General features: G+C 43.0%; 3 protein-coding genes and 1 pseudogene across 3 annotated transcripts in view; all 4 read right to left on the bottom strand.

Moving 5' to 3' along the window:
- Nucleotides 1–5,850: 5,850 nt before the first annotated feature.
- LOC129856271 (U2 spliceosomal RNA) lies at nucleotides 5,851–6,029 on the bottom strand (annotated as a pseudogene).
- Nucleotides 6,030–13,653: 7,624 nt separating this feature from the next.
- tph1a (tryptophan hydroxylase 1 (tryptophan 5-monooxygenase) a) lies at nucleotides 13,654–28,958 on the bottom strand. The gene is made up of 11 exons (XM_055922002.1): nucleotides 28,720–28,958; nucleotides 26,489–26,626; nucleotides 25,751–25,934; nucleotides 25,429–25,523; nucleotides 25,253–25,320; nucleotides 22,448–22,644; nucleotides 20,194–20,329; nucleotides 19,091–19,217; nucleotides 17,446–17,541; nucleotides 16,968–17,101; nucleotides 13,654–14,614 (listed from the first exon to the last, which is right to left on the bottom strand). Exons 1-11 carry the CDS (start codon nucleotides 28,807–28,809, stop codon nucleotides 14,440–14,442), a joined length of 1,440 nt encoding a protein of 479 aa, XP_055777977.1. The 5' UTR covers nucleotides 28,810–28,958; the 3' UTR covers nucleotides 13,654–14,439.
- A 6,538-nt stretch (nucleotides 28,959–35,496) lies between these two features.
- On the bottom strand, nucleotides 35,497–38,154 carry LOC129854874 (general transcription factor II-I repeat domain-containing protein 2B-like). Its single transcript, XM_055922001.1, has 2 exons — nucleotides 36,113–38,154; nucleotides 35,497–35,986 (listed from the first exon to the last, which is right to left on the bottom strand). The coding sequence occupies exons 1-2, from the start codon at nucleotides 37,927–37,929 to the stop codon at nucleotides 35,980–35,982; spliced, it is 1,824 nt and encodes a 607-aa protein (XP_055777976.1). The 5' UTR covers nucleotides 37,930–38,154; the 3' UTR covers nucleotides 35,497–35,979.
- A 15,147-nt stretch (nucleotides 38,155–53,301) lies between these two features.
- saal1 (serum amyloid A-like 1) overlaps nucleotides 53,302–72,089 on the bottom strand; it is a 25,876-nt gene continuing 7,088 nt past the window's right edge. Inside the window, exons 4-13 of the mRNA XM_055922000.1 lie at nucleotides 64,719–64,802; nucleotides 64,260–64,339; nucleotides 64,052–64,111; nucleotides 62,438–62,553; nucleotides 60,028–60,208; nucleotides 58,297–58,379; nucleotides 55,717–55,908; nucleotides 55,227–55,414; nucleotides 54,909–55,001; nucleotides 53,302–54,028 (exon numbers count right to left, since the gene is read on the bottom strand). Coding sequence (XP_055777975.1) covers nucleotides 53,936–54,028; nucleotides 54,909–55,001; nucleotides 55,227–55,414; nucleotides 55,717–55,908; nucleotides 58,297–58,379; nucleotides 60,028–60,208; nucleotides 62,438–62,553; nucleotides 64,052–64,111; nucleotides 64,260–64,339; nucleotides 64,719–64,802 — 1,170 coding nt within the window. The 3' untranslated portion in view covers nucleotides 53,302–53,935. The remainder of the gene's footprint in view (nucleotides 54,029–54,908; nucleotides 55,002–55,226; nucleotides 55,415–55,716; nucleotides 55,909–58,296; nucleotides 58,380–60,027; nucleotides 60,209–62,437; nucleotides 62,554–64,051; nucleotides 64,112–64,259; nucleotides 64,340–64,718; nucleotides 64,803–72,089) is intronic.

The raw sequence follows: 72,089 nt of genomic DNA, 5'->3' as shown, positions 1-72,089 counted from the left end.
TTTCCAATCCTTGGGGATCTCAGATGATACGAAGGAGAGGTTGAACAGGCTGGTAATAGGGGGTGCGACAATGGCGGCGGACAGTTTCAGAAATAGGGGGTCCAGATTGTCAAGCCCAGCTGATTTGTATGGGTCCAGGTTTTCCAGCTCTTTCAGAACATCTGCTATCTGGATATGGGTAAAGGAGAAGCTGGGGAGGCTTGGGCGAGTAGCAGCGGGGGGGGCGGGGCTGTTGGCCAAGGTTGGAGTCGCCAGGTGGAAGGCATGGCCAGCCATTGAGAAATGTTTGTTGAAGTTTTCGATTATCACGGACTTATCAGTGGTGACCGTGTTATCTAGCCTCAGTGCAGTGGGCAGCTGGGAGGAGGTGCTCTTGTTTTCCATGGACTTTACAGTATCCCAGAACTTTTTGGAGTTAGAGCTACAGGATGCAAATTTCTGCTTGAAAAAGCTGGCCTTTGCTTTCCTGACTGACTGCGTGTATTGGTTCCTGACTTCCCTGAACAGTTGCATATCGCGGGGGCTCTTCGATGCTATTGCAGTTCGCCACAGGATGTTTTTGTGCTGGTCGAGGGCAGTCAGGTCTGGAGTGAACCAAGGGCTATATCTGTTCTTGGTTCTGCATTTTTTGAACGGAGCATGCTTGTCTAATATGGTGAGGAAGTAACTTTGAAAGAATGACCAGGCATCCTCAACTGACGGGATGAGGTCAATATCCTTCCAGGGTACCCGGGCCAGGTCGATTAGAAAGGCCTGCTCGCAGAAGTGTTTTAGGGAGCGTTTGACAGTGATGAGGGGTGGTCGTTTGACCGTGGACCCGTGGCGGATACAGGCAATGAGGCAGTGATCGCTGAGATCTTGATTGAAGACAGCAGAGGTGTATTTGGAGGGCAAGTTGGTCAGGCTAATGTCTATTAGGGTGCCCATGTTTACGGATTTAGGGTTGTACCTGGTGGGTTCCTTGATGATTTGTGTGAGATTGAGGGCATCAAGCTTAGATTGTAGGACTGCCGGGGTGTTAAGCATATCCCAGTTTAGGTCACCTAACAGAACAAACTCTGAAGCTAGATGGGGAGCGATCAATTCACAGATGGTGTCCAGGGCACAGCTGGGAGCTGAGGGGGGTCGGTAGCAGGCGGCAACAGTGAGAGACTTATTTCTGGAGAGATTAATTTTTTAAATTAGAAGTTCGAACTGTTTGGGCATGGACTTGGAAAGTATGACAGAACTTTGCAGGCTATCTCTGCAGTAGATTGCAACTCCTCCCCCTTTGGCAGTTCTATCTTGACGGAAAGTGTTATAGTTGGGTATGGAAATCTCAGAGTTTTTGGTGGCCTTCCTAAGCCAGGATTCAGACACGGCAAGGACATCAGGGTTGGCAGAGTGTGCTAAAGCGGTGAGTAAGGCAAACTTAGGGAGGAGGCTTCTGATGTTGACATGCATGAGGCCAAGGCTTTTTCGATCACAGAAGTCAACAAATGAGGGTGACTGGGGACATGCAGGGCCTGGGTTTACCTCCACATCACCCGAGGAACAGAGGAGTAGTAGGATGAGGGTGCGGCTAAAGGCTATCAAAACTGGTCGCCTAGAGCGTTGGGGACAGGGAATAAAAGGAGCAGATTTATGGGCGTGGTAGAATAGATTCTGGGCATAATGTGCAGACCAGGGTATGGTGGGGCACGGGTACAGCGGAGGCAAGCCCAGGCACTGGGTGATGATAAGAGAGGTTGTATCTCTGGACATGCTGGTCTCAATGGGTGAGGTCACCGCATGTGTGAGGGGTAGGAACAAAGGAGGTATCAGAGGTACGGAGAGTGGAACTACGGGGTCCATTGCAAACCAAAACAATGATAACTAGCCTGAACAACAGTATGCAAGGCATATTGATATTTGAGAGAGACATACAATAAGGCATAAAGTGATTGCAGGTCATGATTGGGAGAGCTAGCTAAAACAACAGGTGAGATAACAGCAGCTAGTCAGCTAACACAGCAACAGAAGGTAAAAATGGCGACGACTGGGCAGAGAGGGTCGGATTAACTACACACAGATCCTGAGTTAAGGCACAGAGCCGACAGATAAAACACAAATAAACAGAATGGAGTACCATGAATTAATGGACAGTCAAGCAGGCATCAGCTATGTAGCCAAGTGATCATAGTGTCCAGGGGGCAGCCGTAGATGGAGCAGTGAGGCCTCCGCTAAGCTAGCATGCGTTTAAAGTTAGTAGCCCGGGGGGGTGGTCTGCTCAGACGGAGGGGGTCTGCTCAGACGGAGGCCGGTTGAGGGCACCGGTTGAGGGCACGTCTGCAGACCAGACGTGGTCGTGTCGACAGAGAATCCAAGCCGGATAGCGATGGCGAAAGAGAGGTTGTGAATTGTAGAATTGTGTTTGCTAACTGGTGCTAGCTTCCTGGCTGCGCTAGCTGCAAGATAAGCTAGCAGTTAGCAGACCGGGGCAGGCAAGTTAGCCTTTGGGGGACGTCGCGATGGGGGGGGGAGTCTGTTTTTGCCTCTTCGTGCGATGACGTCGATAGACCAGTCGTGGAATTAGTAGGGTTCCAGGTAGCTCTAGGTAGCTAACAGGCCTAGTAGGTTAGCAGAATGGGCCTTCAGCGGGCGTCACGCCTGAGGGGCCTGTTGGAGTCCTCGGGCAGATTATGTCGGTATTCCAGTCGTAGAGGATCGGCGGGGTTCCGTGCTCCGTACCGACAGTAAAGGGGTCCGGATATTGTAGCCCAGGAGTGGGCTTCAGTGGTAGCACAGGAGCCCTAGCCGGGCTAGCTTCAGGCTAATTGGTGCTTGCTCCGGGATGGAAACGCTAGCCAGGAGTGGTCACCCAGGATTGTGGTTAGCTAGTTGCGAAGATCCAGATGAAAATGTTCAGAGTTTGCGGTAGGAATCCGGGGATATGGAGAGAAATAGGTCCGTTATGCTCTGGTTTTAGTCACGTTGTTCGAACTAGCGAGAGCTTTCCGAGCTAAAGGTTAGCTGATGACCGCTAGCAATGGTTTGCTAACTGATAGCTGGTAGGCAGTTAGCTGGCTATCTTCAGTAGATGGATTCCAGATCAGAAGTAAATAGAAATACTTTAGAAAAAAGCAGATCCACGCCACATTGGGTGAGGCGGGTTGCAGGAGAGTATTTAGAAGTTGAGGTTTAAGAAAGTATTTTTAAAAGATATGCGAAGAAAAAGATGTAAAAAGATATATACAAGGGACACGGGACACGACAGGACAAAGACGTCTACACTGCTACGCCATCTTGGAATAGACTCTAACTCTAACTCTAACTCTATTTCCAGGACCCCTTGTATATAGCCTTGTTATTGTTATTTTATTGTGTTACTTTTAATTATTTTTTACTTTAGTTTATTTGGTAAATATTTTCTTAACTCTTTCTTGAACTGCATGGTTGGTTAAGAGTTTGTAATTAAGCATTTCACTGTAAGGTCTACACTTGTTGTATTCGGCGCATGTGACAAATAAAGTTTGATTCGATTTGAACGACGGGGCTTTGGGCCTGGTCTCAGAGAAACAGTATATCCTTCGTGTCATTAAAGAAAAAAAATCTTTGTCCAGTTCGATGTGAGTAATCGCTGTTCTGATGTCCAGAAGTTATTTTCGATCATAAGAGACGGTAGCAGCAACATTATGTACAAAATAAGTTACGAATAACGCAAAAACACACAAACAGCCGCCATCCCCTCCGGCGCCATTATATTAACGCTATAGAACTGATAAAACGTCAACAAACTATTTAGCAGAAGCTGTTATCCAGAGCCACTAACAGTAGTGAGTCATTTAGCAGACTCTCTTATCCAGAGTCACTAACAGTGGTGAGTCATTTAGCAGACTCTCTTATCCAGAGCCACTAACAGTAGTGAGTCATTTAGCAGACTCTCTTATCCAGAGCCACTAACAGTAGTGAGTCATTTAGCAGACTCTATTATCCAGAGCCACTAACAGTAGTGAGTCATTTAGCAGACTCTATTATCCAGAGCCACTAACAGTAGTGAGTCATTTAGCAGACACTCTTATCCAGAGCCACTAACAGTAGTGAGTCATTTAGCAGACTCTCTTATCCAGAGCCACTAACAGTAGTGAGTCATTTAGCAGACTCTCTTATCCAGAGCCACTAACAGTAGTGAGTCATTTAGCAGACTCTCTTATCCAGAGCCACTAACAGTAGTGAGTCATTTAGCAGACTCTCTTATCCAGAGCCACTAACAGTAGTGAGTCATTTAGCAGACTCTCTTATCCAGAGCCACTTACAGTAGTGAGTCATTTAGCAGACTCTCTTATCCAGAGCCACTAACAGTAGTGAGTCATTTAGCAGACTCTCTTATCCAGAGCCACTAACAGTAGTGAGTCATTTAGCAGACTCTCTTATCCAGAGCCACTAACAGTAGTGAGTCATTTAGCAGACTCTCTTATCCAGAGCCACTAACAGTAGTGAGTCATTTAGCAGACTCTCTTATCCAGAGCCACTAACAGTAGTGAGTCATTTAGCAGACTCTCTTATCCAGAACCACTAACAGTAGTGAGTCATTTAGCAGACTCTCTTATCCAGAGACACTACAGTAGTGAGTCATTTAGCAGACTCTCTTATCCAGAACCACTTACAGTAGTAGTGAGTGCATACATTTCCATAGGTGTTCGTCGTACTGGCTCCCTGTGGGAACCCACAACTCTGGCCTTGCAAGTGCCATGCTCTACCAACTGAGAAATGGACGTTATGAAAATCCCTTGCGTGCATCTGTTATGGGAAAAAGTCCTCAATGAAACGGACATTAAATGTGGAGAATGATACACTTGCCATCAAGTAGCCTATTTAAATGAATATGCCATTGCAGGCTACCATTTGATACAATAATTACTTCGAAATGACGATATCACTGGAGTTGTTGCAAATAATTTTGTGCCACTTGTGTAGCCTACCTGGACGTGACAAACCGATTGAATAAATAGCCTATAAATTAAGTTTATTGTTATTGTAGCCTTGTGTTATTATGCATTTATTAATGTCCGTGTTTAGTTAATTACATTGGAAGTTATCAATTGCGATCATGGTCACAGCTCTATCGCGAATGTATCATTCTCCACATGTAATGTCAGTTTCATTGTGGACTTTTCCCTGAACAGGTAGGCTATGTTTTGTAATGCTGATTATTCAATACAGGGGCAAGGTAATGTTGATAAGAATGTCTTTACTTCCGTATCATTGTGTAGCGTGCATTCAGCTCCGTTCAGTACGTAGTAAATAATGCCTAACTTGACTCACTCCAACTATAGAGAATCACACTCGGCTACACATAACAGCAGCGCCATCTATTGGCTTTGCGACTTCTCTAACAGGCTACACAAGTGACGCAAATTGATTCGCAATGACCCCCAGTGATATAATTTCAACATCTTTTTTTGTATCAAATGGTAGGCTAAGGCTACAGCAGCTTACAATGACCTCGAAAAGAATAGCCCGTTTTCTACTTTGTGGCTTTGGTAATTAGTGGAAAACGTTGCGCACATGCGTATCTGCCCTCTCATTGGCTAGAATAGCCCCACCTGACCTTCTTCCTGCGGACAGGCTTCCTTTAAAAAAAAAAACTTTATATTCCTTGTTAAACGGCCACTAGTATCTGGTCAATATAAAGGATAATCTGTGTTGTAAAGAAGGAGAAATAGCCATAATTTTGTAATACAAACAAACCTCGCTTACAAAGCAAGAGCATATATCAATATAGAGAAAATCCAATGAAATTTGGCAAATAGCTACATGAACAGAAATGAAAACTACCGTTCAGAAGTAGCTCATAATTTACAGAATCTAATTGCATAAAAGTTTACATTAACAACGTGCACCGTCGTTCCTGGAAGTACTGCAATACCAGGTCGATGCATGGAGTGGACGGAGCAAGCCCCTATTGCATCTCCCTATTCCAAAAATCAATTTAATATATGGTCCCCAGATAGGGGACGTATCAGATATTAAACTGATAAGAACAGATTTTTTTTTGGGGGGGGGGGGATAATTTTTATTTTAATTTCACATTCAAATACAATTACAAAATCAGTGCATTACGTTGTACATAACATGTATTCGTAAAAACAGTATCAAAAAGTAGTGTAACAATATAACAATAGCAAAACTCCTCAACAAAGTGCTGCAGAACCTGACCAGTATTATTACATTCAAGTTTAACTTGCCTCTAACAATCTCCAAAAACAATACAAATAATTCTATAAATACAAACATATACATATGCCAAAGTGAACTCTGAATAAACCTCAGTGTATATCAAATATGTACAAAGGCTTAGCCTACATTTCAATTATACTTATGTAATACAATTATATATAAGCTATAAAAACATTTACAATGAAGGGTAAATCCCTTTCCATTTCTGTTTTACTGATACAATGCCCCACTTATCTATTTCAAATTGTATTCTTTTCCAAATGTCCTGTTTTATAAATTCAACTAATCCCGTCGGTGACCACTTGAGGGTGTCATTGACCGCACCACATCTGGCCTCCCAAAGTTTGGTCTTGATAAGGGACACCAGAGTCACTAATGCTAATAATTGCACCCTTTCCACATTTTTTTGTTCAAGTTTGGCTACCCCTTCATAATCAATGTTTTTTTTTTTTTCTCGAAAAATAGTTTAATTTTTCTCCAAACTAATTTGGCAAAAGAACATTCCCATAAAACATGGGGAATTGTTTCGATTGCGAAACAATTGTCCCTGGGACAACATTTATTCAGGGTCAAATTATGATCATATAATGTTGATCGGACCGGAAGACGTCTGTGTAAAACAAGCCAATTAAAATCTTTCAGTCTGTTGTCTAAACCTTTTAATTGTGTCCGTAGCCAGGTGGAAGGTGATATTGGTAATCCGTCTCTAGGACGACAATTTTCTATTAATTTCGCGTATAGCAATCTGTGGTTGATTACGTTTTATTTTACTTTGCAGACAGGGGTTTTCTTTGCCCATTCCACTATTTTCTTAAAATGTAATGGGATAATTTCCGCTTTTGGCTTACTATTATCCCACTCCACCATGAACCTTAACGGTACTGACAGCCAGAATTGTATTAAAATTTGACATTTGTGTACAGAAGACGACAAAAGACAACAAACGTTTGAATAGAACAACGCATCTAGCTTGAGAGGAATATGAGGGAAATCCCTTCCACCAGCCTCTATAGGCTGGTACATCCGATCTTTACGGATGTACTCATATCCCCCAAAAAATAAATTACACAGTGCCCGTATGAAAGTTTTTCTGAGAGACACCGGCATGGGAAACACATAGGCAAGGTGAAGTAATGAAGGCAGAATGTCCGCCTTCAGCACTAACACCTTCCCACTAAAAGATAGTCACGTCACTTTCCACAGCCCCAATCTTTTATTAAGTGATAATAGTTTTTCATTCCAATTAAACATGTCATCTTTAATTTCATTTCCGAAAGATATGCCGAGCACTACCATTGGTCCTGTGCACACAGTCAAACCACATAACTGATCATTTCTCCATTTCCACTGTCCCATATATTTTATTTATGTTTTATTCTTGTTTATCTTTGACCCAGAGGCAACAGAGAATTCATCAATGACTTTGATAGACTCTTTCAAGCTCAGGTCGTCCTGTAAATATAAAACTGTGTCGTCCGCATATTGCGAAATTTTTAGGATATCCCCGCCGGGTAAAATGATGCCTTTGATGTTGTAATTTGTCCTAATTGCTCATGCGAAAGGTTCAGTATATAAAACATACAAGCGCAGACAGAGGTTCCCCCTGTCTGACACCTTGTAATTGCATTATAACAGTTCCAATATTCCCATTAATATTTACCCTGCTACCCACATTTCTATAAAGAATTTTTACCCATTTCATAAAATTATTTCCAAAACCAAATTTTCCCATAACTCTAAATAAAAATTCATGGTTTACCATGTCAAAAGCTTTTTCCTGGTCCAAATTCACAGTAATAGCTGGCAGGTGCCTTTCCTCTAAATATGCTTGAACGTCTCGGTGCAATTGCATATGCTCCAAACCAAATATACCTCTAAACACTTCCAACAGAGGACATCCAACTAAATCCCCAAAAACTATGTAAAACTCTTTAGAGAGCCCATCCACTCCTGGTACTTAGTTATCTTTCATGCTCTTCAGTGCCATATAAATTTAATCTAATTTCAATTCCCCTTCTAATTGGTCTCTAATATCGAAAGGTATCTGCACATCCACGCATTTTAAAAAATTTGTCCCCTTCTCATAATCAATTGTTTGTTTTTGAAATAGCTGAGAAAAGTGATGTGTAGCGACACCAAGCATGCCATCTCCATCCTCAACCATCTCCCCATCTTGGTCCAATAAAGCAGAAATAGTCCTCCTCTTTCCCCGTGATTTAATTTGTTTGAAAAAATATGCAGAGCACTTCTCATAATTTTCCCATTTATCTTGCTGACTTTTAAAAATGAAGTCTGGAGCTTTCTTTTCAAAAAAGGCATGCTGCTTTTTCTGCAGGATACATAATTTGTCTTTATCTAATCCACCACCATTTAAATTACCTTGGATGTGTAAATCTTTTAGTTCATTCTGCAATTTATAAAATTCTTTGTGGGTATTACGTACTTTGTCTTTGCAAAAATTCTGAATCAAAATCTTGATTCTTAATTTTGTGCTCTCCCACCACTATATGACAGTAGAATAAAAAGGTTTCATAGTTACACAGCCCTGGAAAAAAGACCTAAATCTTGTCTCAAAAGTTTTGTCATGTAAAAGGCCGTTATCAATTTTCCAATACCCTTTTCCAAATTCAATTGTTTTAAATTCTACTGTCACAGACAGGCAGCTGTGGTCTGAATAGAATACCGGAGTGGCGCGCGCAGAGGACACACCGAGTCCACGCGGAACAAACAGATCATCTATTCCCTCGCACCCCCTGCTGTTTTCCCAAGTGAAACCTGTATCATCCGCATGCTCCACTCTATAAGTATCAACCAAATCATATTTATCTATTAGACTTTTTACAAGATGCCCTCCTAGATTACCTCGGTCATATGATACATTAAAATCTCCCCCCATAAACACCTGTCTGTTTGTCATAAAAATAGCGTCTAGGTCGTTAAGCATTTCCCTCCTTTCCTTGGGTGTGTTAAGGCTGCGAAAGTTCAACTGAGATAGGAACAATATGACACCTGAACTTGGTTAAAATAATTGTTTAATTCAAAAGTTAATAAATGGCAAATACATTTTTCGTATATACGGGTTCAATGTTTCATCACGCAGGATAAGACAGAAAACTGATTTGTTCCTGACAAAGATAGTATATTATACTCGTGACAGAGATTAGTTCCCACTTCCGAGCCGGCCTGTCAGAGTAGAGACTGGGCGTGGTTTAGACTCACCCAGCCTATCGTTGGTGTTGGCACATAAGCTGGTCCCAGCCCCTTTGTGCTCTCTGGTGTCCTGTCGCTGTTGCTGTGTAGATTACGCTCCCTCACCCCAGAGACTGGGGTCAGACAGTTTTGTAACATTGTCTGAGATATTTGCACCTGTATACAATGTCCACTGTTCTCGCTCAAGGCTAACCACAGCTTCCCAGCACTCTTATCTGGCGCTAACTGTTACTTCCAGCACACACACACAGACACCCAGACTCCCAGGCCAACAGTTTGTCAATATTCAATCACGTTTGTTATAGTATTGGGTTATAGTGCATAACTCAGAAGCTCACAGATGTTCTCCGTGTGTATAGTTTATCTGTTATTGTCTATTGTACACCACAGTCAGCAGTCTCCTGATTCACCCCCCTCCCTCTACACCCCTCCTGTGTCTCTCTAAGATTAGCACAGTCTCGGTCACACAGTACAGCGCCCTTTTTTAACACACACACATTTCACACTGTTGTTCATATCTTATGCTCAGATACATCTGTTGCATACACACATATTTCAGGCTGTGGCCTCATGGTTAGGCCCTGAGCACTGGTAAGAGTGAGAACAATGGAAAATACAGGTTCAAATGAGTCAGCAATTCAAACTTTAATGCATAAGAAGCCCTACTAGCTTATAGTTAGTTAAGCATGTCAAAAAACCTTACAAAACCTTATAAAAAAACCACACTAGCTAGGTTAAAAATAGACAACATGGGTTTTTAAGGAGGGAAACGGACGACTATCTAAAATATTACATTTTTCCAGACTCACTTTAAATACAGGTCCTCGTTAGGAGGCCTATCCGGGAAACGGTGGTCCCCAGCGGGAGGACTGACCACAAAGATGGGGGTCGGGAAAACCCTGCCCTCCTCCTCCATCTGTGTGGGCGCTGGAACACCGCTTGGTGCCAGACCGCTGCTGCCGATGGAGCTGCCTGACGGGGAAAGCAGAGTCTCCTCTGCGCTGCGCGGGTTTCCCTCGCCTTTCTCCTCAGACCTCCCGCTTTCAAAACAACTGAAGCGATTCGCGCCCAGAGCGGACTTCTCCGTCGCCTCCATGCGGATGAGTGAGGAATCTCACTCCCGCTCTCCTCAGACTCTCGCAGTCCTCTCTTCATCACCAGCTCATCCACCACCTCCTCTATGGCGCGTAGTTCCAATCCTTCTCCCTCATCTGGTCTTTTCCCGCTCTCTGGTCTTTTCCCACACTCAGCTCTTTTCCCGCTCACCGCTCTGGCGTAAGAGGGGGCTGCCTTCGGGCAGTGACGGAACAGGTGGTCCTCAGAGTTGCACAGACTGCAGCGCTTGGGCACTGTGCAATCCCTCATTATATGTCCGAGAGTCCCACAGTTTCTGCACCTTGTCTGGACGCAGGCATCGGCGAGGTGCCCGTAGGTGCTACACTTCCTGCAGAAACGATGGAAAGTACAGGCTGAGGTAGCACACTAATGTTTCTTCTGTGACCCATAGGTTGAACATGTGCACCGTTAGCACCCTCATATTGTGCCTGCACAAGGACTCAAATTGAAAGGCACTGAGAGCACTTCATCTTAGCCAAAAGCCCAAGACGCGATACCGTGATGCTTTCAGGAGGAAGGCGGCATTCTCGGACAGGTCAAATTCGGTAACTGTTACACCAAAATATGCTCTGTTTGCTTTTCACCAAATAGCAAAGCTAATGTTTAAAAAAAAACATTGGTGGCGTAGATTGGGAGTTGATCAACATCGGAGATAACAACTTTTGACGGTAACAAACGACCAAATTGGTAGGTTTCAAACACACGTGGTCATCCTCCGGCAAATCTGAAATGAGAGAAAGCGTTGTAATACATAGCATCTGATTAAGAGCTACATTGGAAGAATAACCTATCAAATAAGTTAGGTAAATAACAAGTACACATTCTGTGAAATTTGAAGATAATTGTATTGCCAGAAATTATTACCTTACATAAAATATACGTGGTAGCACTGCTGCCACAACTTAACTGGAGTACCCTGTAATGGCCACCTGGTGGCACCAGAGATCCATTGAGTTTCTTAAGGTGTGAAGTCTGGGGGGGTTGGACGTGTCGGGAATGTGGTCGCAACACCTGGGCTTGTATCGTTTATTTCTAGGTTAAATACATTTACTGGTATGAACCATTACGTAAAACAATAATAATCACACTCGGCCCCTGTAATAGGGTTAGAGGCAGAGAATCCCAGTGGAGAGAGGGGAACCGGCTAGGCAGAGACAGCAAGGGCGGTTCGTTGCTCCAGTGCCTTTCCGTTCACCTTCACACTCCTAAGCCAGACTACACTCAATCATAGGACCTACCGAAGAGATGAGTCTTCAATAAAGACTTAAAGGTTGAGACCGAGTCTGCGTCTCTCACATGGGTAGGCAGACCATTCCATAAAAATGGAGCTCTATAGGAGAAATTCTAGAGACAATTAGGAGGCCTGCGTCTTGTGACCGTAGCGTACGTGTAGGTATGTAGTTTCTGATTTTTGCAATGTTATGCAGATGGAAAAAAGCTGTCCTTGAAACAATCTTGATATTTTCGTCAAAAGAGAGATCAGGGTCCAGAGTAACGCCGAGGTCCTTTACAGTTTTATTTGAGACGACTGTACAACCATCAAGATTAATTGTCAGATTCAACAGAAGATCTCTTAGTTTCTTGGGACCTAGAACAAGCATCTCTGTTTTGTCTGAGTTTAAAAGTAGAATGTTTGCAGCCATCCACTTCCTTATGTCTGAAACACAGGCTTCCAGCGAGGGCAATGTTGGGGCTTCACCATGTTTCATTGAAATGTACAGCTGTGTGTCATCCGCATAGCAGTGAAAGTTAACATTATGTTTTCGAATGACATCCCCAAGAGGTAAAATATATAGTGAAAACAATAGTGGTCCTAAAACGGAACCTTGAGGAACACCGAAATTTACAGGTGATTTGTCAGAGGACAAACCATTCACAGAGACAAACTGATATCTTTCCGACAGATAAGATCTAAACCAGGCCAGAACTTGTCCGTGTAGACCAATTTGGGTTTCCAATCTCTCCAAAAGAATGTGGTGATTGATGGTATCAAAAGCAGCACTAAGGTCTAGGAGCACGAGGACAGATGCAGAGCCTCAGTCTGACGCCATTAAAAGGTCATTTACCACCTTCACAAGTGCAGTCTCAGTGCTATGATGGGGTCTAAAAAAACCCAGACTGAAGCGTTTCGTATACATTGTTTGTCTTCAGGAAGGCAGTGAGTTGCTGTGCAACAGCTTTTTCAATTTTTTTTGAGAGGAATGGGAGATTCGATATAGGCCGATAGTTTTTTCTATTTTCTGGATCAAGGTTTGGCTTTTTCAAGAGAGGCTTTATTACTGACACTTTTAGTGAGTTTGGTACACATCCGGTGGCTAGAGAGCTGTTTATTATTTTCAACATAGGAGGGCCAAGCACAGCAAGCAGCCCTTTCAGTAGTTTAGTTGGTATAGGGTCCAGTATGCAGCTTGAAGGTTTAGAGACCATGACTATTTCCATCATTGTGTCAAGAGATAATACTGAAACACTTGAGTGTCTCCCTTGATCCTAGGTCTTGGCAGAGTTCTGCAGACTCAGGATAACCTCTACCGCTTCTCTCTCCCGGATCCGGGATCCTCCTCATCAAAAAAGCTGACTAGCATAGCCTAGCCTAACGGGACAGGGATATCATATAATATAATTTACATGAAATCACAAGTCCAATACAGCAAATGAAAGATAAACATCTTGTGAATCCAGCCATCATTTCCGATTTTTTAAATGTTTTACAGCGAAAACACAATATGTATATCTATTAGCTAACCACAATAGCCAAACACACAACCGCATATTTTCACCATGTTTCCACCGCATAGGTAGCTTTCACAAAACCGACAAAATAGAGATAAAATTAAAAACTGTCCTTCCAAGCTAGTCGGAAGACTAAAAAAGTGTTTATTGGATAAATGTGGTGACTATTCTCTTGCTGGGCTAGTTTTCGGGTTGGTTTTTGGGCTAGTTTTCGGGATGGTTTTCGGGCTAGTTTTCAGGCCTTGTGGGCTGGTTTTGAGAGGTCATTGGTCTAGATATTTTAGCTAGACCTGGCAACCCTGCCATTATGCCATATCCCCTTCATTTCACAATGTAAAGACATATTCTCTTCAGGAAACATTTATTGTTAAAATGTCAAAGAAATACATTACCCATACATAAGAGACACACGCACATTTTTATTTCACAACTTTTTTCAGTTTACATTTATTTACAGTAGAAAAATAATGATATTTAAAGTTTTCATGAGTATATGTACTACAGTTACATTTTTAAATATTTTTTATGATTTAGAAGTGAATAACGAGAAAGCTAAATATTTTTTATGATTTAGAAATGGATAATGTGAACCATTTCTGTCAAAAATCATCCTTGAATACATTCACACTTTTTAATAATAATATTATAACTTACAGCATTAAATTCATCCCAGCAACAACCTTATACACAACAAATGGAGGAATATATTGGACACCATAGTGTACTTTATTAGTAAGGTCTTTGGATCCATTGAATGAGGAAGATAAGGAAAGTCATAGACTGGGAGTAATACAGAGGTGGATCACGAGCAGAGTATTTATTTACGCAAGAGACGTCACAATAGTGAGGTGTGCTTAAGGAATATGGCTTGGGGGAGGCCCAGATTTCTTCTGTCGGAGCTGTCTTGCCAGTTACCGTCTCCTATGTCATTGTTTGGTGTGAAAATGACCATGGAAGTTGGCAAGACAGCACAAACAGATTTGACTGATGGATAATAATTGGATAGGAGAACAAGGTCGTCACATACACTCAGATGATGGCGTCGAGGTCATCAGAGACCTAGGCCTTGTGGCCCAAATGGCACCCTATTCCCTAAACAGTGCACTACTAGACCAGGGCCCACATGTAGGCAACAGGGTGTCATTTAGAAGGCAGTATGTGACTCATAGTGCTTTAGGTTGTCACTCAGACTCCCAGGTGTTTGTTAAGCCGGCTGAGGGCGTCGCCCACGATGTCCAGTTCGTGTCTCAGCTCCTCCACCACGCTGTTAATGCTGGGAGTGTCCTTCAGAACGTCCACACTCTGGGTGTAGGGGTTGTATCGCACTGTGAACGGACGCTTGATCGTCTTGGCAAACTCCCTGGAGGATGGGGAAGAATGAGTTATTATGCATATCTAGAAGAGACCATCTAGAAGAGACTGACTAGAAGACTATCTAGAAGAGACTGACTAGAAGACTATCTAGAAGAGACTGACTAGAAGACTATCTAGAAGAGACTGACTAGAAGACTATCTAGAAGAGCATCTAGAAGAGACTGACTAGAAGACTATCTAGAAGAGACTGACTAGAAGACTATCTAGAAGAGACTGACTAGAAGACTATCTAGAAGAGACTGACTAGAAGACTATCTAGAAGAGACTGACTAGAAGACTATCTAGAAGAGACTGACTAGAAGACTATCTAGAAGAGACTGACTAGAAGACTATCTAGAAGAGACTGACTAGAAGACTATCTAGAAGAGACTGACTAGAAGACTATCTAGAAGAGACTGACTAGAAGACTATCTAGAAGAGACTGACTAGAAGACTATCTAGAAGAGACTGACTAGAAGACTATCTAGAAGAGACTGACTAGAAGACTATCTAGAAGAGACTGACTAGAAGACTATCTAGAAGAGACTGACTAGAAGACTATCTAGAAGAGACTACCTAGAAGAGACTTTAGAAGAGTATCTAGAAGAGACTACCTAGAAGAGACTTTAGAAGAGTATCTAGAAGAGACTACATAGAAGAGACTATCTAGAAGAGTATCTAGAAGAGTGTCTAGAAGAGACTATCTAGAAGAGTATCTAGAAGAGACTGACTAGAAGAGACTATCTATAAGAGACTGACTAGAATAGTATCTAGAAGAGTATCTAGAAAAGACTGACTAGAAGAGTATCTAGAAGAGACTATCTAGAAGAGACTGACTAGAAGAGTATCTAGAAGAGACTATATAGAAGAGACTGACTAGAAGAGTATCTAGAAGAGACTGACTAGAAGAGTATCTAGAAGAGACTACCTAGAAGAGACTACCTAGAAGAGTATCTAGAAGAGACTACCTAGAAGAGTATCTAGAAGAGACTGACTAGAAGACTATCTAGAAGAGACTGACTAGAAGACTATCTAGAAGAGACTGACTAGAAGAGTATCTAGAAGAGACTACCTGGAAGAGACTTTAGAAGAGTATCTAGAAGAGACTACCTAGAAGAGTATCTAGAAGAGACTACCTAGAAGAGTATCTAGAAGAGACTACCTAGAAGACTATCTAGAAGAGACTATCTAGAAGAGTATCTAGAAGAGACTGACTAGAAGACTATCTAGAAGAGACTGACTAGAAGACTATCTAGAAGAGACTGACTAGAAGACTATCTAGAAGAGACTGACTAGAAGAGTGTCTAGAAGAGACTACCTAGAAGAGACTTTAGAAGAGTATCTAGAAGAGACTACATAGAAGAGACTTTAGAAGAGTATCTAGAAGAGACTATCTAGAAGAGTATCTAGAAGAGTGTCTAGAAGAGACTATCTACTGACTAGAAGAGACTATCTATAAGAGACTGACTAGAATAGTATCTAGAAAAGACTGACTAGAAGAGTATCTAGAAGAGACTATCTAGAAGAGACTGACTAGAAGAGTATCTAGAAGAGACTATCTAGAAGAGACTGACTAGAAGAGTATCTAGAAGAGACTGACTAGAAGAGTATCTAGAAGAGACTGACTAGAAGAGTATCTAGAAGAGACTGACTAGAAGAGTATCTAGAAGAGACTATCTAGAAGAGTCTCTAGAAGAGACTATCTAGAAGAGTCTCTAGAAGAGACTGACTAGAAGAGTATCTAGAAGAGACTGACTAGAAGAGTATCTAGAAGAGACTGACTAGAAGAGTATCTAGAAGAGACTATCTAGAAGAGTCCCTAGAAGAGGCTATCTAGAAGAGAATCTAGGAGAGACTATCTAGAAGAGACTATCTAGAAGAGAATCTAGGAGAGAGTATCTAGAAGAGAGTATCTAGAAGAGAGTATCTAGAAGAGACCATCTAGAAGAGAGTATCTAGAAGAGTATCTAGAAGAGAGTATCTAGAAGAGTATCTAGAAGAGGCTATCTAGAAGATATGAAAGTAATCTAAAAGCCTTTACAAGTCCCCACAGTGATGGTAGGAGTCAGTAACAGACTATGTATCAATCCAGTAACACTATATTTGCAGGGTACCTACACAATGACATCATAACACATTCATGACCCATACATAACACATACATAACCCATACATAACCCATACATAACCCATACATAACCCATTCATAACCCATTCATAACCCATTCATAAACAGTACATAAGTCTTTATGAAAGTAATCTACCTTTAAATAATGTGTTACTATACAGTAAGATTCCAGATGCCCTTTGACCTTTAAGGTCACTCACTATACACAAAGTGTTTCAGTTTCACTCCTCACCTCATCTTGACTTTGGCCTCCTCAAAGCTGTCGGACACAAAGTAGACGTCCTGAAATGTTGTGATGATGCACTCTTGTTTACATGCGACCTTGGGGTCAAAGGGCTTGATGACGGCGTTACCAGAAAGAGCATGCTGCGGGGAGGAAAAACAAAACATCTGGAATGTGCCGAGGCTGTGTCCTATATGGCAGTTTATTCCCTATAATGCATTACGTTTGACCAGGGCCCAAGGGCGAAGCATTTGATTGTGTCATCCATTTAGTGTATCTCTATTGGTCCAGTTTCCCAGGCCCAGATTAAGACTAGTCTTGTACTAAAAAGCATTCTCGCCTAAATAACTTTGTAATATAATATTACCTTTAGTTTCTAATATAACGGTAAATGTGTTGACTTGACAGTCGCTGGACCCGTGTTCGAGTCACAGTCGGGGATACCCCATACAAGTCGGGGATACCCCATACAATAATATTGCTATACCTTGAGTTCACTGATGGAGGACAGCAGGCCTGCTCCGTACGCTCTCAGCTTCCCTTCCTGTTTACACAGGCCGAACTCCACCGTGAAGAAATAACACTGAAACACAACAACACATATAAGAGTCAGTAATGTCAACGAGCTGTGAACTGCTGGTCCATTCCCCTCTCTAGGTTCTAGCCTGGTACCAGATCTGTTTGTGCTGTTGTGCCAACTCTGATGGTCATTGTCACACCAATAATGATAAGAGTTGACAAGACAGAACAATCAGATGTAGGACCAGGTTTTAACAAGGTTCAGGGTTGGTGACTAAGATATTCTCATACAACCAGCAATCCTTGAGAAGAAGGTGAGTAAGGTTACTAGACAGCAGTGGTGTAAAGTACTTAAGTAAAAACACTTTAAAGTACTACTTAATTCAATTTTTTTGGTTATTTGTACTTTACTATTTATATTTTTGACTACTTTTACTTTTACTTCACTACATTCCTAAAGAAAATAAAGTAATTTTTACTCTGTACATTTTCCCTGACACCCAAAAGTACTTGTTACATTTTAAATGTCATTTCTATGAAGGTATCGTTACTTTTACTCAAATATTGGGTACTTTTTCCACCACTGATCTCGGTGCTTTTTGTTACAGAGTCTACAAGGTTCAGTGTTAAACTAAACTGATCTCAAGCACCAGTCAGAATTGATTAAAACTTTTATATGTAATATAACATCTATGATGTTCAATGCTGGTACCATGCTCCAACTGTCCCTGGGAAGGAGGTTAGTGTTAGACAGGATGTCTACTCACACTGGCCAGGGTCTGTATGGCTAGTGTTAGACAGGATGTCTACTCACAGTGACCAGGGTCTGTATGGCTAGTGTTAGACAGGATGTCAACTCACAGTGGCCAGGGTCTGTATGGCTAGTGTTAGACAGGATGTCAACTCACAGTGGCCAGGGTCTGTATGGCTAGTGTTAGACAGGATGTCAACTCACAGTGGCCAGGGTCTGTATGGCTAGTGTTAGACAGGATGTCAACTCACAGTGGCCAGGGTCTGTATGGCTAGTGTTAGACAGGATGTCAACTCACAGTGGCCAGGGTCTGTATGGCTAGTGTTAGACAGGATGTCTACTCACAGTGACCAGGGTCTGTATGGCTAGTGTTAGACAGGATGTCTACTCACAGTGGCCAGGGTCTGTATGGCTAGTGTTAGACAGGATGTCTACTCACAGTGGCCAGGGTCTGTATGGCTAGTGTTAGACAGGATGTCTACTCACAGTGACCAGGGTCTGTATGGCTAGTGTTAGACAGGATGTCTACTCACAGTGGCCAGGGTCTGTATGGCTAGTGTTAGACAGGATGTCAACTCACAGTGGCCAGGGTCTGTATGGCTAGTGTTAGACAGGATGTCAACTCACAGTGACCAGGGTCTGTATGGCTAGTGTTAGACAGGATGTCTACTCACAGTGACCAGGGTCTGTATGGCTAGTGTTAGACAGGATGTCTACTCACAGTGACCAGGGTCTGTATGGCTAGTGTTAGACAGGATGTCAACTCACAGTGGCCAGGGTCTGTATGGCTAGTGTTAGACAGGATGTCAACTCACAGTAACCAGGGTCTGTGTGGCTAGTGTTAGACAGGATGTCTACTCACAGTGGCCAGGGTCTGTATGGATTCATCTGAAGCTCCGAGGGAAGCCAGGCCTATCTCCTGGGAGAACTGGGCGAAGCTGGGCTCAGCCAGCAACGGGACGTGACCCAGCAATTCATGGCATGTGTCTCTGTGGGACCAGAAACAACAAACGCTGAGTTATACAGACATTTATTTACTTTGCTTATACACTGAATGTATGGAGTACGTAATGTATGTGGTATGTAATGTATGTAGTATGTAATGTATGTAGTATGTAATGTATGTAGTATGTAATTTATGTAATATGTAATGTGTGTAGTATGTAATGTATGTAGTATGTCATGTATGTAATGTGTCGAGTATGTAAGGTAAGTAGTATGCAATAAGTGTAGTATGTAATGTGTGTAGTATGTAAAGTATGCAGTATGCAATGTGTGTACTATGCAATGTGTGTAGTATGCAATGTGTGTACTATGCAATGTGTGTAGTATGTAATGTGTGTAGTATGTAAAGTATGTACTATGCAATGTGTGTAGTATGTCATCTCAGAACCATTAATAGACAACACAGAATAAATGGAACATCTGGTTAACTAGCTCATGACGAGATTCTACCTTACAGTTGGACATACTGGAGCCTTTCAGGTCATTCTGAATGTTGGTTAAGGGCCCTTTACTGGGGAATGTGGTTGTTTTTCAGGGCATTCTGAATGTTGGTTAAGGGCCCTTTACTGGGGAATGTGGTTGTTTTTCAGGGCATTCTGAATGTTGGTTAAGGGCCCTTTACTGGGGAATGTGGTTGTTTTTCAGGTCCTTCTGAATGTTGGTTAAGGGCCCTTTACTGGGGAATGTGGTTGTTTTTCAGGTCCTTCTGAATGTTAGTTAAGGGCCCTTTACTGGGGAATGTGGTTGTTTTTCAGGTCATTCTGAATGTTGGTTAAGGGCCCTTTACTGAGGAATGTGGTTGTCCTTCATCCTTGTGTATGCATGTTCTGTATTTCCTATGCTGCCGTGTTGATGGAATTGTTGTGTAATTGTAAAAGGCCCTTGCAAATAGAGACCTTGGTCTAAATGGGACACCCTGCTAAAATAAAGGTCAAATAAATGTTGTATTGGAGTACTTACGGCTCTGGTGTGTAGAGGGGGTCGGAGCTGTGTCGGACATACTGGGTACAGTGGAACACACGGAAGGCCAGACCAGCTAGGAAGTCTCTGGGGGAGAGGTAACCTGCCACAGGCCTGACGGTAAAGCCTGTCCGCTCTAAAAAAAAAAAAAAATAGATTCAAGGCAATGTCACATACTGGATTCAAACTGTGTGCAACATGGCACTAACAGAGTGATGTTCCTGATCAATCTTACAAAATATTATATAAACTCAGCAAAAAAGAAACTATCCTCACTGTCAACTGTGTTTATTTTCAGCAAACTTAACATGTGTAAATATTTGTATGAACATAACAATATATAACAACTGAGACATAAACTGAACAAGTTCCACAGACATGTGACTAACAGAAATGGAATAATGTGTTCCTGAACAAAGGGGGGGGTCAAAATCAAAAGTAACAGTCAGTATCTGGTGTGGCCACCAGCTGCATTAAGTACCGCAGTGCACCTCCTCCTCATGGACTGCATCAGATTTGCCAGTTCTTGCTGTGAGATGTTATCCCACTCTTCCACCAAGGCACCTGCAAGTTCCCGGACATTTCAAGTTCCCAGACGTGCTCAATGGGATTGAGATCCGGGCTCTTCGCTGGCCATGGCAGAACACTGACATTCCTGTGTTGCAGGAAATCACGCACAGAACGAGCAGTATGGCTGGTGGCATTGTCATGCTGGAGGGTCATGTCAGGATGAACCTGCAGGAAGGGTACCACATGATATCTTCCCTGTAACGCACAGCATTGAGGTTGCCTGCAATGACAACAAGCTCAGTCCGATGATGCTGTGACGCACCGCCCCAGACTATGACGGACCCTCCATCTCTAAATCGATCCCGCTCCAGAGTACAGGCCTCGGTGTAACGCTCATTCCTTCGACAATAAACATGAATCCGACCATCCCCCCTGGTGAGACAAAACCGCGACTCGTCAGTGAAGAGCACTTTTTGCCAGTCCTGTCTGGTGGTCCAGCAACGGTGGGTTTGTGCCCACCGTTGTTGCCGGTGATGTCTGGTGAGGACCTGCCTTACAACAGGCCTACAAGCCCTCAGTCCAGCCTCTCTCAGCCTATTGCGGACAGTCTGAGCACTGATAGAGGGATTGTGCGTTCCTGGTGTAACTCGGGCAGTTGTTGTTGCCATCCTGTACCTGTCCCGCAGATGTGATGTTCGGATGTACCGATTCTGTGCAGGTGTTGTTACACGTGGTCTGCCACTGCGAGGACGATCAGCTGTCTGTCCTGTCTCCCTGTAGCGCTGTCTTAGGCGTCTCACAGTACGGATATTGCAATTTATTGCCCTGGCCACATCTGCAGTCCTCATGCCTTCTTGCAGAATGCCTAAGGCACGTTCACCCAGATGAGCAGGGACCCTGGGCATCTTTCTTTTGGTGTTTTTCAGAGTCAGTAGAAAGGCCTCTTTAGTGTCCTAAATTTTCATAACTGTGACCTTAATTGCCTCACGTCTGTAAGCTGTTAGTGTCTTAACGACCGTTCCACAGGTGCATGTTCATTAATTGTTTATGGTTCATTGAACAAGCATGGAAAACAGTGTTTAAACCCTTTACAATGACAATCTGTGGTTTTTACGAATTATCTTTGAAAGACAGGGTCCTGAAAAAGGGACATTTCTTTTTTTGCTGAGTTTATATATATATTGGTTACATTTATTTTACTATTAAAGTTTTTTTAAATTAGTATCCAACACTCTCTTGCTCTGTCTGTATCTCTCTATCTCTCTGTCTCTCTGTCTGTATCTCTCTGTCTCTCTGTATCTCTCTGTCTCTGTCTGTATCTCTCTGTCTCTGTCTCTCTGTCTCTGTCTGTATCTCTCTGTCTCTGTCTGTATCTCTCTGTCTCTCTGTCTCTGTCTGTATCTATCTGTCTCTCTGTCTCTATCTGTCTATCTGTCTCTCTGTCTCTGTCTCTCTGTCTTTGTCTCTAGGTCTCTGTGTCTCTGTGTCTCTGTCTCTCTCTGTGTCTCTGTCTCTCTGTCTTTCTTTCTCTGTGTCTCTGTTTCTGTCTCTGTGTCTCTGTCTCTCTCTGTATATCTATCTGTCTCTCTGTCCCTGTCTCTTTCTCTGTATATCTATCTGTCTCTGTCTCTCTGTCTGTATGTTTGTCTCTGTCTCTGTGTCTCACACACACACACAGTATATACACAAGCCAACCCCATCCCTCCTACACCCTTCCTCTCCACCACCCCTCCTCCCATCTCACCTCTAAGGAAGCGTGATACGTCCTCTAGCTGGGGTATGTTATCCTCTCTACATTCACAGTGTTTGGCCAGTAGAGGCAGATTCTTCAGGTACTCTCTACAGGCGTGGGTAGGGTACAGCTTGTTGAGCTCCCGGTACACCACCCCCCACGTCGCCAACTCCTCCTCTGTAAACTCTATACGAGGGATGGGGTCCCCGCTGGAAGATAAGGACAAGATAGTGGCTGTTATTAGAATATAGTAGAGTACAGTAGAATAGAGTAGAGTAGAGTACAGTAGAATAGAGTAGAGTAGAGTACAGTAGAATATGGTAGAGTAGAGTACAGTAAAATATAGCAGAGTAGAGTACAGTAGAATATGGTAGAGTACAGTAGAATATGGTAGAGTACAGTAGAATATGGTAGAGTACAGTAGAATATAGTAGAGTACAGTAGAATAGAGTAGAGTACAGTAGAATAGAGTAGAGTACAGTAGAATAGAGTAGAGTACAGTAGAATAGAGTAGAGTACAGTAGAATAGAGTAGAGTAGAGTACAGTAGAATATGGTAGAGTACAGTAGAATAGAGTAGAGTACAGTAGAAGAGTAGAATAGAGTAGAGTACAGTACAGTAGAATATTGTAGAGTACAGTAGAAGAGTAGAATAGAGTAGAGTACAGTAGAAGAGTAGAATAGAGTAGAGTACAGTACAGTAGAATAGAGTAGAGTACAGTAGAAGAGTAGAATAGAGTAGAGTAGAGTACAGTAGAATATGGTAGAGTACAGTAGAATAGAGTAGAGTACAGTAGAAGAGTAGAATAGAGTAGAGTACAGTAGAATAGAGTAGAGTACAGTAAAATAGAGTAGAGTACAGTAGAATAGAGTAGAGTACAGTAGAGTAGAGTACAGTAGAATATGGTAGAGCAGAGTACAGTAGAGTAGAGTAGAATAGAGTAGAGTACAGTTGAATAGAGTACAGTAGAAGAGAATATAGTAGAGTACAATATAATTGAGTAGAGTACAGTAGAATATAGTAGAATATAGTAGAATACAGTAGAATATAGTAGAGTAGAATATAGTATAATAGAATAGAGTACATTCGAATATAGTAGAGTATAATAGAATAGAGTACAGTAGAATATAGTAGAGTACAGTAGAATAGAGTACAGTAGAGTGCAGTATAATATAATAGAGTTGAGTACAGTACAGTAGAATATAGTAGAGTAGATTACAGTAAAACATAGTAGAGTAGAGCACAATAGAATATAGTACAATAGAATATAGTTGAGTACAGTAGAACATAATAGAGTAGAGTACTGTAGAATACAGTAGAGTACTGTAGAATAGAGCAGAGTACAGCAGAATAGAGTAGAGTACAGTAGAATATAGTAGAGTACTGTAGAATAGAATAGAGTACATTAGAGTAGAATAGAGTACATTAGAGTAGAATAGAGTACAGTATAATAGATTAGAGTAGAGTACAGTAGAATATAGAGTACTGTAGAATAGAATAGAGTACATTTGAGTAGAATAGAGTACATTCGAGTAGAATAGAGTACAGTATAATAGATTAGAGTAGAGTACAGTACAGTAGAATAAAATAGAGTACAGCAGAATATAGTACAGTAGAGTAAAGTACAGTAGAATAGAATAGAGTACAGTAGAATAGAATATAGTACTGTATAATAGAGTAGAGTACAGTAGAATATAGTAGAGCAGAGTACAGTAGAATATAGTAGAGTAGAGTAGAATAGAGTAGAGTACAGTACAGAGGAATAGAGTACAGTAGAAAAGGTAGAGTACAGTACAGTACAGTAGAATAGAGTACAGCAGAATAGAATAGAGTACAGTACAGTATAACATAGTAGAATAGAGTAAAGTAGAATATAGTAGAGTACTGTAGAATAGAGTAGAGTACAGTTTAACATAGTAGAGTAGAGTTCAGTAGAATATAGTAGAGTGCAGTAGAATAGAGTAGAGTAGAGTTCAGTAGAATATAGTAGAGTGCCGTAGAATAGAGTAGAGTTCAGTAGAATATAGTAGAGTAGAGTAGAATATAGTAGAGTAGAGTAGAGTTCAGTAGAATATAGTAGAGTTCAGTAGAATAGAGTAGAGTTCAGTAGAATATACTAGAGTAGAGTAGAATATAGTAGAGTAGAGTTCAGTAGGATATAGTAGAGTACTGTAGAATAGAGTAGAGTACAGTTTAACATAGTAGAGTAGAGTTCAGTAGAATATAGCACAGTACAGTATACCATAGTAGAGTAGAGTTCAGTAGAATATAGTAGAGTAGAATATAGTAGAGTTCAGTAGAATATAGTAGAGTAGAGTAGGATATAGTAGAGTAGAGTTCAGTAGAATATAGTAGAGTGCAGTAGAATAGAGTAGAGTTCAGTAGAATGTGGTAGAGTGCAGTATAACATAGTAGAGTAGAGTACAGTAGAATAGAGTACAGTACAGTATACCATAGTAGAGTTCAGTAGAATAGAGTAGAGTAGAATATAGTAGAGTAGAGTAGAATATAGTAGAGTAGAGTAGAATATAGTAGAGTAGAGTAGAATATAGTAGAGTAGAGTTCAGTAGAATATAGTAGAGTGCAGTAGAATAGAGTAGAGTTCAGTAGAATATGGTAGAGTAGAATATAGTAGAGTTCAGTAGAATATGGTAGAGTAGAATATAGTAGAGTTCAGTAGAATATGGTAGAGTAGAATAGAATATAGTAGAGTTCAGTAGAAATAGAATAGGAGGAAACTTGATATGGGATCCATTATTCGATTTTAATGACATTTTATTCTTGGGAAATGTGTTATTTCAACCATAATGTACTTACTGTCTGTAGTTCATGGCGAGATCAGCGAAATGCTTCCTCCTTCTTCTGTAGACGTTGTCCTTGAAGCCCTGTGAGAAGAGGGCGAGATCTAACGTTGTTATTAAACAAACATCAAGATAAAGTCTTATATAAACAATATAAAATAATGCCCTAGTTTCTATAATTGTATTACGTACCGGATGGTCAGCATACAAGTCTGATCCGTACATTAAAACCCGGTTGGCACACTTGTCCAGATCGGAGATCTTCTTGGGGAACCAGGGGACATTTTCTATATTGGAAATAGAAAGGATTTGTTTTCACTTAAATCACTTAAATTAGGTCCATCATGTAATTGTAAAGATTGGAATATACTTCTATGAGCCTAAGTGTAAGTACTGTATACTGTTGCAATATAAATTTTACTCAATATACTGTGATAGAATATACTCTTTAACAAAACGTAGAAATCAATAACCAAGAATAAATCTTATTTTATTTTTTTCTACTGTGCCATACCTTCTTCAGGTAAACAGGAGTTGTCAGGCGGGTCCATGTCCACTACGTTAACGTGCTTACGTAGCAGCTGAATGATCTCGTTGAGCTGCTCGTGATCGCTGTCACAGTCCACGAAGATCTCAAATTCAGAGTTACGCCTTTTCGATTTTCTGGATTCTATGTGGACAAGATTGACGTGGTTTTCCTGTAAAATAACGGAATAAAAAGAAAAAAATTGGTGTTTTTATTTGTTACATCTATAATATAATTTGTGTAATCTATAATCTGCTGCTACATTTGTAATATATTGTTCAGTCATGTTTATGGAAATCATATCATGCAAAACAGTGGAGGCCTGCATTGCATAGTTACTTCACTCCTACCTACATGTACAAATTACCTCAACTAACTGGTACGCCCGCATACTGACTCCGTACCTGTACCCCCTGTATATAGACTCGTTATTGTTATGTTATCGTGTTATCTTCTGTTATTTTTTATTTTTTACTTTAGTTTATTTGGAAAATATTTTCTTAACTCTTCTTGAACTGCACTGTTGGTTAATGGCTTGTAAATAAGCAAGCCACGCATGTGACAAATAAAGTTTGATTTGATAATCACATTGAACCAACTGGCCTAAGTAGACCAATTTATAATCGGATTTTCACATCAAGTGAGATCAAAAGGTTTAAATGAACATTGTTGTCACAAACGAGACAGGTTACGTACGTCATGCAAGTGCACATTAATTAGGTTTACCTGGAAAAGTTTCAGCGCCTTCACTAGTCCTCCGACTTCATTCTTGAGTGAGAAGACAATCGCTGCTCGGCCGTCTGACGGCGCGTTCTTTTTCTCCGTTCTGCATTCTTCAATCTTCGTGAAGGTAGATTTGTTCATCTGTGTGTGAGAGGGGAAAAACAAACAACTGAAATTAGCGTCATGAGTCAACGACAGATTGACGAATGCCCTTTTCACCAGCCAACTTTTATCAGTGTCGCGGGTAGGCTAGTATCCATCCAATGACGCACAGTCTGTCTGCCTGCGGTGGGATATTTAGTCACTCAGCTGTGATGGTGGTGGCAGCTGTTGAATGCACGTGGCCTCTAATAAACTAAACATCAGTCGACGTGTTGCGTGTTTTGGGAATTGTGTAGTTAAATCACTTGAAATAATTGTATATATATGCCTAGGTCTACTTAGATTGATTTATAAACTTGTACGTTGAAGAAATATAATTAAACGTTATAAAACAAATACACCACATTAAATAAGAAAGAAGTTCATTCACTTTGCTAACTAACAGGACGTTTAAATCCGGGTCTAAACTAGCCTATATTGTCGTGCCAATGAACTAATTAGTTGATCATACACGCACAAAAATCGGACAAACAAAATAACCTAAACAATATCCAGATGGGAATAATCACTTACTTTATCCCGATTATTTTACAGATAAAACTATTTTGTGGTTAAGAATTAAGATAATTCATAAAAACATTTTAATGCAATAGCAGAAACTATTGCACGTTAAACCTGTTTGGATTAGATTGGATTAGTGGCGAGGGTCAATCGATTTTAATCCCGTCATCACGTCGATGGAAATCAGCACCCCGGATAGCAATAACCCAATTTTAAGCGTCGGTTGGTTGGCGCTGTCCATTGTTCTGAATTTCACTGGCTCGGTGAAAGGCACAGTTTCAAGGCATCCAAATGGACAATTAAATCAGGACTTTTTCATAACAGTTAACAAATAAATAAAACATGAAGCTAATACCTTAGTCTAATTACAGTCAACACGTTATTCAGTTAAAGTGACATTTTGTAACAATTATACTATAGTCTAAAATAAATTGAACTAATTTAATTTGCCACCAACTGTACATCCTTCAGCGACTATGAATTGAATTTGCTACCAACCATATTTCCCTCAGCTAATATGGACGAGACAGCGCGGGAAACAAGTTGTCGTTGGCCCCCAGTCAGTAGAATCCGTAGCAGCATTTTAACACGCGAGATAGCAGTTTGGGACACCGGACAGTGGCACGGAACGGGTCAAGTTGGCAGGCACTGCGCTGTAGGTGATTCGGCGTCTTGGTTTAACGAAGGTGTGCCGGTGTCCGGTCCAAACACGAGATTTAAAGCAATCCCATTTAGGAGAGCGTGAGGTCGGAAACCTATTATTAGCTCCTCATAAACCACTTTAATCTACCACGCGAGATTAAGGTGCAGTTAATGAATCCAACACGATACTGTTTTAAATTATCTTAATTTGATGTGAGTGATTATCTTATGTAGCCCTATCACTTCTAATATGGATGTATATTTTATTTGATCGTTTTTATATATATCATAAATTGATTGTGAAAATGGTATGTCTGTATCAGTAGGCTAGTTATAGAGAGCAACAGGTAACATTTCTGATGAATGAGGAACTGAAATGTTAGATATGTTTGAATTGATTTGTCCTGATTGGGTTGGAGTACAAGTGCTGTTTCAAGAGGTTCGAGTGGTTCTATATTTACGATTTATAGATAAGTTATTTCAACCTGACAATGCAAGATATTTGCAATACTTTTTTTGGCAATGTTTTGTGTCCCTGCAAAAGTTCTGCACTCATGAAGTTCTTAGCGGTTGACGCATTGAAATGATCACCAGATTGAAACGGCTTAACCAGAGATATATATACACACTCATGACTCAGGGCTTAACCAGTGACGACAACAAAAAAAACATCCAACTGTCGTTGATTACTGACAATGAATGTTATGGCCTACTAATTAGGCCACTACTAAATTGACGAGACATTTATCGCCAGATAGTTTTGTACAACCGAATTGGGTTTTTAAAAAGTAGAGTAGGCCAATGCTTATCTCCAATTCAAACGGATATCCCAGTTCCAAATGCAATGTATGGATAACTATAAAGAAAGTTGCCTATAACAAGAAAACAAATATCGAATAAGGCAGAGAAAAAAGCTAATAATTTCTTACCTCATTGTTCAGTAGCTTTTCTTCATTCCCGATGTTCATGGAGTCGAAAGATCTTCCTCGACGCGGTCCTTCAATTTTATTGGAATACATATTGAAGTTCGGTACTATTTATTCCCCTGTCTTGCGGATGTTTATCGACTATGTAAAGTGGTAGTCTAGCAAGAAGAAGAGCAGGCTTTGGTATTTATCAACCACAAGGCGAGAGAGAGGAGGGGGCAGGATGGATTAGAGAGCAGGGGGCCAGGGGAGCGGAGAGGGGACAGGGTGGATGAGAGAGGAGGGGGCAGGGGAGAGAATGGGGCAGGGGAGGGGGCAGGAGAGAGGGAGAGGAGGAGGCAGGGTGAAGGAGAGAGGAGGGGGCAGGGGAAAGGAGGGGAAAGGAGAGAGGAGGAGGAAGGGGAGAGGAGAGAGGAGGGGCAGGGAGAGGAGGGGAGAGAAGAGGGGGAAGGGGAGAGGAGAAAGGAGGGGGCAGGGGAGGGGGGGGCAGGGGAGAGGAGAGAGGAGGTGGCAGGAGGAGGATAGAGGAAGGTGCAGCGGGGAGGATAGAGGAAATAGCAGGGGGGTGCTGACGTGTGTGTGCGCGTGCTTTGTGTGTGTATGTGAGGAGGAGGGAGGACAAGCAGCAATAATATCAGTCCTCGACAGCAAATGGAAAAAGAGAAGCTTCCCTAACGTCACGGGGAAATGAATGAATCTAAGATACCTTTTCATTTTGTCTGACGACCTAAGAGGCGACGGAAACATTACCGTACAGAGATCAAACAGTAGAATATTCCTCGTAGAAAGGCCTTGCAGATGACGTATACCTTCTATTAAACCAATGTGTGTTGTTGTTGATTCATCTCTCATACTGTGGGACTTTCATTCTGATCTCAATTCGATTTTTGTCATCATGGATTTTCCCATTCATTGAGGTCAGCAAAAAAACCTCTTGTAAGTCTACCGAAGATATTTTATAACTCAATGCTGGTTAGAATGGCCTTGTCACTTACAGGTACTGTCCAGCAAACAGAGAATGAGATTACTGATCTGCATTGGGAACATGGTCCTAGTGTTTAATTAATAAACTAAAACGTTGTTTTGAAGATCTGTAACTGTTTCCTGATTTCTAACCAATCACACAGCTTACAGTTCTGACAACATTCTAGTAATCTCACGTGAGTGAATGCTTTCTAAAGTTAATAATGATGTTCGAAGAATACTTTTGCAACTTTCAGGCTCTGGAAATATGTACCGGTATGAATATTTGACGTATATTGTTGAGTCCAGACATGGTTTATATTGTTTATTGTTTACCTCTTGGGAACTTGTTGATCACGTTGCTCTCGCTCCTTTCGAGAAAGCAGGAAATGGTCATTGATTTATTTGTAAAATGATTAAACCTGATCCACACTTTTCTTCACTGATTAATAAAGTTCCCCGGTCTCACGTCTCCCTACTTCTTCCCCAAACCCAAATCCACTCCTCTGCTTTATAAATCTTCCATGCATGTTTAACACTGAGTTTTGTGACTAATCCATCCCCTGAAGGTAAATTGTTAAGGATATTATTCTTTCACTTGGCTGAGTCTCGTGAGAGTTTATTTGAGATTAAGACCATTACTAATGGTTTTCAGTACTTCTGGTGGATAACAAACACCTCAGGAGGGTTTGGGTGAATTCCATTTATGTTCATTCAGTAAACTGACATTTCTGAGGAAAATTGAATGTGGAATTTCAGTTTACTTCCTGAATTGCCTGCTCCAGTGGCTCCGTCGCTACCTCTTCACTAAAGGTGCTATTAAGAAAATGACTTTGTGATGGGCCAGAAGCAGGTCTGTTTCCTCATCCACCATACAGTACACTAAAGAGCCAAGGCTGTTGTACATGTGGCCAGTGCCCCCCCCCCCCCCCCCCGTCAGTTGGTTGACACGAGGACCAGCTTAACACAATCAGGGAAGCTGTGAAGGATGCTTCCGCTTCCCTGAGGGACAACGTGTATGAGACGGGGGTTAGCACTGCTCTCCTTTCCTACAACACAAAGCCATGATGTACACTCAGTGTACAAAACATTAGGAACATTACACAGACTGACCAGGTGAATCCAGGTGAAAGCTATGATCCTTTATTGATATCAATTGTTAAATTCACTTCAATCAATGTAGATGAAGCGGAAGAGACAGGTTAAAGAAGGATTTTTAAGCCTTGAGACAATTGAGACATGGATTGTGTATTTATGTCATTCAGAGGGTGAGTGAGCAAGAAAAAAGATTGAAGTGCCTTTGAACGGGGTATGGTAGTAGGTGCCAGGCGCACCGGTTTTCACACTCAACAGGTCACCGTTTGTATCAAGAATGGTCCACCAACCAAAGGACAACCAGCCAACTGTGAGAAGCATTGGAGTCAACATGGGCCAACATCCCTGTAGAAGGCTTTTGACACCTTGTAGAGTCCATGCCCTGACTAACTGAGGCTGTTCTGAGGGCAAAATGGGTTGCAACTCAATATTAAGAAGGTGTTCCTAATGTTTTGTACATTCAGTGTAGGTTAGCTTTCTGTTTCCTTCCCTATGCCAATGATATAGGTTAGCTTTCTGTTTCCTTTCCTATGCCAATTACATAGGTTAGCTTTCTGTTTCCTACTAAAAATGATGTAGGTTAGCTTTCTGTTTCCTACTAAAAATGATGTAGGTTATCTTTCTGTTTCCTACTAAAAATGATGTAGGTTATCTTTCTGTTTCCTACTAAAAATGATGTAGGTTATCTTTCTGTTGTAGAAGCACACACTGTATTTTACCCTTAGAAAAATGGTTGATTTCCAGATAACTCCCTCTGCGCATTAGAACGCATACAATGTATCCCACAACATCTTTTCGCCAAACACCCTGACAGGTCCTGGACATGTACTAATAATGATCGGCAACAGACACGTCTCTGTTCCTCTCCAGATGCTGTGTCTCTGTCTTTGATCTCTCTCTAGGTCTGATCTGAGAGCAGATCCCGCCCTGCACGTACGTCTGTCTGCTTCTTGACTGGTCTTAATCCAGGTGGAACTTCCTCCACGGCCTGTTTAGTCCTTCCCCACCCCATGGCAACTATACCAAAGACAACTCAATACGAATACATGACATTTAGTGGTCCATCCTATCAGTGCAATGAGGTCAAAGGTCGGAAAAGGTGTACAATACCAATAGTGGGGGATGAGTCTATAATATTGATCTCTCTTAGGCGTCCATCTCCGTTACCCCTCTGTTGTGTGTCCACACACGGACCGTACGGACGTAGACAGGAGAAGCTGGAATGTTGCCAAGACTCCCAATAGATTCATTAACATACAGTGCTAACAAGATATTTCTCTCCAGAAGATTATTATGTCTCATCCTCAGGTATCTATTGCAGGACATTCATACAGTGGTGGAGTATGAGAACACTTTTTAAATGACTGTACAAGGTAGTTGTTTGATGGAGTGCTTTCTGCCATTAGAATATTAGGCTGCTAAGGAACTCCTATTAAAAATATAAAAGACGATCTATTTTTTCTGTCCCCTTGGCTGTTAGTACTAGTACACACTTGAATGCTTGTTAGTACACACTTGTATACACACTAGAGCACAGTTAGATTGGATAGTAATACATTTTGTATATACTTGGGATTCAGGCTTTCTCTTTGTGGCTTTGTTCTCCTTGGAGAGGGGAGAGAGGGAGATAGGGAGGGGGGGTGTTCACTGACTCCATTCACCCATCTCATTTTCAGAGAAAGAGCGAGAGAGAGAGAGCGAGAGAGAGAAAGAGAGTCCATTGTATTCACCCATCTTATTTTCAGACAGAGAGAGAGAGAGAGAGAGAGCGCGCGAGTGTCCACTATATTCACCCATCTCATTTTCAGACTAAGAGAGAGGGAGAGAGAAATGTATTCATGGCCACTATATTCACCCATCTCACTACCAAAACAGGTACAACTGAGGGACCAACCTTGTACTGTGGACAAGCCTCTACCAGTCCTGTTAAATGATCAGATCTGCTTATTTAAACCTGTCTAGACCCTTTGATATTTGCATATCTGAAGAGTCTGGATAGGTATAAGTGGGGATGTAGTGGTAAAAGAATAGTGGGTAAACGCTGATAACAGTGAGTAAAGTAATACTACATATGAATTGTCCCGCAAAAGGTAAGAAAAGGCTTGCGTACAATAAAACGGTGAGTAAACCCTGGAGTAAAGTAAAACGGTGAGTAAACGCTGGAGTACAGTAAAAACGGTGAGTAAACCCTGGAGTACAGTAAAAACGGTGAGTAAACCCTGGAGTACAGTAAAAACGGTGAGTAAACCCTGGAGTACAGTAAAAACGGTGAGTAAACCCGGGAGTACAGTAAAAACGGTGAGTTAACCCTGGAGTCCAGTAAAAACGGTGAGTAAACCCTGGAGTCCAGTAAAAACGGTGTGTAAACCCTGGAGTACAGTAAAAACGGTGTGTAAACCCTGGAGTACAGTAAAAACGGTGAGTAAACGCTGGAGTACAGTAAAAAGGTGAGTAAACGCTGGAGTACAGTAAAAAGGTGAGTAAACGCTGGAGTACAGTAAAAACGGTGAGTAAATGCTGGAGTACAGTAAAAAGGTGAGTAAACGCTGGAGTACAGTAAAAACGGTGAGTAAATGCTGGAGTACAGTAAAAACGGTGTGTAACCGCTACAGTAAAAACGGTGAGTAACCGCTGGAGTACAGTAAAAACGGTGAGTAACCGCTGGAGTACAGTAAAAACGGTGTGTAAACGCTGGAGTACAGTAAAAACGGTGTGTAAACGCTGGAGTACAGTAAAAACGGTGAGTAAATGCTGGAGTACAGTAAAAACGGTGAGTAAATGCTGGAGTACAGTAAAAACGGTGAGTAACCGCTGGAGTACAGTAAAAACGGTGAGTAACCGCTGGAGTACAGTAAAAACGGTGAGTAAACGCTGGAGGCCAGTAAAAAGGTGAGTAAACGCTGGAGTCCAGTAAAAACGGTGAGTAACCGCTGGAGTACAGTAAAAACGGTGTGTAACTGCTGGAGTAAAAACGGTGTGTAACCGCTGCAGTAAAAACGGTGTGTAACCGCTACAGTAAAAACGGTGTGTACCCGCTACAGTAAAAACGGTGTGTAATCGCTGCAGTAAAAACGGTGAGTAACCGCTACAGTAAAAACAGTGTGTAACCGCTACAGTAAAAACGGTGTGTAACCGCTACAGTAAAAACGGTGTGTAACCGCTGGAGTACAGTAAAAACGGTGAGTAACCGCTACAGTAAAAACGGTGAGTAACCGCTACAATAAAAACGGTGTGTAAACGCTGGAGTACAGTAAAAATGGTGTGTAACCGCTACAGTAAAAACGGTGTGTAACCGCTGGAGTACAGTAAAACGGTGTGTAACCGCTGGAGTACAGTAAAACGGTGTGTAACCGCTGGAGTACAGTAAAAACGGTGTGTAACTGCTGGAGTACAGTAAAACGGTGTGTAAACGCTGGAGTACAGTAAAACGGTGTGTAACCGCTGGACTACAGTAAAAACGGTGTGTAACTGCTGGAGTACAGTAAAAACGGTGTGTAAACGCTGGAGTACAGTAAAACGGTGTGTAACCGCTGGAGTACAGTAAAACGGTGTGTAAACGCTGGAGTACAGTAAAACGGTGTGTAAACGCTGGAGTACAGTAAAACGGTGTGTAACTGCTGGAGTACAGTAAAAACGGTGTGTAAACGCTGGAGTACAGTAAAACGGTGAGTAAACGCTGGAGTACAGTAAAAACGGTGTGTAACCGCTACAGTAAAAACGGTGTGTAAACGCTGGAGTACAGTAAAAACGGTGTGTAAACGCTGGAGTACAGTAAAAACGGTGTGTAACCGCTGGAGTACAGTAAAAACGGTGTGTAAACGCTACAGTAAAAACGGTGTGTAACCGCTGGAGTACAGTAAAAACGGTGTGTAACCGCTGGAGTACAGTAAAAACGATGTGTAACCGCTGGAGTACAATAAAAACGGTGTGTAACCGCTACAGTAAAAACGGTGTGTAACCGCTGGAGTACAGTAAAAACGGTGTGTAACCGCTGGAGTACAGTAAAAACGGTGTGTAACCGCTGGAGTACAGTAAAAACGGTGTGTAACCGCTACAGTAAAAAAGGTGAGTAAACGCTGGAATACAGTAAAAACGGTGTGTAAACCCTGGAGTACAGTAAAAACGGTGAGTAAACGCTGGAGTACAGTAAAAACGGTGTGTAACCGCTGGAGTACAGTAAAAACGGTGTGTAAACCTTGGAGTACAGTAAAAACGGTGAGTAAACGCTGGAGTACAGTAAAAACGGTGAGTAACCGCTGGAGTACAGTAAAAACGGTGTGTAACCGCTGGAGTACAGTAAAAACGGTGTGTAACCGCTGGAGTACAGTAAAAACGGTGTGTAAACGCTGGAGTACAGTAAAAACGGTGTGTAAACGCTGGAGTACAGTAAAAACGGTGTGTAAACGCTACAGTAAAAACGGTGTGTAACCGCTGGAGTACAGTAAAAACGGTGAGTAAACGCTGGAGTACAGTAAAAACGGTGAGTAACCGCTGGAGTACAGTAAAAACGGTGTGTAATTGGCGTTTACGTGTGTGGTAGGGACTAGAGGGTAGAGGCTAGAGGGTAGGGTCTAGAGGGTAGGGTCTAGAGGGTAGGGTCTAGAGCAGGGGTGTCAAACTCATTTTCACCGAGGGCCACATCAGCATAATGGCTGTCCTCAAAGGGCCAGATGTAACTTATAAATGTAATCGAATGTAATGTAAAATAAATGTAACTCCTCCTTAATGTTAAATAACTCATTATTTATTATAACTTATTCAAGTGACAATTACAGTTGCATAGAAAATATATGTTTGCTTGTAGCTCTAACATAAATCCTTTTAAATTTTGTCAGCTTATGAAAACCCACATAACTCCATTAATGAAGGATCAAACTGTCCAAGTGAATAAAGAAAAATAACATAAAACTTAGCTGCAAAGAACATGTATGACACATGTAGCATTTTACAAAAAAAGGCTGCACACAGCCGTGCACCCAACTGATGGTTTGATGACAATTTGTCTGCATACACACATAAACCTGCAAACATTAAATAATTACTACAGCAGCTACACATAAATAATATGTAATCAACTAAAAATACCAAAATAAAGGTTGACTCAGTTCACAACTATATTGGTCAAGTTTTTCGGTTAGTCTTTGATGAGGAGATGCTGCCTGTCCTTGAACACACCAAGTGGATTCTCTCTCTACTATCGATTGATCATGTTCTGAAAATGATAAACACAAAACAAAATGCAAGCACAATCATTAAATTGCACACAGTTTAACTGTTCTTCTTCTTGGTTGAATTACATTTTATTATATTTTAATTAAGTTTAAAAAAAAATGCTTGCCTGTGTGTTTTCTGACCAGATGTCTGACACCGTTTTCCCGTTACCAGTGTGTCAATGTCTGGTTTTAGGTCCTGTGCTGAGGCAATGCGTAGAACAGCATGGAGGTTGTCATCCGTGAGGCGTGATCTGTGCTTGTTTTTGTTCAGATTCATTATGGAAAAAAACTGTTCGCACAGATAGGTGCTCCCAAACATGGACAGAACACGGGCAGCATGAAGTCGAAGCTGTGGCATCAAACCAGGAGGCAGCAGACGGTAAAAGTCCTGGATTGTAGCATCCTGAAACTTTGCTCTCAGGCCACTGTCGCTTTGAAGCTCAATTAGCTCCATCTGAAGGTGTTGGGGTGCAGTGCAGACATCGGTGGTGAAAGGATTGGCAAAGATGTCAAAGCCAGACTGTTGTGCTCTGAAGTCAGAGAAGCGCCGATCAAACTCAGTCTTTAACCAGCTCAGTTTGGTAGCCAACTGAGCACATGAAAAAGTCTCGGGAAATGAGGCTGACATGCTCTGACAAACAGGAAAGTGAACAAGATTGTCCTGTTTCACTTGCCACATCCATAAGTCCAATTTACGCTGGAAAGCCGTGATCGTGTCGGACATCTGCGTGATGACTTGTTTGCGTCCCTGCAGCTTCTGATTCAGCTGGGCGAGATGGTCGGTTATGTCACACAACACAGCAAAGTCACACATCCACTTTGGATCTGATAGTTCAGACATGAGTTTTCCTTTACTCTGCATAAAAAGAGCAATGTCTTTCCTGAGCTCGAAAAATCGCTTGAGGACTTTGCTCCTACTCAGCCACCGCACTTCTGTATGGTACAGCACATCCCCGTGTTCCGAGCCCATCTCCAGCAAAAACTGCTGGAACTGACGGTGATTCAGGCCACGCGCCCGAATGAAGTTCACTGTTTTCATGACTGTGGTCACAATGTCCTCCATCCCCAGCACCTTCCCACACAAAGCTTCTTGATGGATAATGCAATGATACGTTATCAAAGGCGTGTGACAGTTCATTTTTTGCATTTTCCCCTTCATTAGTCCAACCAAGCCCACTTTTCCTCCACACATTGCCGGTGCACCGTCTGTAGTTAATCCTACCAAGTTTTCCCACTGCAATGCATTTTTACTTACGGACTTCTCTACCGCATCAAAAATGTTCTGTCCCGTCGTGGTCCCATGCATTGCAGCCACATCCAACAGCTCCTCAGTGATAGAGAGGTCCGACTTTACGCCTCTAATAAAAATTGATAACTGCGCTGTGTCCGTGTTATCTGTGCTTTCATCAACAGCTAATGAAAAAGCTGTGTAGCTGCGTGTCTCCTCGGCCAGCTGTGTTGTAAGATTTTCTGCTAGTTCCTTCACTCGGTCGACGATGGTGTTTCTTGATAAACTGACATTTTTAAAAGTCTGTAACTGGTCGGGACACACCTGCTCACAGACCTTCAGCATGCACTGCTTCAAAAACGCTCCCTCTGAAAAAGACTTGGAAGCGTGGGCGATTTCTTCAGCCACAATGAAGCTAGCTTTCACCGCGGCCTCGTTTTTGGCTGTGGATTTCATGAACAAACTCTGCTGCGACCGCAGTTTGCCTTTTAATTCTTGGGCAATTTGTTGCTTTTCTTGAAGGCTAGCTTTAGCGTACTTAGCTCCGTGTTTGGTGTCAAAATGTCGACGCAGATTGTACTCTTTGACAACCGACACCGCCTCGTAACACAAAAGACATACCGGTCTTTCTCCTTGAAGCGCAAACAAGTATTCGCCTTCCCATCTTTCTTGAAACAGTCTTCCGTCTGCATCAACTTTTCTCTTTCTGGACATTTTGGGATCATTATTTATATCTCAATTCCACTCGTTGGCATGGACACTGCCGTGGCTAGCGTAGTCGAAAGGCATTGTGGGAATGTAGTTTTTGGTCAAAGCACGCTCTTAATTTATTTTTTGGTATTTATTTTTAGACACTCAAAACTTTTAAGCTCTCGCGGGCCACATAAAATGACCTGGCGGGCCACATCTGGCCCGCGGGCCTTGAGTTTGACACATGTGGTCTAGAGGGTAGGGTCTAGAGGGTAGGGTAGAGACTAGAGGGTAGGGACTAGAGGGTAGGGTCTAGAGGGTAGGGTAGAGACTAGAGGGTAGGGACTAGAGGGTAGGGTCTAGAGGGTAGGGTCTAGAGGGTAGGGTAGAGACTAGAGGGTAGGGTCTAGAGGGTAGGGTCTAGAGGGTAGGGTCTAGAGGGTAGAGACTAGAGGGTAGGGTCTAGAGGGTAGGGACTAGAGGGTAGGGTCTAGAGGGTAGGGTAGAGACTAGAGGGTAGGGTAGAGACTAGAGGTTTGGGTCTAGAGGGTAGGGTCTAGAGGGTAGGTACTAGAGGGTAGGGTCTAGAGGTTAGGGTAGAGACTAGAGGGTAGGGTCTAGAGGGTAGGGTCTAGAGGGTAGGGTCTAGAGGGTAGGGTCTAGAGGGTAGGGACTAGAGGGTAGGGACAAGAGCGTAGGGTCTAGAGGGTAGGGTCTAGAGGGTAGGTACTAGAGGGTAGGGTCTAGAGGTTAGGGTAGAGACTAGAGGGTAGGGACTAGAGGGTCGGGACTAGAGGGTAGGGTCTAGAGGGTAGGGTCTAGAGGGTAGGGACTAGAGGGTAGGGACTAGAGGGTAGGGTCTAGAGGGTAGGGTCTAGAGGGTAGGGTCTAGAGGGTAGGGTCTAGAGGGTAGGGTCTAGAGGGTAGGGTCTAGAGGGTAGGGTCTAGAGGGTAGGGACTAGAGGGTAGGGTCTAGAGGGTAGGGACTAGAGGGTAGGGTAGAGACTAGAGGGTAGGGTAGAGACTAGAGGGTAGGGACTAGAGGGTAGGGTAGAGACTAGAGGGTAGGGACTAGAGGGTAGGGTAGAGACTAGAGGGTAGGGTCTAGAGGGTAGGGTAGAGACTAGAGGGTAGGGACTAGAGGGTAGGGTAGAGACTAGAGGGTAGGGTAGAGACTAGAGGGTAGGGACTAGAGGGTAGGGTAGAGACTAGAGGGTAGGGCCTAGAGAGTAGTTGGTCACAGACACCTTTAAAAAAAGGTATGGGCGTGACAAATCTCCTTCGCATAGAGTTGATTAGGCTGTTGATTGTGGCCTGTGGAACGTTGTCCCAGTCTTCTTCAATGGCTGGGTAAAGTTGCTGGATATTGGTGGGAACTGGAGCACACTGTCGTACACGTCGATTCAGAGCATCCCAAACATACTCAATGGGTGATATGTCTGGTGAGTTGCAGGCCATGGAAGAACTGGGACATTTTCAGCTTCCAAGAGCAACGTTAGAAACAACGTAGAAACCTTGAGAGGAGTCTCAGAGGTGAGACATATCAGTCACACAATTAATCATCAGCTAGGCCTGCGCCCTAAACAAAGCATACCACCAGCCCAGCACCGTAGGCTAATGAATCAACATCTCACTAACAGAGGTCCTTCAACTGATACCCACCTGATAACATGGATTATAAATGTACACAGAACTACGCAATACTGAATGGTCTACTGCTGCTTACGTCCACTTCCTGAGGGAGGTGTGTGTGTGTGTGTGTGTATGTGTGCGTGTGTGTATGAGGGAGGTAGGGGTCTCTTCTTAATGAGCTCCCATTCTTTTCATGGCAGAACAAACAGCAGCAGATGCTGCTTGGTGACATACAGGGATCACAGTGTACACAGAGACACAACAGGGACACAGGGACAGTTTCCAGTAGCACCTGCTGTAGCTAGTATATACCGGAGTTATTTACTGTAGCTAGTACATACCGGAGTTAGTTACTGTAGCTAGTATATACCAGAGTTAGTTACTGTAGCTAGTATATACCGGAGTTAGTTACTGTAGCTAGTATATACCGGAGTTAGTTACTGTAGCTAGTATATACCGGAGTTAGTTACTGTAGCTAGTATATACCGGAGTTAGTTACTGTAGCCAGTATATAGCGGAGTTAGTTACTGTAGCCAGTATATACCGGCGTTAGTTACTGTAGCTAGTATATACCGGCGTTAGTTACTGTAGCTAGTATATACCGGAGTTAGTTACTGTAGCTAGTATATACCGGAGTTAGTTACTGTAGCTAGTATATACCGGAGTTAGTTACTGTAGCTAGTATATACCGGAGTTAGTTACTGTAGCTAGTTTATACCAGAGTTAGTTACTGTAGCTAGAACATACCGGAGATAGTTACTGTAGCTAGTATATACCGGAGTTAGTTACTGTAGCTAGTATATACCGGAGTTAGTTACTGTAGCTACTATATACCGGAGTTAGTTACTGTAGCTTGTATATACCGGAGTTAGTTACTGTAGCTAGTTTATACCAGAGTTAGTTACTGTAGCTAGTACATACCGGTGTTAGTTACTGTAGCTAGTACATACCGGAGTTAGTTACTGTAGCTAGTACATACCGGAGTTAGTTACTGTAGCTAGTATATACCGGAGTTAGTTACTGTAGCTAGTATATACCGGAGATAGTTACTGTAGCTAGTATATACCGGAGTTAGTTACTGTAGCTAGTATATACCGGAGTTAGTTACTGTAGCTAGTATATACCGGAGTTAGTTACTGTAGCTAGTTTATACCGGAGTTAGTTACTGTAGCTAGTATATACCGGAGTTAGTTACTGTAGCTAGTATATACCGTAGTTAGTTACTGTAGCTAGTACATACCGGAGTTAGCTACTGTAGCTAGTACATACCGGAGTTAGTTACTGTAGCTAGTACATACCGGAGTTAGTTACTGTAGCTAGTATATACCGGAGTTAGTTACTGTAGCTAGTATATACCGGAGATAGTTACTGTAGCTAGTATATACCGGAGTTAGTTACTGTAGCTAGTATATACCGGAGTTAGTTACTGTAGCTAGTATATACCAGAGTTAGTTACTGTAGCTAGTTTATACCGTAGTTAGTTACTGTAGCTAGTATATACCGGAGTTAGCTACTGTAGCTAGTATATACCGTAGTTAGTTACTGTAGCTAGTATATACCGGAGTTAGCTACTGTAGCTAGTATATACCGGAGTTAGCTACTGTAGCTAGTATATACCGGAGTTAGTTACTGTAGCTAGTATATACCAGAGTTAGTTACTGTAGCTAGTATATACCGGAGTTAGTTACTGTAGCTAGTATATACCAGAGTTAGTTACTGTAGCTAGTATATACCGGAGTTAGTTACTGTAGCTAGTATATACCGGAGATAGTTACTGTAGCTAGTATATACCGGAGTTAGTTACTGTAGCTAGTATATACCGTAGTTAGTTACTGTAGCTAGTATATACCGTAGTTAGTTACTGTAGCTAGTATATACCGGAGTTAGCTACTGTAGCTAGTATATACCGGAGTTAGCTACTGTAGCTAGTATATACCGGAGTTAGTTACTGTAGCTAGTATATACCAGAGTTAGTTACTGTAGCTAGTATATACCGGAGTTAGTTACTGTAGCTAGTATATACCGGAGTTAGTTACTGTAGCTAGTATATAGCAGAGTTAGTTACTGTAGCTAGTATATACCGGAGTTAGTTACTGTAGCTAGTATATACCGGAGTTAGTTACTGTAGCTAGTATATACCGGAGTTAGTTACTGTAGCTAGTATATACCGGAGTTAGTTACTGTAGCTAGTATATACCGGAGTTAGTTACTGTAGCTAGTATATACCGTAGTTAGTTACTGTAGCTAGTATATACCGGAGTTAGCTACTGTAGCTAGTATATACCGGAGTTAGCTACTGTAGCTAGTATATACCGGAGTTAGTTACTGTAGCTAGTATATACCAGAGTTAGTTACTGTAGCTAGTATATACCGGAGTTAGTTACTGTAGCTAGTATATACCGGAGTTAGTTACTGTAGCTAGTATATAGCAGAGTTAGTTACTGTAGCTAGTATATACCGGAGTTAGTTACTGTAGCTAGTATATACCGGAGTTAGTTACTGTAGCTAGTATATACCGGAGTTAGTTACTGTAGCTAGTATATACCGGAGTTAGTTACTGTAGCTAGTATATACCGGAGTTAGTTACTGTAGCTAGTATATACCGGAGTTAGTTACTGTAGCTAGTATATACCGGAGTTAGTTACTGTAGCTAGTATATACCGGAGTTAGTTACTGTAGCTAGTATATACCGGAGTTAGTTACTGTAGCTAGTATATACCGGAGTTAGTTACTGTAGCTAGTATATACCGGTGGATATTCCTGCTCTCTCAAAACTTGAGACATCTGTGGCATTGTGTTGTGTGACAAAACTCCACATTTTAGAATGACCTTTTATTGTCCCCAGCACAAGGTGCACCTGTGTAATGATCATGCTGTTTAATCGGGGCGGCAGGTAGTCTAGTTGTTAGAGCGTTGGGCCAGTAAATGAAAAGTTGCTGGATCAAATCCCCGAGCTGACAAGGTAAAAATCTGTTGTTCTGCCCATGAACAAGGCAGTTAACCCACTGTTCCTAGGCCGTCATTGAAAATAAGAATTTGTTTTTAACTGGCTTGCCTAGTTAAATAAAGGTGACATGTAAAATCAGCTTGTTGATTCGCCACACTGGAAGGATTATCTAGGCAAAGGAGAAATGTTCACTTAAAGGGATTTGAACAAAATTTGATAGAAATCCGCCTTTTGTGCGTATGGAACATTTTTAGGATTTTATTTCAGCTCAGGAAACATGGGACCAACACTTTACATATTTTTTTTTCAGCTGACAAGGTAAACATTTGTCGTTCTGCCCCTGAACAAGGCAGTTAACCCACTATTACTAGGCCATCATTGAAAATAAGAGTTTGTTCTTAACTGACTTGCCTAGTTAAATAAAGGTGAAAAATATATATTTTTTTACCGCTATGAAGTTTTTTTCCACGTTCATTTTATTATCCTGAGATTTTAGAGTTTTCAGATTTTTTTTTAACAAGGGTGAGTTTTCAATAATATTATTAGTCAGGAGATTGTCAGCAAATATGTTAAGTTTATATTCAGGTTTAACAACACTGATACGCGTTACATTTGGATCTTATCTAATTCTTTCTGCAAGCAGTTCAATTTCCAGTGAAAACAAGAGGGGGGAGAGAGGACATCCCTGTCTTGTGCCCCCTTTTATAGCACTTTCATCAGATAATGTATTATTTATGTATATTTTTGCTTTAGGGCATGTATATCTTATTTTTATGAAATGTATTATTTCAGCTGGAAAGTTGAAGACTTTCAAAGTTTTAGAAAAGGCCAGTCAAGACGGTCAAAAGTATTTTTGGCATCAACAGCCATTATTAATAAATCTACATTTAAAAAAAATTTTTTTTTGCGTATTGTATTATACTGAACATGTTCTTGTATTTGTTTGTGTCTCCTTTTAATAAACCCCATTTGATTCCTATGTATCAAGTCTGCTAAGACTTTTGCTATTTGTTTGCTTATGAGTTCTGTTATTTATTGTTGCAATTTATTAAACTTATGCATCTGTAAATCGGCAGGGGACTCTCAATTGTCCTGTTTTTAATTTAACTGAAATAACTGTTTGATACGTGGAACTCGGAAGCACTGAATTAAGTGACATGTGCGTTGTCATTTGAGAAAATAGGGATGCTACTTTGTCCCAGAATGTCAAATAAAAATTTATTGGAAAGCTGTCCATACCTGGTGGACGGCTTACACTTTTAACTGTGTCCAATGTTTATTTTGGGGTGATTTCTATTTTTAGTGATCATTTTTTGTCCGCTGATAATTGCTTCAGGGTTATTGAGTCTAAGAAGGCTGTAGGATCAGTCCAACTGTTATTTAATTATGATTTATATAGATTTTCAAAGAAGCTTTTAAAATTGTTATTAATAATAACATAGTTGTTTTTAATTAAAGCAGTTGTATCCTTATCTTTTAACATTATAACTGGTTTGGTGTGTTTTTCGTTTTGTGAAAGCTGTGAGGTATTTATCGGGTTTATTTGCCATTAAATAGTATGCTTTATTTGAGTTTAACCTGAAGTTATTGGCTCTCTTCAAAAGTAAAACAAATATATTCATTTTCAACAGACGCTCTTATGGAGATCGACTTAAAGTAAGTAATGAGTGGATACGTTTCCGAACTGGTCCCCTGTGGGAATCGAACCCACAACCCTGGCGTTGCAAGCACAATGCTCTACCAACTGAGCTACAAGGGACATATTCATGCTTATGTTCATAAATTGCATATTCTTCTTTACCTTGTAAAGATTTTGTATGTGCTTTTTCTAAGATATAAATTTGTATTATTAAAGAAAAATAAATCACTAACTCAGATTGAACTTTTGCCGAATATGAGATGACTTTCATTCCCCTAATGTATGCCTTAAAAGCATCACAAATGATATGTCTTGGGTCGGCTTGTCTCTGTCCACTATGTCTACATTTGTAATGCTAAAGCTCTTTCATTTTACATTTCCATATTTAACATTTGGGGTTTTAAAGAGGGGCTCTGTTCATTCTCTATATTCTGTCGCTAAGTGTATTTTCTATAGGTGTAATTAAGCATGATACAGGAGAATGATCTGATATCACTATCTCATAGATTTTCAAAACCAGTATATTGTTGAGTGCATTTTGGGAAATACCAAATGTGTAAAATCTTGAATAGCTTTTCTGTCTTTGAGAAAAAAGGAGGAGTCTTTTGTAGTTGGGCATAGTAATTTCCAGGTGTCCTGTAAAATATTTGTAGAGATGAAAATGTTGTCTCTTTGGAGGATCGTTGAATGTGCTTTTTAATTGCAGTCCATCTAACTTGCTGAATGTGTGATTTTGGTCGCCTGCAATAATAATAGTTCCTGTCTGGGTTTAATCTAATATAGCTTGAATCCTATTTAAAAATGCCAGATTTGCCCCTGGGGGATATACAATGAAATCGATATGTATGTTTCACCATGTAAAGTACAATTCAACATTAAAAAATGTCCTTCTTCTTCCATGTGCTGGGATAAAAGGGAAACGGGTGTAGTCTTATTTATCAGGATGCCTACACCTCTGCTGTTACTACAGTAGGTGGAAGCATAGGCCTCTCCAACCTAACTCCTCTTTAAATGTTCAATTAATCATTTTAAAATGTAAGTCTTTAAGTGTTCAAATGTCCCCCCCCCCCATAAGTTGGATTTTGTTATCCCTCACAGCCCCCCTGTCCACATCCCTTGAATAGACCCCCATCTCCACTCTCAACAATAACTGTCATTGGATCTATAGATAAATATAGATAAATCCTTCCTTCCCTCTTCCCCAAGCCATGCTTGTCACTCTAAACAGTGGTGTAAAGTACTTAAGTAATACTTTCAAGTATTTAAGTAATTTTCTGGGGTACCTGTACTTTACATGACTATTTATATTTTTGACAACTTTTACTTTTACTTCACTACATTCCTGAAGAAAATTATGTACTTTATACTCCAAACATTTTCCCTGACACCCAATAGTACTTGTTACATTTTGAATGCTTAACAGTACAGGAACATTGTCTAATTCACACACTTATCAAGAGAACATCCCTGGTCATCCCTACTGCCTCTGATCTGAATGACTCACTAAACACATGCTTCGTATGTAAATTATATCTGAGCGTTCCCCTGGCTATCTGTAAATTTAAAAAGAAAATCGTGCTGTCTAGTTTGCTTAATAAAGAATTATAAATTATTTATAATTTTGATACTTAAGTACATTTTAGCAATTACATTTACATTTGATACTTAAGTATATTTAAAACCAAATACTTTGACTTTTATTCAAGTAGGATTTTACTGGGTGACTATCATTTTTACTTAAGTCATGTTTTTATTAACTTCTTATGGCTGGGGGCAGTATTGAGTAGCTTGGATGAATAAGGTGCCCAGAGTAAACGGCCTGCTACTCAGTCCAGGTTGCTAATATATGCATATTATTAGTATATTTGGACAGAAGCCACTCTGAAGTTTCTAAAACTGTTTGAATGACATCTGTGAGTATAACAGAACTCATATGGCAGGCAAAAAACCTGAGAAAAATCCAACCAGGAAGTGGGAAATCTGAGGTTTGTAGGTTTTCAACTCTTGGTCTATCGAATACACAGTGTCGATGGGGTCATTTTGCACTTCCTAAGGCTTCCACTAGATGTCAACAGTCTTTAAAAACTTGTTTGATGCTTCTACTGTGGTGGGGCCGAATGAGAGGAGAATGAGTCAGGGCTCTGGCAGAATGCCAGGAGCTCGTGACGCTCGTTCACGTGAGAGCGAGTTCTGTTGCATTTGCTTTTCTGAAGACAAAGGAATTCTCCGGTTGGAACATTATTGAAGATTTATGTTAAAAACATCCTAAAGATTGATTCTATACTTCGTTTGACGTGTTTCTACGGACTGTAATATGACTTTTCGTCTGAACTTTTGCCTAGACCAGTTTAGATTGTGTACTGAACGCGCAAACTAAAACGAGTAATTTGGACATAAATTATGGACTTTATGGAGCAAATCAAACATTTATTGTGGAACTGGATTCTGATGAAGATCATCAAAGGTAAGTGAATTTTTATAATGCTATTTCTGACTTATGTTGACTCCAACATGGCGGATATCTCTTTGGGTTGATTTGTCGTCTGAGCGCCGTACTCAGATTATTGCATGGTTTGCTTTTTCCGTAAAGTTTTTTTGAAATCTGAAGTATATCTTCATATCTGTGAATAACACTTGTATCTTCTATCAATGTTTATTATGAGTATTTCTGTGATTTGATGTGGCTCTGTGCAAATTCACAGGATGTTTTGGAGGCAAAGCCAAATGTAAACTGAGGTTTTTGGATATAAAAATTACATTCAGAGTTTACAACATGATTTATTCATTTTTGTATGGGTTTCCAAGTTGAATTACCTCATAACTAATATTTGTTGTAACAGTGAAAATTGTTTGCCAACAAATAAATTACTGATTTAGTTAATCAGTAACTTAATCAGTAATTTATTTGTTGGTAAACAATTTTCACTGATTAAGCTCAACCTGACAAATTACTTGTCACTTTTTGATTGGCATCAATTAAGGAAAAACATTTTTTAAATTAAGATGAGGAAGTAGCCTACATTGTAACTTCCTTCCTCCGTAGCAGTGTGTTATCGCCACAACGAAGTCATGCATTTGTATGGACCAGGAAGCGTTGGTATCTCTCAGATGACGTTGGGCTGCAATGAGGGGAAAGTTTCATTGTGATCATGTTGACAGGAGATAGAGTGACAGGGAACTCCGGAAATGACTTGAAGGGGCTCTGATTACAGTCAGTTACAAAACACAGCCATGGGTTCCTTTATTGTGCGCTGCTAGGGCTGTCTGTAGGGCCAGGTGGGTCCACTCAATAGACTAGGGGCTTCGGCCCAAATGAAACCCTACTCCCTATATAGTGCACTACTGTTAACCAGAGCACTACATTGAGAATAGGGTGCCATTTGGGACCCAGAGGAGGAGGGATCCCAGCCGACGGTTTAGAAACAGGTGACAGAACCGGAAGTTGAAATGAATGGCCCCATACCAAATTGGGCATCCTGATCAAAACTGGACAGCATCACCTGCTCATACGGTACATTAGTTATCCTGTTTTAATCTTCTCTTCACTCAATTAGTTATCCTGTATTAATCTTCTCTTCACTCAATGAGATATCCTGTTTTAATCTTCTCTTCACTCAATGAGTTATCCTGTTTTAATCTTCTCTTCACTCAATGAGATATCCTGTTTTAATCTTCTCTTCACTCAATGAGTTATCCTGTATTAATCTTCTCTTGACTCAATTAGTTATCCTGTTTTAATCTTCTCTTCACTCAATGAGTTATCCTGTTTTAATCTTCTCTTCACTCAATGAGTTATCCTGTTTTAATCTTCTCTTCACTCAATGAGTTATCCTGTATTAATCTTCTCTTGACTCAATTAGTTATCCTGTTTTAATCTTCTCTTCACTCAATTAGTTATCCTGTATTAATCTTCTCTTCACTCAATTAGTTATCCTGTATTAAACATGACATTTTATAGGAACGGGTGGAACAGACATAAATAGAAAAACGTAAAGTCAAGTCTGTCTCCAAAATGGCACCCTATTCCCTATATAGTGCACTACTTTTATAAGGCTGTGGTCAAGAGTAGTGCACTATATAGGGAATAGGGTGTCATTTGGGACGTACACTAGATGAACAGCAGGGAGGCATCGTGGGCGGAAGTCAACAGACTGATGATTGACAGCTAGCATCATCATCATCATTCACCCGTAACAACCATCATCTTTGGATAGTGTTAGAAATACGTACGCACACAAACCACACACACACACACACACACACAATAAGTAATTCTGACTAGTATTAGGCTCCTTCCCTCCATACAGCCATTCAAGCTCCACTGCACCGTGAGTTAGGAGTCAGGTTGTATCAGAGTTCAGCTAGACATGGCAGGCAGGAGATGGACTTGACAGTTAGGCAGGAACCATCTGAGAATCACCCTGAACTGGATGTGACGTGAAACATCCTCTGGCCAATCCCAAGGAAAGAGTACCTTGCAACGTTTTGGCTGTAAAATTTGGTCGAAAAGGCCAAGTTTTAGCGCTCTTCATTTGAAGTCTTAGCAGAACATCGAAAGATCACAACTGTCTATTAAAGAAACAAGACCAGCACTGGTACTCAACAGGATGTGTCTGATACCAGCACTGGTACTCAACAGGATGTGTCTGATAACAGGATGTGTCTGATACCAGCACTGGTGCTCAACAGGATGTGTCTGATAACAGCACTGGTACTCAACAGGATGTCTGATAACAACACTGGTGATCAACAGGATGTGTCTGATACCAGCACTGGTACTCAACAGGATATGTCTGATTCCAGCACTGGCACTCAACAGGATGTGTCTGATAACAGCACTGGTACTCAACAGGATGTGTCTGATAACAGGATGTGTCTGATAACAGGATGTGTCTGATAACAGCACTGGCACTCAACAGGATGTGTCTGATAACAGGATGTGTCTGATAACAGGATGTGTCTGATAACAGGATGTGTCTGATACCAGCACTGGTACTCAACAGGATGTGTCTGATAACAGCACTGGTACTCAACAGGATGTGTCTGATAACAGCACTGGCACTCAACAGGATGTGTCTGATAACAGCACTGGCACTCAACAGGATGTGTCTGATAACAGGATGTGTCTGATAACAGGATGTGTCTGATAACAGGATGTGTCTGATACCAGCACTGGTACTCAACAGGATGTGTCTGATAACAGCACTGGCACTCAACAGGATGTGTCTGATAACAGCACTGGTACTCAACAGGATGTGTCTGATAACAGGATATGTCTGATTCCAGCACTGGTACTCAACAGGATGTGTCTGATTCCAGCACTGGTACTCAACAGGATGTGTCTGATAACAGCACTGGTACTCAACAGGATGTGTCTGATTCCAGCACTGGTACTCAACAGGATGTGTCTGATTCCAGCACTGGTACTCAACAGGATGTGTCTGATAACAGGATATGTCTGATACCAGCACTGGTACTTAACAGGATGTGTCTGATAACAACACTGGTACTCAACAGGATGTGTCTGATAACAGGATATGTCTGATAACAACACTGGTACTCAACAGGATGTGTCTGATAACAACACTGGTACTCAACAGGATGTGTCTGATAACAGCACTGGTACTCAACAGGATGTGTCTGATACCAGCACTGGTACTCAACAGGATGTGTCTGATAACAGCACTGGTACTCAACAGGATGTGTCTGATAACAGCACTGGTACTCAACAGGATGTGTCTGATAACAGCACTGGTACTCAACAGGATGTGTCTGATACCAGCACTGGTACTCAACAGGATGTGTCTGATAACAGCACTGGTACTCAACAGGATGTGTCTGATAACAGGATGTGTCTGATAACAGCACTGGTACTCAACAGGATGTGTCTGATAACAGCACTGGTACTCAACAGGATGTGTCTGATAACAGCACTGGTACTCAACAGGATGTGTCTGATAACAGGATGTGTCTGATACCAGCACTGGTACTCAACAGGATGTGTCTGATAACAGCACTGGTACTCAACAGGATGTGTCTGATACCAGCACTGGTACTCAACAGGATGTGTCTGATAACAGCACTGGTACTCAACAGGATGTGTCTAGTAACAGGATGTGTCTGATAACAGGATGTGTCTGATAACAGGATGTGTCTGATAACAGGATGTGTCTGATAACAGGATGTGTCTAGTAACAGGATGTGTCTGATGACAGGATGTGTCTGATGACAGGATGTGTCTGATGACAGGATGTGTCTGATGACAGGATGTGTCTGATGACAGGATGTGTCTGATGACAGGATGTGTCTGATGACAGGATGTGTCTGATAACAGGGTGTGTCTGATAACAGGGTGTGTCTGATAACAGGATGTGTCTAGTAACAGGATGTGTCTAGTAACAGGATGTGTCTGATGACAGGATGTGTCTGATAACAGGGTGTGTCTGATAACAGGATGTGTCTAGTAACAGGATGTGTCTGATAACAGGATGTGTCTGATGACAGGATGTGTCTGATAACAGGATGTGTCTGATGACAGGATGTGTCTGATGACAGGGTGTGTCTGATAACAGGATGTGTCTAGTAACAGGATGTGTCTGATAACAGGATGTGTCTGATGACAGGATGTGTCTGATGACAGGATGTGTCTGATAACAGGATGTGTCTGATGACAGGATGTGTCTGATGACAGGATGTGTCTGATGACAGGATGTGTCTGATAACAGGATGTGTCTGATAACAGGATGATTTAGAGTAGAGGTGCTAACTAACGGTCAATAAACCGTAAGCTACAAAAATAAAGAGATATATATAAACTCCCAGTAATTTATTGGGTAAAACACCAATGTTTTGGCATCACTTCTTCAATAAGGTTGATGTGTCAACAATCAGCTGCAAGGTCAGATCAGTCAGCAGTCCACAAGCTAGGAAAAAGACAGTACCAGATGACAGATAGACACAAATTATACTTATCACTCCTGGAGATATCAGGAGTCCTCTAACTATAGAATGAAGTACTAAAAAAGGTATGATTAGATAACCGATGCAGAAAAATTGACATTCTTTTCATAGAATTAGGTGTAGGATTATTGCTTCCGTCCCTCTCCTCGCCCCTACCTGGGCTCGAACCAGGGACTCTCTGCACACAGACAACAGTCACCCACAAAGCATCGTTACCCATCGCGCCACAAAAGCCACGGCCCTTGCAGAGCAAGGGGAACAACTACTTCAGGTCTCAGAGCGAGTGACGTTACCGATTGAAACGCTATTAGCGCGCACCACCGCTAACTAGCTAGCCATTTCACGTCGGTGACATAGGCATAATGATTATGCCTCTAGATTATGTGATACATACTTCGTGCCCTCTCTAATATAATGGGTGTATGGCACAGCCGAGTTTACCCTTATGAGGAAGCAGGAAGAAATGTTTGGGTTGACCATATGGGCATCATATCAACTCTCTCTTCCCATCACTCTCTCTTCCCATCACTCTATCCATCTCTTTCTCTTCCCATCACTCTCTCCCTCCCTCTCTCTCTTCCCATCACTCTCTCCCTCCCTCTCTCTCTTCCCATCACTCTATCCATCTCTTTCTCTCTCTCTTCCCATCTCTCTCTCTCCCTCTCTTCCTCCCACACCCTCTCCTCTCCCCATCTCTTTCTCTATCCATCTCTTTCTCTCTCTCCCTCCCACACCCTCTCTCTCCATCTTTCTCTCCCTCCCACACCCTCTCTCTCCATCTTTCTCTCCATCCCACACCCTCTCTCTCCATCTCTTTCTCTATCCATCTCTTTCTCTCTCTCCCTCCCTCCCACTCCTTCTCTCTCCATCTCTTTCTCTCCCTCCCACACCCTCTCCTCCACTCAGTAGGCCTATTTCCATTAGAAAGAGTATTCTACATATCAATCCCTTTAAAGCTCTAATTAAAAAGCTGCTATATATTCACTCTGAATCCCTGCCTGCTTTCGTCAGTGAGCTGGAAATACGCAGGTTGTCCCTCTGCTACCCTGTCACAGGTGGGCGAGGGTCCGGGCCTGCATCTGGGAACCAAATTAGTTCATTGTCAGGAGAGGACTAGGGGGTCTTTCATCTAGGGGGGGGGGGGTTTTAGCATCCCAAATAGCACCCTATTCCCCTATGTAGTGCACTACTTTTTGGCCAGAACCCTACGGTATCACGGTCTTAAGTAGTGCACTACATAGGGAGTAGTGTGCTATTTGGGAGACACCCTTAGTTGATGCAGTTCTATCGTTATGGAGTGATCGTTATCCCCCCGTGTCGTCATCACCGGCCTCCCACTACTCATATGCTAAGAAAGGAGGACTCAATACAGAGACTCTCTTTTGGTGATCACTCATCCTCATCGTACCTAGGGTAAAGAAATATCAATTTGGCAGCGATTTTGTGATTGTTTCCTGAAACATAAATATGAATTTCGCAAAATATCACATGAAGGGTGTTTTCCCCCTCTTTAAAAAAAAGAAGAGATTAACTCACTCCCCACCGCGCTGGGAGCAAAAACAGATTGACAGTAATTCTGTGATTCTTAGAGACATTCATGTTTCCTAAAGCATGAATGGAAAGACGCAAATAGAAAGTAAACTAATAATAGCATGAAATATACCTGCACGTCAATAGGTGAAACACCTATTGTATACTAATGCACATTATATATATATATATATATATATATATATATATATATATATATATATATATATATATACATACACACACACACACACTCCTGTACACACTAATGTATTGATGTCTAGGCAGCTTTCCATTGACACAGGTTTATTCGACAAGAGATGTCACCCACAAAATGATTGCGATATTCGTAACGGAAACGGCAGATATAGGAGACATGTTTAAAGGTCGATAACATTCTTATCCGCTGGATTTGACTTTTGTCTAACTTTCTTTATTGCGACAAATGGAAATAAATTAATTTATAATAAAATAGGATTATTTCCAAATAATGCCTAATAAACTATGAAGCTCAACTCCACGTTTAATTCTAAATGCCTACTAATTTAAAAAATGTTTACAGTTATATTGAAAAACACCCTAGCAGGAAAATGTCAAATCTATTTTCTATGTGAACTTCCTAAATGTCTACAATAAAAAGTTCATGGAAACATACCTACTGATCGTCCAAATCTGCTGACGCAAAATGTTCAAGGGAATATTTAATCTCTTTATTAAAAACAGCAACAAGTTGACTGGGTAAATAAGTCCATTTAATTATCTGTTATGAGCTGGAAAAAGCTCTCCTTGTCAACAGACTGACAGAAACATGACTGAATTAGGGTTGCAAAATGGTGATAACTTTCCCAAAATCACCATGTTTTCCCAGAAATACCGGTTGGAGGTTTCCTGGAATTAAGCAGGAAATTCAGAGCCTCAAACCAGGATTTCTGAAAAACCCGGCAACGTGGGGAAAGGTAGCATCATTTTGCAACCCAACAATGAATAATACAGTAGGCCCACATTGGAACATACAATGTAATGATCCTTTTAAGCCGCATAGGAGATTATGCTCGTTTAAAACATGATATCAAATAAGAATACCATTTTATTTTAAACAAGTTAAACAGACAATTCTGTTTATTTCCTGGAGTAAGACTTTCCATTTTTATAGACCATGATCTAAAAACAAAAAAAACAGTGGACACTATTTCATGTTTTTTCACAGTCCAAGTGTATTGTCATTAGTATGCAACCTCTATGTATGCGCAGTGTGGTATTCCATGGCTATAACAGTATCCACTGTGAATACCTTAGTCTAGAGAAGGAAGAGGGCAAGTGGATCAGCTTGGGCTGAGGGAGACAGGAAATTCCTTTCTCACTGTGTCTGCCAGCTGGGGATCAGCCTCCGACAACATGAAGACCAGGTGTTGTACCTGTACAGGTGAAGGAAGACAGAGGTGGAAAAAGTACCCAAATTGTGTCATACTTGAGTAAAAGTAAACGTACCTTAATAGAAAATTACTCAAGTAAATGTGAAAGTCACCCAGTAAAATACTACTTGAGTAAAAGTCTAAAAGTATTTGGTTTTAAATATACTTAAGTATCAAAAGTATAGATCATTTCAAATTGCTTATATTAAGCAAACCAGACCGCAATATTTTCTTGTTTTATTTATTTAAGGTGTTTAAGGCCCGGGGAACACTGCAAACAAAGCCTGTGTGTTTAGTGAGTCCGCCAGATCAGAGGCAGTAGTGATGACGAAAGATGTTCTCTTGATAAGTGCGTGACTTGGACCATTTTTCTGTCCTGCTAAGCATTCAAAATGAAACGAGTACTTTTGGGTGTCAGGGAAAATGTACGGAGTAAAAAGTAAATTATTTTACTTAGGAATGTAGTGAAGTAAAAGTAGTCAAAAATATAAATAGTAAAGTAAAGTACAGATACACAAAAAAAACGACTTAAGTAGTACTTTAAAGTATTTTTTACTTAAGTACTTTCTACCACCGGCGGAGGGTTAGTTATGACAACCTGAAGACCAGGTGTTGTAACTCTACAGGCGATGTAGGCTTGGTTATGACAACATCTATTCACACCGGGGAGGAAGTGTGAGGGAAACCACGTTTCCAGAGAACAAGTGACATCACAGACAAAGACAACACGTAAACTGGAAACAAACTCTTATTGACCTGATTTAGTATCACAATGATGCCACCACAATGTTCACGATAAACTATCCACTGACATCTATATATAGGAGCCTCTATTTGTCAGTCATGATGGATATTATGTGCGCATTATAGAGGGAGAACTTACGGCAGGGCTGAAGTGGGGGAGCATAGAGCCTACTGCTGACAGACATGTCTTTTCTGTCAGGTAACCTCTCGTCACCAACTCGGACACCGCATCCTAGGGATCACACACACAGACGCACACAGACACGTCATTGTAAATAAGAATTTGTTCTTAACTGACTTGCCTAGTTAAGTAAAAAGTTTAAATAAATAAAATAAATAAATATAGGTTATAAACATACAATATAAAAAAATGTCATATCAACTTATTTTGGTTTAGAGATGAAGTAACATTGTAGGAAACGGTGACTGTTTTTTTGATTGACAGTTCCAGCGTTACCTTGGCGAGGTCAGTGATGATGTCAGAGAGGAACTCAGCCGTGGTCTGGATCAGAGCCTGGAGCTGCTCATCCACCTTCTCCTCCTCCTCCTGTCCATCCTTCTTCTCCTTCTGTCCGTGTCCTGAACTGACCTGGTACTCTCTATGGTACTGCAGTACCCTCAACATGCTCCCAACTAGAGGCAACACTGGAGAACAGAGAACAGACCGTTCAGATACTTTGGGATGATTCGGAACATGAAATTGAAAAAAAAAACACATAAAATGTTGCCTTATATAATGTTTTCACTTTCAGGTTACAGTGACTTTCATATGTTTTGTTTAGGAAAAAAACGATCAGTTAGTGAAAGAAGAAGAAATGAAATGACGCTCACGTCTCGTGATTAAGCAGTAACAACATTAGAAACATCTCGTCTCTCTCTGTCTCATGGGACAAGACAGATTGAGAGACGGTGTCAGAGACTAAAGTGAAATCCAGGTGGTCTCTTACGTGTGTCTGCTTTGCTGTGCTCTGCTTCCCGGTCCTGACACGCATACAGGACTGACAGAACAGCCAGCGCATGGACCAGTAAGCTCTTCTGTTCCTGTAGTACTAACGGAGGGTCGTCTGGCTGACACAGGTCCTCACACACTACCTCACACAGGAAGGTCCATAGAGCCTGGCCTGTCCCACCTGCAACAGCTGGAGACGAGGGACTGAGTTATATTTCATGTCTACTTAGTCAACTTTACTTGCTATGAGTAATGAATACAGTGGAAATCTTACTAACTTCAGCTCTCAGGATAAAAAAACAGCTAGATAGAAATATATTAACATAATAGCATACTAGATACAGTGGGGAGAACAAGTATTTGAGAACCTGCAAAATCGGCAGTGTTTCCTATTTACAAAGCATGTAGAGGTCTGTCATTTTTTAATCATAGGTACACTTCAACTGTGAGAGACGGAGTCTATAAAACAAAAAAACAGAAAATCACATTGTATGATTTTTAAGTAATTAATTTGCATTTTATTGCATGACATAAGTATTTGATCACCTACCAACCAGTAAGAATTCCAGCTCTCACAGACCTGTTAGTTTTTCTTTAAGAAGCCCTCCTGTTCTCCACTCATTACCTGTATTAACTGCACCTGTTTTAACTCGTTACCTGTATAAAAGACACCTGTCCACACACTCAATCAAACAGACTCTAACCTCTCCACAACGGCCAAGACCAGAGAGCTGTGTAAGGACATTAGGGATAAAATTGTAGACCTGCACAAGGCTGGGATGGGCTACAGGACAAAATCACCAGCAGCATACCACCCTGCATACCACTACTGGCTTGCTTCTGAAGCTAAGCAGGGTTGGTCCTGGTCAGGCCCTGGATGGGAGACCAGATGCTGCTGGAAGTGGTGTTGGAGGGCCAGTAGGAGGCACTCTTTCCTCTGGTCTAAAAAAATATCCCAATGCCCCAGGGCAGTGATTGGGGACATCCCCTATGTGTAGGGTGCCGTCTTTCGGATGGGACGTTAAACGGGTGTCCTGACTCTCTGAGGTCATTAAAGATCCCATGGCACTTATCGTAAGAGTAGGGGTGTTAACCCCGGTGTCCTGGCTAAATTCCCAATCTGGCCCTCAAACCATCATGGTCACCTAATAATCCCCAGTTTACAATTGGCTCATTCATCCCCCTCCTCTCCCCTGTAACTATTCCCCAGGTCGTTGCTGCAAATGAGAACGTGTTCTCAGTCAACTTACCTGGTAAAATAACGGTAAAAAAAAAAAAAAAATAATAATAATAAATAGGCAAGCAGCTTGGTGAGAAGGCAACAACTGTTGGCGCAATTATTAGAAAATGGAAGAAGTTCAAGATGACGGTCTGGAACTCCATGCAAGATCTCACTTCGTGGGGCATCCATGATCATGAGGAAGGTGAGGGATCAGCCCAGAACTACACGGCAGGACCTGGTCAATGACCTGAAGAGAGCTGGGACCACAGTCTGAAAGAAAACCATTAGTAACACACTACGTCGTCATGGATTAAAATCCTGCAGCGTAAGCAAGGTCTCCCTGCTCTAGCCAGCGCATGTCCAGGCCCGTCTGAAGTTTACCAATGACCAACTGGATGATCCAGAGGAGGAATGGGAGAAGGTCATGTGGTCTGATGAGACAAAAATAGAGCTTTTTGGTCTAAACTCCACTCGCCGTGTTTGGAGGAAGAAGGATGAGTACAACCCCAAGAACACCATCCCAACCGTGAAGCATGGAGGTGGAAACATCATTCTTTGGGGATGCTTTTCTGCAAAGGGGACAGGACGACTGGACCGTATTGAGGGGAGGATGGATGGGGCCATGTATCGCGAGATCTTGGCCAACAACCTCCTTCCCTCAGTAAGAGCAGTGAAGATGGGTCGTGGCTGGGTCTTCCAGCATGACAACGACCCGAAACACACAGCCAGGGCAACTAAGGAGTGGCTCCGTAAGAAGCATCTCAAGGTCCTGGAGTGGCCTAGCCAGTCTCCAGACCTGAACCCACTAGAAAATCTTTGGAGGGAGCTGAAATTCCGCATTGCCCAGCGACAGCCCCAAAACCTGATGGATCTGGAGAAGGTCTGTATGGAGGAGTGGGCCAAAATCCCTGCTGTAGTGTGTGCAAACCTGGTCAAGAACTACAGGAAACATATGATCTCTGTAAGTGCAAACAAAGGTTTCTGTACCAAATACTAAGTTCTGCTTTTCTGATGTATCAAATACTTATGTCATGCAATAAAATGCAAATGAATTACTTAAAAACCATACAATGTGATTTTCTGGATTTTTGTTTTAGATTCCGTCTCTCACAGTTGAAGTGTACCTATGATAAAAATTACAGACCTCTACATGCTTTGTAAGTAGGAAAACCTGCAAAATCAGCAGTGTATCAAATACTTGTTCTCCCCACTGTATATCAAGAGGGAGAAGACATTTAAAAGAGAGAAGTTCCTGTAATTTATGGATTCCTTTCCAACCAGTCACAATAGCTGTCAAAACATTTATTGAATAAATAAAAGCAGCCATTTTGTAACATTTTGAACAACACGTCTCACCCAGTGTCTGAATCCCATGATGGATAGTGGTGAGGAGCTGGAGGGCATGCAGGTACACCTCTAAACCCTCTGGACTCTCTGACCTGTGGAAACACGTGGACAGACCCACATAAACCCTCTGACCTGTGGAAACACGTGGACAGACCCTCATAAACCCTCTGACCTGTGGAAACACGTGGACAGACCCTCATAAACCCTCTGACCTGTGGAAACACGTGGATAGCCCCCTAATAAACCCTCTGACCTGTGGAAACACGTGGATAGCCCCCTCATAAACCCTCTGACCTGTGGAAACACGTGGACAGACCCTCATAAACCCTCTGACCTGTGGAAACACGTGGATAGCCCCCTAATAAACCCTCTGGAACTCTCTGACCTGTGGAAACACGTGGACAGACCCTCATAAACCCTCTGACCTGTGGAAACACGTGGACAGACCCTCATAAACCCTCTGGACTCTCTGACCTGTGGAAACACGTGGACAGACCCTCATAAACCCTCTGGACTCTCTGACCTGTGGAAACACGTGGACAGACCCTCATAAACCCCCTGGACTCTCTGACCTGTGGAAACACGTGGACAGACCCTCATAAACCCTCTGACCAGTGGAAACACGTGGATAGCCCCTCATAAACCCTCTGGACTCTCTGACCTGTGGAAACACGTGGACAGACCCTCATAAACTCTCTGACCTGTGGAAACACGTGGACAGACCCTCATAAACCCTCTGACCTGTGGAAACACGTGGACAGACCCTCATAAACTCTCTGACCTGTGGAAACACGTGGACAGACCCTCATAAACCCTCTGGACTCTCTGACCTGTGGAAACACGTGGACAGACCATCATAAACCCTCTGGACTCTCTGACCTGTGGAAACACGTGGACAGACCCTCATAAACCCTCTGGCCTGTGGAAACACGTGGACAGACCCTCATAAACCCTCTGGAACTCTCTGACCTGTGGAAACACGTGGATAGCCCCTCATAAACCCTCTGACCTGTGGAAACACGTGGATAGCCCCCTAATAAACCCTCTGGAACTCTCTGACCTGTGGAAACACATGGATAGCCCCCTCATAAAGCCTCTGACCTGTGGAAACACGTGGACAGACCCTCATAAACCCTCTGACCTGTGGAAACACGTGGACAGACCCTCATAAACCCTCTGGAACTCTCTGACCTGTGGAAACACATGGACAGACCCCTATAAACCCTCTGACCTGTGGAAACACGTGGACAGACCCCCATAAACCCTCTGACCTGTGGAAACACGTGGACAGACCCTCATAAACCCTCTGACCTGTGGAAACATGTGGACAGACCCTCATAAACCCTCTGACCTGTGGAAACACGTGGACAGACCCTCATAAACCCTCTGGAACTCTCTGACCTGTGGAAACACATGGACAGCCCCCTCATAAAGCCTCTGACCTGTGGAAACACGTGGATAGCCCCTCATAAACCCTCATAAACTCTCTGACCTGTGGAAACACGTGGACAGACCCTCATAAACTCTCTGACCTGTGGAAACACGTGGATAGCCCCTCATGTTGCTTGTCATATCAGAATGACGCCACCCAGTGGCAGGTCTGCTGAAATCATGATGTCATGCTGTTACAAGCTTGCTCTTACTGATACCTCCATCAAAGCGGTTCTAACAGAGAGCTGTATTTACCAATACCTGCTAAGATAATATTATTATAATATCAGCAGAAACAAACGTCTTTACCTTAGCTGCTTGGCAGCCTCGAGGAGCGAGGAGGCCACGTCCAGACGCCTCTCCCCCTCCTCCTCCTCTTCCTTGTCTTCATCACTGGGCTGAGATCCAGCTGTGACCCAGGTCTTCATCAACTCTTCATCCAAGTCAAACAGCTTGTCAACCAGCTCCCCCACCTTCACCAGCAGGTCCACTACACACACACAGTGAATGAAAAGTAAACAGTGGGTTTCACTCAGTTTCATCAAATATATATATATCTTCCTGGATGGCTCGGTATTGTCTGGTCTTCAGGGAGCATCGAGAGTCTTCCTGGATGGCTCGGTATTGTCTGGTCTTCAGGGGGCATCGAGTTTTCCTGGATGGCTCGGTATTGTCTGGTCTTCAGGGGGCATCGAGTCTTCCTGGATGGCTCGGTATTGTCTGGTCTTCAGGGGGCATCGAGTCTTCCTGGATGGCTCGGTATTGTCTGGTCTTCAGGGGGCATCGAGAGTCTTCCTGGATGGCTCGGTATTGTCTGGTCTTCATGGGGCATCGAGAGTCTTCCTGGATGGCTCGGTATTGTCTGGTCTTCATGGGGCATCGAGATTCTTCCTGGATGGCTCGGTATTGTCTGGTCTTCAGGGGGCATCGAGTCTTCCTGGATGGCTCGGTATTGTCTGGTCTTCAGGGGGCATCGAGAGTCTTCCTGGATGGCTCGGTATTGTCTGGTCTTCATGGGGCATCGAGAGTCTTCCTGGATGGCTCGGTATTGTCTGGTCTTCAGGGGGCATCGAGTCTTCCTGGATGGCTCGGTATTGTCTGGTCTTCAGGGGGCATCGAGAGTCTTCCTGGATGGCTCGGTATTGTCTGGTCTTCAGGGGGCATCGAGAGTCTTCCTGGATGGCTCGGTATTGTCTGGTCTTCATGGGGCATCGAGAGTCTTCCTGGATGGCTCGGTATTGTCTGGTCTTCAGGGGGCATCGAGTCTTCCTGGATGGCTCAGTATTGTCTGGTCTTCAGGGGGCATCGAGAGTCTTCCTGGATGGCTCGGTATTGTCTGGTCTTCAGGGGGAATCGAGAGTCTTCCTGGATGGCTCGGTATTGTCTGGTCTTCAGGGGGCATCGAGTCTTCCTGGATGGCTCGGTATTGTCTGTTCTTCAGGGGGCATCGAGTCTTCCTGGATGGCTCGGTATTGTCTGGTCTTCAGGGGGCATCGAGAGTCTTCCTGGATGGCTCGGTATTGTCTGGTCTTCAGGGGGCATCGAGAGTCTTCCTGGATGGCTCGGTATTGTCTGGTCTTCAGGGGGAATCGAGAGTCTTCCTGGATGGCTCGGTATTGTCTGGTCTTCAGGGGGCATCGAGTCTTCCTGGATGGCTCGGTATTGTCTGGTCTTCAGGGGGCATCGAGTCTTCCTGGATGGCTCGGTATTGTCTGGTCTTCAGGGGGCATCGAGAGTCTTCCTGGATGGCTTGGTATTGTCTGGTCTTCATGGGGCATCGAGAGTCTTCCTGGATGGCTCGGTATTGTCTGGTCTTCATGGGGCATCGAGAGTCTTCCTGGATGGCTCGGTATTGTCTGGTCTTCAGGGGGCATCGAGTCTTCCTGGATGGCTCGGTATTGTCTGGTCTTCAGGGGGCATCGAGAGTCTTCCTGGATGGCTCGGTATTGTCTGGTCTTCATGGGGCATCGAGAGTCTTCCTGGATGGCTCGGTATTGTCTGGTCTTCAGGGGGCATCGAGTCTTCCTGGATGGCTCGGTATTGTCTGGTCTTCAGGGGGCATCGAGAGTCTTCCTGGATGGCTCGGTATTGTCTGGTCTTCATGGGGCATCGAGAGTCTTCCTGGATGGCTCGGTATTGTCTGCCTCAAAGCGAGCATAGAATGTGTTAAGCCTGTCTGGGACGGAGGCTTCGGTGGGCACCAGACAGCTGGATGCGCCTTTTGTAGTCTGTGATAGCCTGTAGTCCTTGCCACAGGCGACGCAAGTCTGAGTTGTCGAATATCAATTCAAGTTTGAGTCTGTATTGTCTTTTTGCGTCCCTAATGGATTTGCAGAGCTCGTACGTGCTTGCCTTGCATGGCGTTGTGTGCCACAGAGTCACCGGGGTTCGTTCTGCTGACATAGAATGCTGCAGAACGGGCTCTCAGCATAGTACGGACTCCTCCGTTCATCCAGAGATTTTGGTTGGTGGTCTGATTGTTATTGTGGGTACAACATCATGAACACATTCCTAATGAAGCCGGTGAGTGACGATATATATTCCTCATTGTTGATAGATGAGTCCCTGGGTGGATGAATCTTTGAACATATTCTAAATCAATATTCTCAATCAATATTCTCACATTTGTGTAAGTTACATTTGACAAATGATTCCCAATTAGATTGGAAAGAAAACATCTTTCATCACATTGAGTTGTTGTAACATATGAAGGACCTACTGTTGGTGGAGCTGCACATGATGAAGCAGAGGCTGGAACACACAGATGTGTGCTGCCGTACTCTCTCTAGCCACAGAGAAGACACATCGTTCTGGGACACACAGGTCAGCAGCAGTCTGGACAAAAAGACATTCACACCAATCAATAACGAAATATCAACAAAAACACAAAAACACAGTCTAAAAACAATAGAAGACTTTGACAAGACCTGGGCCCAATTTCTCGATAGTCATGGAACTTAGGCATACGAGTGTTTCGATGATGATTCGTTCCTACAACGGCCCGAAAATAAAACGTGCTTTTGCAAAAAACACCACGGAGAACAAAAAAGAACGTTGGCTAGGTGTGTCGTTGGAGCGAATAATGTCGAATACTGATAGGACGGAACGAAAAGGGAGCTCCCGAGTGGCGCAGCAGTCTAAGGCACTGCATCTCAGTGTTTGAGGCGTCACAACAGACACCCTGGTTCAAATCCAGGCTGTATCACAATCCAGGCCGTGATTGGGAGTCCCATAGGGCGGCGCACAATTGGCAAAGCGTCGTCTGGGTTTCGTCATTGTAAATAAGAATCTGTTCTGAACTGACTTGCCTAGTTAAATAAAGGATACATCTTTTTTTTTAAGGCAGCACTGCTCTCAGATCAGCCTTCTCCATTCAAATCTGACCTTAACATTAGAAGTATTCCACAATACTGACGACAGATCAGCTCATATTACCACCTATAGCTGAAAATATTGTGGCTGCTTATTATAATGCTTAGTCCTACTCTATAATAAACACACGAAATCACAGATCTGGCACATCATCGCACACGTTGTAACACATCATGAAATATATTGAGGCCCCCAAAAAAATGTACAGACAATGTAGCCTACAATTAGCAAAAATAGAACTCAATTGGACTGAATATGTAATGAACTTCAATATGATTCAACTCTATAGGACTATGTAGCCAAATTGATGTGGTTCTGTACTTGAGGTCTTCTTGTCTATTAAATGTTCTGTATATTATGTCATGTTTCCTGTTTTGTGTGGACCCCAGGAAGAGTAGCTGATGCTTTCACGACAGCTAATGTGGATCCTATTAAAAACACCAACAAATACCTATAGGATTAATGTATATATTATGTATATAGTCATCTCGGTTTTCATTTGAAAGCATGTTTTTATCCTTTGTTTGTTTCTAACAATTGCAAAGACATTGGGAAACTTTTGTAGTCAACTTCATTACCAAGTTATCAGAGGTCACAGAGAGACAGATAAACATCTTGATCCTATGTTTAGCGGAGATCTTGTGTGTATAAAGTGAGGTGGAAGGGCAAAAAAAAATAAAATCTAATGTCGCACTTAGCTGTTCTACGAGTGGTCACAAGCAGTTGGCAAATAACGGACGCCTCGATGGTTTTGAGAAACAGCTCTTTAACGACGCTCCTACGAAGGTTCTAATGATGAAATGACCCTTAAGATGCTTTAGGGAAACCGAGCTCAGTACATTTGGTAGAGTTAAATCTCAATTAAAAAAAAAAGTATATACAGCATTAGTGCTTCTTCCTCTTATTTGAGCTACGACAACAGACAATGAAGGATTTTCTAGCCTTTTCAGGGTATTCTCACCTGCATGTCTCCAGCAGTGTAGGGGGATCAGTGTCTCCAAGAAGGAGCAACAGCACCACCCTGTGGAGAGAAACAGAATTACCCCAGAGAAACAGTTAACATCCACCATGAGCTGGTACGGTGCTGTACATACCAGAGCCAACACAGTACTGTTCAGGTTGTCATGACAGTGCGAAAAGGGTTTTAGTAAATGGCCATCTCCACCTACCCTAGGTCGTTGTTCTGGCTGAGGGTCAGACAAGTGTCAGGGAAGCAGGCTATGTTACCCAGGATCCCCACACATATCTCCTGGGGAGAGAGGACAAGGGAAAACATCAATAAGACACCATGACAACATGATGTTTGTGCCAATTTAAAATGTTCCTGGGCGGGTGCAATAGGTGGAAAAATTATATTAATTAATATTATTATTAATATTGCATTTCAAAGACGAGACGGTGGACTGATTAAGCAATATGGCCCAATGGGGGGTGTGTGATATATGGCCAATATACCATCGTATAGCACAAACCCCTGAGGTGCCTTATTGCTTTGTCATACTCGTGGTATACGGTCTGATATACCACAGCTGTCAGCCAAATCAGAATTCAGGGGGTGGAACCACCCAGTTTTATAATAGAGTATAACACACATGCTGTAAACTAGAAGACTAAAACAGTTCACTCACAGTGAGACGAGGGCATCGAGACTTAGCGATCACTCCCAGGAGGATATCTGCAGCTTTGAACTCCTGTAAGAAACCAGCCACATCCTACAGAGAGACAGGAAGACAGGGTCATATTAACCCACATCCTACAGAGAGACAGGAAGACAGGGTCATATTAACCCACATCCTACAGAGAGACAGGAAGACAGGGTCATATTAACCCACATCCTACAGAGAGACAGGAAGACAGGGTCATATTAACCCACATCCTACAGGGAGACAGGAAGACAGGGTCATATTAACCCACATCCTACAGAGAGACAGGAAGACAGGGTCATATTAACCCACATCCTACAGAGAGACAGGTAGACAGGGTCATATTAACCCACATCCTACAGAGAGACAGGAAGACAGGGTCATATTAACCCACATCCTACAGAGAGACAGGTAGACAGGGTCATATTAACCCACATCCTACAGAGAGACAGGAAGACAGGGTCATATTAACCCACATCCTACAGAGAGACAGGTAGACAGGGTCATATTAACCCACATCCTACAGAGAGACAGGAAGACAGGGTCATATTAACCCACATCCTACAGAGAGACAGGAAGACAGGGTCATATTAACCCACATCCTACAGAGAGACAGGAAGACAGGGTCATATTAACCCACATCCTACAGAGAGACAGGAAGACAGGGTCATATTAACCCACATCCTACAGAGACAGGCAGACAGGGTCATATTAACCCACATCCTACAGAGAGACAGGGTCATATTAACCCACATCCTACAGAGACAGGCAGACAGGGTCATATTAACCCACATCCTACAGAGAGACGGGGTCATATTAACCCACATCCTACAGAGAGACAGGGTCATATTAACCCACATCCTACAGGAAAACAGGGTCATATTAACCCACATCCTACAGAGAGACAGGAAGACAGGGTCATATTAACCCACATCCTACAGAGAGACAGGAAGACAGGGTCATATTAACCCACATCCTACAGGAAAACAGGGTCATATTAACCCACATCCTACAGAGAGACAGGAAGACAGGGTCATATTAACCCACATCCTACAGAGAGACAGGGTCATATTAACCCACATCCTACAGAGAGACAGGAAGACAGGGTCATATTAACCCACATCCTACAGGGAGACAGGAAGACAGGGTCAAATTAACCCACATCCTACAGAGAGACAGGAAGACAGGGTCATATTAACCCACATCCTACAGAGAGACAGGTAGACAGGGTCAAATTAACCCACATCCTACAGAGAGACAGGGTCATATTAACCCACATCCTACAGAGAGACAGGAAGACAGGGTCATATTAACCCACATCCTACAGAGAGACAGGAAGACAGGGTCATATTAACCCACATCCTACAGGGAGACAGGAAGACAGGGTCATATTAACCCACATCCTACAGAGAGACAGGAAGACAGGGTCATATTAACCCACATCCTACAGAGAGACAGGAAGACAGGGTCATATTAACCCACATCCTACAGAGAGATAGGAAGACAGGGTCATATTAACCCACATCCTACAGAGAGACAGGAAGACAGGGTCATATTAACCCACATCCTACAGAGAGACAGGAAGACAGGGTCATATTAACCCACATCCTACAGAGAGACAGGAAGACAGGGTCATATTAACCCACATCCTACAGAGAGACAGGAAGACAGGGTCATATTAACCCACATCCTACAGAGAGACAGGAAGACAGGGTCATATTAACCCACATCCTACAGAGAGACAGGAAGACAGGGTCATATTAACCCACATCCTACAGGAAGACAGGAAGACAGGGTCATATTAACCCACATCCTACAGGAGAGACAGGGTCGTATTAACCCACATCCTACAGAGAGACAGGAAGACAGGGTCATATTAACCCACATCCTACAGAGAGACAGGAAGACAGGGTCATATTAACCCACATCCTACAGAGAGACAGGAAGACAGGGTCATATTAACCCACATCCTACAGAGAGACAGGGTCATATTAACCCACATCCTACAGAGAGACAGGTAGACAGGGTCATATTAACCCACATCCTACAGAGAGACAGGAAGACAGGGTCATATTAACCCACATCCTACAGAGAGACAGGAAGACAGGGTCATATTAACCCACATCCTACAGAGAGACAGGAAGACAGGGTCATATTAACCCACATCCTACAGAGAGACAGGAAGACAGGGTCATATTAACCCACATCCTACAGAGAGACAGGAAGACAGGGTCATATCAACCCACATCCTACAGAGAGACAGGAAGACAGGGTCATATTAACCCACATCCTACAGAGAGACAGGAAGACAGGGTCATATTAACCAACATCCTACAGAGAGAAAGGAAGACAGGGTCGTATTAACCCACATCCTACAGAGAGACAGGAAGACAGGGTCATATTAACCCACATCCTACAGAGAGACAGGTAGACAGGGTCATATTAACCCACATCCTACAGAGAGACAGGAAGACAGGGTCATATTAACCCACATCCTACAGAGAGACAGGAAGACAGGGTCATATTAACCCACATCCTACAGAGAGACAGGAAGACAGGGTCGTATTAACCCACATCCTACAGAGAGACAGGGTCATATTAACCCACATCCTACAGAGAGACAGGAAGACAGGGTCATATTAACCCACATCCTACAGAGAAACAGGAAGACAGGGTCATATTAACCCACATCCTACGGAGAGACAGGAAGACAGGGTCATATTAACCCACATCCTACAGAGAAACAGGAAGACAGGGTCATATTAACCCACATCCTAAAGAGAGACAGGTAGACAGGGTCATATTGTAACGATAATCCTCCTCCTCTTCATCAGAAGAGGAGGAGCAGGGATTGAACCAAGGCGCAGCGGATTGTGAAGACATAATGATTTATTAAAGACAAGACGAAAACACGAACTTCACTAACAAAATAACAAAACGAAAGTAGACAGTCCTGAACGACGAACTTACATACAACGGGAAGAACGAAATGAACAGGAACAGACTACATGAAATGAACAAACCGTATACAGTCCCGTATGGTGCAAACATTGACACGGACACAGGAGACAACCACCCACAAACAAACACTGTGAACCGCCTACCTAAATATGACTCTCAATTAGAGGAACGCCAAACACCTGCCTCCAATTGAGAGCCATACCAGGCAACCCTAAACCAACATAGAAACAGACAACATAGAATGCCCACCCAACCTCACGTCCTGACCAACTAACACACAAAAACTAACATAAATAGGTCAGGAACGTGACAGTACCCCCCCCACAAGGTGCGAACTCCGGACGCACCAGCACAAAGTCTAGGGGAGGGTCTGGGTGGGCATCTAACCACGGTGGTGGCTCAGGCTCCGGGCGCGGTTCCCACCCCACCATAATCCATCCTAACTTCCTCCCACAAAGAATGTCCACCCTCTTTCTTCCCCCACACAATTCTCTTAATAATATATTAAATAATGATAATACCGGGACAGAGAGATAAACCAAGACAGAGGGATAGATAAGACTATAGAGGTAGATAAAGATAGAGAGGGAGATCAGGATAGAGGGGCAACTCCGGACTGAAAGGCAGCTCCGGACAGAGAGACAGCTCTGGACTGATGGGCAGTTCTGGGTATCTAGCCTTTTCAGGCTGAAGGGCAGCTCATGGCTGACTGACGACTCTCGATGCTCATGGCTGGCTGACGGCTCTCGACGCTCATGGCAGGCTGACGGCTCTCGACGCTCATGGCAGGCTGACGGCTCTCGACGCTCATGGCAGGCTGACGGCTCTCGACGCTCATGGCAGGCTGACGGCTCTCGACGCTCATGGCAGGCTGACGGCTCTCGACGCTCATGGCGCTCTGACGGCTCTGGCTGCTCATGGCGCTCTGACGGCTCTGGCTGCTCATGGCTCTCTGACGGCTCTGGCTGCTCATGGCTCACTGGCGGCTCTGGCTGCTCATGGCTCGCTGGCGGCTCTGGCAGATCCTGTCTGGTTGGCGGCTCTGGCAGATCCTGTCTGGTTGGCGGCTCTGGCAGATCCTGTCTGGTTGGCGGCTCTGGCAGATCCTGTCTGGTTGGCGGCTCTGGCAGATCCTGTCTGGCTGACGGCTCTAGCGGCTCCTGTCTGGCTGATGGCTCTAGCGGCTCCTGTCTGGCTGACGGCTCTGTAGGCTCATGGCAGACGGGCGGCTTTGCAGGCTCATGGCAGACGGGCGGCTTTGCAGGCTCCTGGCAGACGGATGGCTCAGATGGCGCTGGGGAGACGGATGGCTCAGATGGCGCTGGGGAGACGGATGGCTCAGATGGCGCTGGGGAGACGGATGGCTCAGATGGCGCTGGGGAGACGGATGGCTCTGGCCGGATATGGCGCACTGTAGACCTGGTGCGTGGTGCCGGAACTGGAGGCACCGTGCTAATGATAAGCACCTTCCTACTAGTGCGGGGAGCAGGGACAGGGCACACTGTATCCTCAAAGCCTACTCTACCCCTGATGCGTGGTACCGGCACTGGTGACGCCGGGCTGAGGACAAGCACATCAGGATTAGTAGGGGGAGAATATATAGTGTGTACAGGGCTCTGGAGACGCACTGGTAGCTTAGTGCGTGGGGCCGGAACTGGAGGCACCGGGCTAGATGCACGCACTACAGGGAGAGTGCGTGGAGGAGGAACAGGGCTCTGGAAATGCACTGGTAGCCTAGTGCGTAATGTAGGCACTGTAGGTACTAGGCTGGGGCGGGGAGGTGGCGCCGGAAATACCGGACCGTGCAGGCGTACTGGCTCTCTTGAGCACCGAGCCTGCCCAACCTTACCTGGTTGAATGCTCCCGGTCGCCCTGCCAGTGCGGCGAGGTGGAATAGCCCGCACTGGGCTATGCAGGCGAACCGGGGAAACCATGCGTAAGGCAGGTGCCATGTATGCCGGCCCGAGGAGACGCACTGGAGACCAGACGCGTTGAGCCGGCCTCATGACACCTGGCTCAATGCCCAATCTAGCCCTACCAGTGCGGGGAGGTGGAATAACCCGCACTGGGCTATGCACACGTACAGGAGACACCGTGCGCTCTACTGCGTAACACGGTGTCTGCCCGTACTCCCGCTCTCCACGGTTAGCCTGGGAAGTGGGCGCAGGTCTCCTACCTGCCCTTGGCCCACAACCCCTTAGCCCCCCCCCAAGAAATTTTTGGGAATTACTCACGGGCTTTTCGGGCTTCCGTGCAAGACGCGTCCCCTCATAACTCCGGTCCTTCACTCCAGTAGCCTCTGCTCTCCTCAGTGCCTCCACCTGTTCCCATGGGAGGCGATCCCTTCCAGCCAGGATCTCCTCCCATGTGTAGCAACCTTTACCGTCCAATACATCGTCCCAAGTCCATTCCTCCTTCTTGCGCTGTCCCTTACTCCGTTTAAACCGCTGCTTGGCTCTGGATTGGTGGGTGGTTCTGTAACGATAATCCTCCTCCTCTTCATCAGAAGAGGAGGAGCAGGGATTGAACCAAGGCGCAGCGGATTGTGAAGAAATAATGATTTATTAAAGACAAGACGAAAACACGAACTTCACTAACAAAATAACAAAACGAAAGTAGACAGTCCTGAACGACGAACTTACATACAACGGGAAGAACGAAATGAACAGGAACAGACTACATGAAATGAACAAACCGTATACAGTCCCGTATGGTGCAAACATTGACACGGACACAGGAGACAACCACCCACAAACAAACACTGTGAACCGCCTACCTAAATATGACTCTCAATTAGAGGAACGCCAAACACCTGCCTCCAATTGAGAGCCATACCAGGCAACCCTAAACCAACATAGAAACAGACAACATAGAATGCCCACCCAACCTCACGTCCTGACCAACTAACACACAAAAACTAACATAAATAGGTCAGGAACGTGACACATATTAACCCACATCCTACAGAGAGACAGGTTGACAGGGTCATATTAACCCACATCCTACAGAGAGACAGGAAGACAGGGTCATATTAACCCACATCCTACAGAGAGACAGGAAGACAGGGTCATATTAACCCACATCCTACAGAGAGACAGGGTCATATTAACCCACATCCTACAGGAGAGACAGGAAGACAGGGTCATATTAACCCACATCCTACAGAGAGACAGGGTCATATTAACCCACATCCTACAGGAGAGACAGGAAGACAGGGTCATATTAACCCACATCCTACAGGAGAGACAGGAAGACAGGGTCATATTAACCCACATCCTACAGAGAGACAGGAAGACAGGGTCATATTAACCCACATCCTACAGAGAGACAGGTAGACAGGGTCATATTAACCCACATCCTACAGAGAGACAGGTAGACAGGGTCATATTAACCCACATCCTACAGAGACAGGCAGACGGGGTCATATTAACCCACATCCTACAGAGAGACAGGGTCATATTAACCCACATCCTACAGGAGAGACAGGAAGACAGGGTCATATTAACCCACATCCTACAGAGAGACAGGAAGACAGGGTCATATTAACCCACATCCTACAGAGAGACAGGAAGACAGGGTCATATTAACCCACATCCTACAGAGAGACAGGAAGACAGGGTCATATTAACCGACATCCTACAGAGAGACAGGGTCATATTAACCCACATCCTACAGAGAGACAGGGTCATATTAACCCACATCCTACAGAGAGACAGGAAGACAGGGTCATATTAACCCACATCCTACAGAGAGACAGGGTCATATTAACCCACATCCTACAGGAGAGACAGGAAGACAGGGTCATATTAACCCACATCCAACAGAGAGACAGGTAGACAGGGTCATATTAACCCACATCCTACAGAGAGACAGGAAGACAGGGTCATATTAACCCACATCCTACAGAGAGACAGGAAGACAGGGTCATATTAACCCACATCCAACAGAGAGACAGGAAGACAGGGTCATATTAACCCACATCCTACAGAGAGACAGGAAGACAGGGTCATATTAACCCACATCCTACAGAGAGACAGGAAGACAGGGTCATATTAACCCACATCCTACAGAGAGACAGGAAGACAGGGTCATATTAACCCACATCTTACAGAGAGACAGGGTCGTATTAACCCACATCCTACAGAGAGACAGGAAGGCAGGGTCATATTAACCCACATCCTACAGAGAGACAGGAAGACAGGGTCATATTAACCCACATCCTACAGAGAGACAGGGTCATATTAACCCACATCCTAAAGAGAGACAGGAAGACAGGGTCATATTAACCCACATCCCACAGAGAGACAGGAAGACAGGGTCATATTAACCCACATCCTACAGAGAGACAGGAAGAGAGGGTCATATTAACCCACATCCAACAGAGAGACAGGAAGA

The sequence above is a fragment of the Salvelinus fontinalis genome, chromosome 5 (assembly GCF_029448725.1).
Source record: "Salvelinus fontinalis isolate EN_2023a chromosome 5, ASM2944872v1, whole genome shotgun sequence".
In the NCBI taxonomy this organism is placed as follows: Eukaryota; Metazoa; Chordata; class Actinopteri; order Salmoniformes; family Salmonidae; genus Salvelinus; species Salvelinus fontinalis.
This window is presented reverse-complemented; position numbering and strand designations above follow the sequence as displayed.

Coding starts and splice junctions, on each gene's coding strand:
- tph1a (XM_055922002.1), bottom strand. CDS start 28,809: ATGTATTCCAATAAAATTGAAGGACCGCGTCGAGGAAGATCTTTCGAC. Junction 25,935..26,488: donor AGGCGCTGAAACTTTTCCAG/GTAAACCTAATT, acceptor GTTATTTTACAG/GAAAACCACGTCAATCTTGT. Junction 25,321..25,428: donor ACTTGTATGCTGACCATCCG/GTACGTAATACA, acceptor CTCTTCTCACAG/GGCTTCAAGGACAACGTCTA.
- LOC129854874 (XM_055922001.1), bottom strand. CDS start 37,929: ATGTCCAGAAAGAGAAAAGTTGATGCAGACGGAAGACTGTTTCAAGAA.